The 61,522-nt window shown below is 39.9% G+C and overlaps 4 protein-coding genes across 4 annotated transcripts; 3 read left to right on the top strand and 1 right to left on the bottom strand.

The window, feature by feature from the left end:
• Positions 1-1,958: 1,958 nt before the first annotated feature.
• Positions 1,959-7,353, bottom strand: txnl1 (thioredoxin-like 1). Its single transcript, XM_054612613.1, has 8 exons — positions 7,054-7,353; positions 6,111-6,207; positions 4,523-4,696; positions 4,096-4,218; positions 3,737-3,806; positions 3,441-3,613; positions 2,322-2,426; positions 1,959-2,238 (listed from the first exon to the last, which is right to left on the bottom strand). Exons 1-8 carry the CDS (start codon positions 7,149-7,151, stop codon positions 2,209-2,211), a joined length of 870 nt encoding a protein of 289 aa, XP_054468588.1. The 5' UTR covers positions 7,152-7,353; the 3' UTR covers positions 1,959-2,208.
• A 2,959-nt stretch (positions 7,354-10,312) lies between these two features.
• On the top strand, positions 10,313-44,159 carry atp8b1 (ATPase phospholipid transporting 8B1). The gene is made up of 30 exons (XM_054612797.1): positions 10,313-10,708; positions 20,544-20,725; positions 21,008-21,105; positions 24,378-24,491; positions 24,595-24,693; positions 25,206-25,267; positions 25,603-25,675; positions 26,933-27,003; positions 27,564-27,646; positions 28,040-28,198; positions 28,816-28,904; positions 30,019-30,209; positions 31,655-31,739; positions 32,566-32,689; positions 33,862-33,905; positions 34,496-34,652; positions 35,610-35,798; positions 36,036-36,148; positions 36,305-36,469; positions 37,001-37,112; positions 37,496-37,571; positions 38,583-38,715; positions 38,855-38,983; positions 39,086-39,242; positions 39,355-39,578; positions 40,693-40,776; positions 41,069-41,314; positions 41,571-41,709; positions 42,175-42,305; positions 42,423-44,159. The coding sequence occupies exons 2-30, from the start codon at positions 20,563-20,565 to the stop codon at positions 42,654-42,656; spliced, it is 3,744 nt and encodes a 1,247-aa protein (XP_054468772.1). The 5' UTR covers positions 10,313-10,708; positions 20,544-20,562; the 3' UTR covers positions 42,657-44,159.
• A 6,068-nt stretch (positions 44,160-50,227) lies between these two features.
• On the top strand, positions 50,228-51,913 carry LOC129102770 (E3 ubiquitin/ISG15 ligase TRIM25-like). The gene is made up of 2 exons (XM_054613039.1): positions 50,228-51,206; positions 51,339-51,913. The coding sequence occupies exons 1-2, from the start codon at positions 50,228-50,230 to the stop codon at positions 51,911-51,913; spliced, it is 1,554 nt and encodes a 517-aa protein (XP_054469014.1).
• A 6,495-nt stretch (positions 51,914-58,408) lies between these two features.
• On the top strand, positions 58,409-60,797 carry LOC129101985 (tripartite motif-containing protein 16-like). Its single transcript, XM_054611879.1, has one exon. It carries the CDS (start codon positions 58,424-58,426, stop codon positions 60,107-60,109), a length of 1,686 nt encoding a protein of 561 aa, XP_054467854.1. The 5' UTR covers positions 58,409-58,423; the 3' UTR covers positions 60,110-60,797.
• The last annotated feature ends 725 nt before the right edge of the window (positions 60,798-61,522 follow it).

Raw genomic sequence — 61,522 nt, 5'->3', positions numbered from 1 at the left:
CCTCTGGACTAATATCAACTAGTTTCCTTGTGTTTTCATGAAAACATGATACTTTCATATCTTTTAGATGCATTTCCGGCTTTTTTGCTCACAAAAGTCGTTTCAGCCTGAAAATACCCCAAAAGTGTATTTTCTAACATGAAATCATACTTTACATGAGTTTCTTCAAGTAAGGGCCTCTGGACTCATAATAACAAGTTTCCTTGTGATTTCATGAAAACATGATACTTTCATCACTTTTAGATGCATTTACAGCTTTTCTGCTGTCAAAAGACGCTTCAGCCTTAAAATACCCCAAAAGTGTCTTTTCTGACATGAAATCATACTTTACATGAGTTTCTTCAAGTAAGGGCCTCTGGACTAATATCAACAAGTTTCCTTATGTTTTCATGAAAACATGATACTTTCATCACTTTTAGATGCATTTACAGCTTTTCTGCTGCCAAAAGACGTTTCAGCCATAAAATACCCCAAAAGTGTCTTTTCTGACAGGAAACCACACTTTACATGAGTTTCTTCAAGTAAGGGCCTCTGGACTCATAATAACAAGTTTCCTTGTGTTTTCATGAAAACATGATACTTTCATCACTTTTAGATGCATTTCCGGCTTTTTTGCTCACAAAAGTCGTTTCAGCCTGAAAATACCCCAAAAGTGTATTTTCTGACAGGAAACCATACTTTACATGAGTTTCTTCAAGTAAGGGCCTCTGGACTAATATCAACAAGTTTCCTTATGTTTTCATGAAAACATGATACTTTCATCACTTTTAGATGCATTTACAGCTTTTTTGCTCACAAAAGTTGTTTCAGCCTGAAAATACCCCAAAAGTGTATTTTCTGCGACGAAACCATACTTTACATCTGCTTTTCTGCTGTTGCACCAAGGCAGGCCTCGGTCCAAATGTCTGTCTGCACTGAGGACAGCTGTGGATTTTCTTCCAATCCTCATCTTCCCAGTAATTTTCAATACAGCTCACACAGTAGCTGTGTCCACAGGGAATAGTCACTGGATCCTTCAGTAGATCCAGACAGATCGAACAGCAGAACTTCTCTTGCTCCAGCTGAATTCCTCGCTGCGCCCATTTCACCTCTCAGAGACTTTTGTTTGAGAGCAGGAAGAAGAGGGAGGAGGAGCTATGAGGGTTCGATTCATTCCTGGAAGAGGAGGGACTTCAACGAGGCAGCGTGTGTTTACAGCCCGTTGCACTGAAACATGCAGTGAGCAGTAGAACACTAACCTGGACAGGATCAGTGGGCTTTTCAAATCTTTTTGGAATCATTAACCTACAGAAGCCTTGAGAGTCAAAACATGTCAATGTTTTCTCTCCCAACAAGTTGAAAACTGGTTTTGTTCCTTCCATATGTATATTTTTTATATACTGTACATAATTTGCTAACACAAGATATATTTAGCTTGTATTTATTGTGTATGGAGAAATTAAAACTCACCTGGAAGAAAACACAAATGCTTTGTCTTTATTAGAACATAGGGAAGTTGTGCACTACAGCCTTTTGTGACCGAAAATGATCCTGACAAAAAAGAAAATAAACTTCCAATACTTTTTCTTTTGTTTCACCTGTTTTCATAGATTAAAAAAAGTAACGTTTAAAAATGATCATTTTCTACTGTCTACAGATGAAATATTAAGTAGCTTAGAGATTACCCTGTCAAAACCCTTTTTTAAAAACTTGTTCTAAAGTCATAAACACAGGAGAGAAAACAATTACGATCAGACTAAGAATTTATTTTATGCATGTACAAACATGTATGTATACGTACTTACATGCATGTACATGCACACACGTACACACAAACACATGCACAGAGCTTCTGTCTGTTTTGCATTTGTGTGTGTTTACGTGTGTGTGTATGTTGCCTTTCCCACATTCACTGCTACTGTTACCCCTCCTCCTCCTCCAGTAGTTCCCACAGAAAGCAGACACAACTCACATGCCTTTGAAAAAGGATTGTGTTTTATTTACAGTCATTTTCATCAGAATTACAATACAAACAATTTTTAGACTGAGTCTCCACAGACGGAGAATTCACTCAGAGCTTGAGGAGTTCAGCTGGAGGCTGTGTGTGTGTGTGTGTGTATTTGTGTGTGTGTGTGTGTGTGTGTGTGTGGCAGCTTTGGCAGAGGGAAAGTCCTTGGATGTATCTGCAGCCTCCTCTTCCTCTTCTCGTTGTCACTTTGGTTCTCCTGCTCAGTGACTCTCTCCTTTCTTTCCCACGACCTGCATGGCGACAGAATAAAATGGTGAGTGGGTGAGACGAAGCTGTACATGAATGAGCCCACGCGGCTGGAATGGGTCCATACCCTCTTGAAGTCGCTCATGTTGGTGGCCTGTACTGGAGTGCCTATGAACGTCAGGTAGTTGATTTTTGTCGTCTCCTCGTCTCCCTGGTTTGACTTGATAAACAGCTGGCAAGAAAAAAAGAAAAGGAAAAAAAAAGAATGTCGTCAATAAACACAGTAACCAGTCAGGCTGCTCTCGTCCAGCATTTGTAACTAAACCAACTAGAAATAAAGCGCTGTAATTGGTAGATATCAAACGAAATTAAAACGGATATAATCCACGTAATCATGTATCACGTAAAGCCCACAGGGCTGGCTGGTCAAACGAATTTCTCACCCAGGAAGCCGCTGTTTTCCCCCCCTAGTGAAACGAGAAGTCCTTGTTGATCTTTTTGTTGCGTAACTTTCGTACTTAAGTAACGACATTTCCATAGTTATTTTAACCTAAACGACGTCTTTTCCTAAACATAACTAAATAGTTTAGTTGCCTAAACCTAAGTATGTTTCCTGTGAGGACGCACATTTATTTTGAAAAGACCTTATGCATTTAACAATCGGAAATTGACACGTTGCTGAACTTTTGCGGGGAAATGCAAGAACAACAGAGGAATAACTTTTTGTAAGATATCATCTGAAACACTGTACGAAGATAGGTTGCAGGATTTAACCACTAAAATGGTTCTGCTGGAACCACGTTCGTACAGGTCAGCTGTTACATGGCCCTGTTTAATCCTACCAGAATTCTGGAGCTGCATCCGCTTTCTTACCCGAGCGAGCTGCATCCAAAATGTACGGTCTCACTGACGTGCGTTGTCACCGTCGCATCCGACAACAATCGCCAATTTATTTGCACAAAAATCACAGAAATAGAATAGGAGTAGAATGGACATTGAACTGTTTTGCGTGGTCATTTGAGTGGGAACGGGAACTCTGTTCAACATTTAGTTTTTAAACCAGAAATGTCTCTCAATGAGAATTTTCATCTAATTATGTCCAGATTTCCCCACTTAATATATACGGGGCCCTGGTGTCCTGCCCACTGGTTGATCATTCACAACTGTCTAACATTCAATTTGACATTTGGTCTCAAGCCTGACCACGGTTTTGTCTCAGCAGTGCGTGTTGGCGACCTGCCCTCACCGTGACGCTCTGTACGTTCTGAAACTTGACGTAGCGCAGTGGGATCAGACCGTCGTCTTTGTAGTCTTCCTCCGACAGCTCCAGGCTCTGAGTGGCTTCGCTCCGCTCGGCGTCGTCGAAGCCCATCGACCGGGGGAGGTTAATGAACACCTTCACCACCTTAGGGGCTTGGGCTGATGAAGGAGACGGGCGAGAGGAGGGGAGGGAAAGGAAGTAGGGAGGAAGGAGAAAAAGGACAGGATGTTAGCTGTCGCCAGATTAAGATTATTACGTGAAAAGCGGCATTAAAAACTCACCAAAGTCTGAGGACAGGAGCTTCATAGAGAAGAGCTTCACAGGCTGGTTGAAGGCGATAGTTATCAGCAACTAGACAAGATTAAAGGATGGCAACATATTAGAGAAATAACCACCGAATTTAACTTTAAATTAAGTATAATTAACTACACACAAGCTGAAAGAGAGTGTTAAGATATCAGCACGCTGATTGACCAACGCGGTGTGCTGTGTGGCGGCAAAGGCTGAGACGAGCTCTCTTTTCTTTTGCACAAATATTTGGAATGGGAAAAATGACAGACTTGTGGAAATAACAGCGAACAGATTGAGTTGTGATACCACACATTAGGGCGCCGAAGCATCGGCGGGAAAAAGCTTGTACCTGCTCATCGCAGTCGGACTCCATGTAGGAGGAGTCTTTGATTAAGCAGTTATCGAAGCCGCAGTCGTCGCTCTCGTTGAGGCACTCGCAGCCGGCTTTGCTGACAAAAGGCATGAGGTCCATCTGCAAGTAACGAGACAAAGACTTATGTATATAACATTTTTTTCATTTAAACATGTCCTTTTGAGGCATCTGACGCTCATCCATTCCGGTTCACACAAATTCTGCACATGCTTATCTGTTTGTTTGTTTTTCCCTTCAGATGCATTTTTTAGCCTCTATATCTGTATTGCTACAGAATAATGCACAAAGAAAAAAAAATCCAAGAGAGTATTTTTTATCTATTTCAAAAATGGCAGACAATTCAATTTAATATTAAATCCTGCACACACGCAACCAAAGTCCTTCAGTAACGCTCTCAACTCACGTATCCCTTTGGAATGTCGGAGTCCTCGCTGTTTCCCGGGTCGTTTTCTGTGTGCTGTTTGATCTTCTCCTCCAGACCCGCAGAGTCTGCCCCCTGATACTGGTCCACCCGAACCCGGTTCCTGAAGAACAAGAATGTCGGCGTGGCTGAGATGTTGTTGGCGGCCGCTGTTGCCTGAGAAAGAGAGAAACGATGTTGTAAGGTTTGCTTAAACTTTGGTCTAAAACCAACTGTTGGTTTAACACAAAGCAGCATCTCTCTGGTGTCTCTTTTACAACTTCAGATGTCACATCACGGTTTTAGCCAGAGTAAAATTTTAATCCCTAATGGCTGGTAATATCTTGGTAGAGTCACTACTTCCTGTGCAATTTCAAATTGAAAGATAAGTCTGGTTTAAGTTCTAGATTTTTTGTTACTTTGACAAATCTCCAGAAAAAAACAAAACCAACAATGAACGGATCCTGCTACCAAGTTTCTGTCTGTGTGGTTAAAGAGTAACATATTCTTAATCTGTGCCAAAGAGCGCCATCGTGATAAAAAACTATAAAACACATAAATGAGCCACACTGGTTCACTGGGTGAAGTGTTACCATGAAAAAAAAACACACACACACACACACACACACACACACACACACACACACACACACACACACACACACACACACACACACACACACACACTAGTATTTTTAGCTCAATCCCACACCTTGCTGCCCCAAATACTCCCTAGGGCAACAGACCTGGTTTAATCCACAGATGAAAATTGTCAACAAATGCGCTAGTTCCTCCTGTTAGTGTGACACTGGTTGAAAACTACAGTGACCAGCTGTTTTAAGAAATTACTGAGAAGCCTTTAAGAAAATGACACATTTTAAAGATTAACGTTTTCAGAAGCAACAATGTGCTTGGCGTTGAGTGCCACAGTCAGGACAGGGAAGTGAAAGGCATTGAGAGAGGGACTATGAATTCAATGGTTTTGGACTTTTCATGGGATTTGTTGAATATAAGAAAAATATTGAATGACAACAACCTTATCCTTTAGACACTCTACTTCACTCAGACTACACTGACTTTTAGGGTAGTAGTCAACTAGTTACCTCGGCAAAAATGTTATAAGATCATTTTTCCGTAACAAACATATTCCACAGGGACCACGTATAATAAACTAACTTCAATACATGACATCTGATGCACTATACAGAGATATAGCTTAAAACTTATTTTCATCCCCAGCCCCAGCTGTTGGTACATTAATCATAAATGCATCTTTGGAAAAAATAAAAATAGAACAAGGCTTCTTTTTTTTTGGCTGATAGTTCATAAAGGAATTCAGTAATGAATTTTTTTTAACTTCTTTATTTAATATTGCTTCAACACCAGAAACAAATCAAAACAATAAGAAAGTGATTGGTATAAATGGATCAACACAAGTTCCCAGACCTGACACAGGTCTGTACTGACACCGCCCCAAATAATCACAATCTAATAAATGATAAAAATCAATGCTACACCTGGGTTTTCAGAGAAAAGTGATTCAACGGCCATTGCTCTCCTTAAATCATCAACACCATGTTGGTGGACTCACCTGACAGACATGAACATCTACTTCGAGGAAGACGACCTGTGGGTACTTGTTGCTCAACGTGTTGAAGGCTGGAGCTATTCTGACACAGGGCCGACACCTGAAGGGGGCAGAGGACAGTGTGTTAGCCGTCTGCTCCGGTCTACCGGGTAGAGCTGAAACCAGTTAGTCGGTTAATCAACAAGTCAGTTAACATTAAAGAAGCCGAAAACAGTTTACTTATCAATGGTTTATATGATTTGTCTCAAAATCAAAGATATCTATGGCTTCACTGTAAGGTGTTGCTGGTGCGTTATGCTTGATCCAACCTGCAATATAAGACATATTTGATGAACGCCCATCAGTTTCCCAGAGGTCAAAATTGGATCTTGTAATTTTTTCGCATAAATCCCACAAGGCATTTCATTTATTAACCATATTACAAGCTACCAGAGAGACCTTTAACATTTCATATTTTACAACCTGCAAATATATTAAAAAGGCAATTATTGCAACTCATGTACAGCTGAGCTACTCAAACTAAGTTAACGATGAACAGCCCTTCGTACTAAGCACGATTAAAGTGCTAAGATATACAAAGACTTCCTACAGTGGCGAGATACATATTACATTTGTTACATGTATATTGGTGGTACTGTTGCCGTTTTTTATAATGAAACCTGTCGTACCCTGAGCAGCCAAGTCACTGTAATACTGCTATGTCATTGTAAGCAACAGAGCTAGCGTTATTCAGCTAACAGCTGCTAAAGATAGCATGCTAACCTTGCTTTCCTGACTTAAAACAAGCTACACGTATCAGATAACGTGGCTGTCCCGCTCGTGTCAGATCCCCAAAAACAGCCGAACCCCGACATGTGAACGCTCTCCCAGTCTTACGTTGATGGGACGGACTAAAGTGCTAAACGCTGCAAGCCGCTGGGCCTCGGAGCCGGGTTGGTGAGCTTACCCAGCCATTGTAAACTTCACTACGGCGAGCCGGGAGCCGGCCGCCGCTAGCTCCGGTTGGAAGTCCGGGTCGCTGGCGATCACTTTAACACCAACCATGGTACCGTTTTGCGGCTGCCGTGTGTTCTGGTTAGTCGGGTGGTGTTCAGGACGGGAAGCCGGGTAACTTAATAAAAATGAAGTGTTGTGTTTTTAGCTTTCTGTCAGTATATTAGCTAACTAGCTCCTTTCAGAACCACACTACAGGTACATCGAGCTGCTTCCGGATGTGGACTCCTGATTGGCCGATAGACAACCGGAAAGGGCGTTTTTTTCTTTCTTCTTCTGTGATTTGTTTTGGCAGTCTAGACGCTTCTATGCGTTTTGCTGCCCTCCACAGGATGAGGGGGGAAATACTTAGGCCCTATTTCCAAAAACAACATCTGGAACTCTGATCATTTACAATCTTTTCAGAAATGTACTGATTTCATTGTTATATTTACTACAGTTAAAAAAAAAAAGACATGTTGGAATAGATGCACTTTACAGCCAATCAACTCTTAACAAAACAGTGAAAATCCCATTAATATAGTCTGATTGAACTTTGAATCTCCCTGCATGCCGTTTCCTGTTTTACTTCTTCGTTTCTGGCCATTTGAATGTTACGATCACCTTCCATGGAAATAGGATGACCAATAACTACTTCTGTTCGGCAGGCTGGTTCTAGTCAATTCTTTATTTATTTTAAAGTTACTGTACAAATTGGTAATGCTGTCAAGCCTGAATTTAATTTGAAGGGGGTACTCCAGTTTTTTAGTATTAGCCTTCCATGATGTCGGGGTACTCACAAAAGACAGATCGTAAAAAGTGAGGTCAAAATTAAAGCAATGGGGGCCCATATCCTGTCTTTTAGTCCATAGTATGGTTCAATAGATCATACATTTTCCATGATGCAACTTGGTAAGCTAGGCTTTAACATCTTTCTTTAAGCCTGTCTGGTAGATGCCCACAGACACCCAGTTTGTTATATAGGGTCTCTGTTTAAAAAGTGTAAGGCTCAAGATCAAACAGAGATAACACTGATGACATCACTTTGACATCATCGGGGTTACTTCCTCAGATTGGACAACACTCTCTCTCTCCAAAGCCACAGAAGACAGTTTTGCACATGATGAAAAGTACTCGTTATGACAAATAAACTGAACTTGATGTGTACAATCAGTGGGGTGTCCCTTTATATTCAGGGTTCAGCTGTTTTGTTAGATGTTACAGTAAGTAAACAAAAAATAATATATTTGTAAAAATACAATTATATTGTAGCCTTATAGAAATCTTTTTATTTTAATCAACAGAAGTTTATAGTCGTGAGATTTTGAAGACAGTGAAAGCAGTTTCTTTTGTAAAGCTACAATTGTAAATTGTTAAATATCTGTCTTTCATCCAAAAAATCTCAGATTACTTTTAGTTTTGTACCTGCAGGATTAACCAAAAAAATAAAGAGCCCAGAACCCATTAACAACATTATAGATCAGTTTTAATACAAGGTTCACTCCCAGAGCCGGCCTGTGGCATAAAGGCCAGGGTTTTCAGCCCACTTCTGATTAATATTTTAAAAATCTGAGGACTACATTCCCAAATTATTAATAAGAAGAAAAACATAATATGACAAAAAATATATAATAAACTGGTTTTTAATTACGTGCTATGCCATTAATGACCGAAATAATTTTGAATCCAAATCTAATGTATACAAGGTTATAGTTCCTCCCCACACGCTTTGGATCTTTTAGTGTTGCAGAGTTGTCTCCCACATCACTTTGTTGTTTCAAAAACATATCCATTTTGTGTCACTGCATCCGAAGGAAAAAAACATGTGTGTCTGTGATTGGCGTGGTGATATTTAAATGTAACTGGTCATGCATTTTTATTTGAAGTTTTTATATATATGAATTTGTGAGCTGATTAGATCAAATTAAAAAATAATTAGCTTTGTAAATTCTCCACCCATTTGGCAGTACCCCTGTGGCTCACTAGATGGCGATCTGATGCCCACCACTGGGCCCTGGCATGTATAGATGAATACCAGGGGCGCCATCCATCCACAGGGGCGCCCTAAATTATGCAAGAAAAAAACATAAAAAATCTCAAAGTTTTAAAATACTATTTTCATACTAGTATTTAGAGATATTGCAAAAAATATAACTATGTAACCTATTAAATACGCCCTTTTTTCTGGGTCTTCACCCTAATAGCTGACAAATAGCTGGAGTTGACAGCAGTTACTCCCTCCTTATATTCATTAGGTGAAATTCGAAAGACTATTCAGGTGTTTGGGGAATAACCTACAACATATTTTTGATAAATACATTTGTTTAGTGTGATCTTTGTAGTTTAATCTCAAAGACATAAAGCGTAATGTTGTCCGTGTATGTGTGTATGACCACAGGGATTGGTGGTGGAATTGTCTACGATGCAATGGGCACCGGCGGGAATCACTTTCTAACAACACGTTCTACTAAGAATTATGATCGCACAAATTGGCAGTGAAAAAACACAACCCTAAAATATAATGTGTAATCCACAAACAAAAACAAGAAAAAAACGGATTTAACTCCCAATTTAAAGTCTTTTATTACAACAACTACAATCAATTTTTTTAAATATCAATGTCTTTCATTAAACACATCATACCTCTCATTGCACATGCTTTTTATTATTTGGCTTATTATGTTGTTATTTTTCAATTAGATTTCTTCCTCTATCTTATTTTATTTCATTTTAAACTTTTATATTTCTTGTGTCTTCCATTCTCGTGAACAGGTGTAACAGTACAAATAATAAGCCATGCCGTACATCTGTTTCCTTGGCAAAACGTATTCATTCGTAACTCTATGTGTCATACATCCTTTAAAATGTATCAGAATACCTTAATCCGTACCGCTCGTAACCATCTTTAATGCCTCAATTATCTGTTATGTTAGTTTTTAATCATGAAAACAAATATTCACAAATAGATATGAATTACTTAACGCAAGTACTATTATAAAGGTTCTCTATTTAACTGTTAAGAGAACACCAACAAAAGAAGGCTCTACTGTTATACATCTTTAACTTTTCCATATTTAAAATGATTCTTATTTAAAAAATAAAGGCAGCAATGTTACTTATGTAAAAACCCAAATGCCTTTTATTAAAATGATTAAAAAAAACATATATAATCAAGTAAAAAACATTAAAAGACATTGACAGGAACAGCGGGCAGGCACCTTCCTCCCCGTAAACGACCACCTGGTTTAATTAAGAATGCAATTACACACCTTTTACCTGTGCGTCACATGACCAGAAACTCCTCCGCACCCTCTTTCCGCAGACCTCGCGTCCGCGCCGAACAACACGCGTTGTGTTTTTTAAGGAGCTATTTATTGACGTTTGAAGCGTTTGACTTGTCGGACCGGTCTGGCAGGTTCGTCCGGGGGCAGAGCAGAGCAGGTGAGGTGAGGCAGCGGAGGGGAGGAGGAGAAGGGCGGGGACCCGCAGCCGCCACCGCCGGTCACCTTTACACAAGCAGGAAGAAGAGGAAAACATGGTGCGGTGACAAAACGCCCGGGACACCGACTGAGAGCAAAATTAGGCTTTTTATTTTATTTTATAAATACAAGTTCGCCAAAGAACACGCGGTAAGTCCAGTTGAATGTGTGATTGTTTCTTCGTGTTTTACTCGTAGTATTTTTGTAAATGCTTAATGGCGTTTCAAATGCACAGAGGGAAGATGAGGGTTTCACCTGGGCGGCTGCTGCTCAACTCACCTTCCCCTCTTAGGAAGCTTTGTTTGGGGGTTAAAATGTTAGCCCAAAAACGTTCACATTAGCCTATAACTTAGGTTTAAGTTGGTAGTTTTTTGTTTCCCAAGCTTAAAAAACATTTAAAGTAGCCTACTGTTTTACAATAGTGTATTTGTCCATCCCCATTGATAGAAGAATGTAGCCTGCTGTGGTTGAACTGTCAAAACAGTTAAACCACAGCAGGCTACATACCTCCAAAATGATCATTGAGTTGAACCTTTTTAACTCTTTAAAAGCTAAACATTATAGTATTGTCTGTATTCTCTTAAATTATTAGACTGCCTTAGTTTTAGCTAGGTGTACCTAATAAAATGGACACTGAATATACATAAAGGAATGGAATGATAGTTTCAGAGTAGTAGAACCAAACTTATTTCCCAATTAAAGAATAAATAAATATAGCCATACCTACAAGGTAACATTTACAAAATGTAACACTTTTAAAGTTTTTTTTTTTTGTTGTTGAATATGCATCAGGTCCTTTTTCAAGTACTTGTTAGTTACTTTTGGAAATTCACATTATTAACATCGGCATAAATAAAATGTATCGTATAAACAAAATATAAACTAATAAAATATATCATAATAGCATAAATAAATCCACCACTGGTTCCCCTTTCTATTCCCGTTATTTCCTTCTTCCACAACATTGATGAGAACACCAGGAGTTGAGGTTTTCATTAAAGCAAAATGATGGCTGTTGTGTCAACTGCATGCCAAAATAATCAGAGCACATATGGCCAAACTGCTTCCCAACTTGCCACCTGACCGGTTGCTGAAGAGCAACGTGGCGTTTAAAAGGCTGTTGTTTTGTTTTTTTTGTCGTTTTTTAACGGAGTCTGGCACGGTGCTCACTCCACCTAAAACGCACCAGGCTTACCCTACATCGCTTCCAGCTACAACTGATAGACTGTGCATTGTAGCATGATACTTATACACTTTGACAAGAGGGTGTGGGAGGCATTTTAATCGTTCACAATCTAATATAATAATAGTGCACAACCCTAGTTGGTATACCAAAAGTATAGAAACCAATATCTGTCCAGATACACTTGTCACTATACGATACGTGTCGCAATACACTTGTTACTATATATATATCGCGATATAATACGATACAAAAAATATTGCAATACTCAATTTATTTTTCATTTTAATGTGAAACTAGCGCTGAAAATGTTACTTGCTGTGGTGTGACGTAATCGTAACATTTGACCCGGTGGTCTAGTCGCCTTACATCGCACGTCAGGGCTACTCTCTCTGCAGGGGGAGCCATGTTTTGACACGTTTCGTCACCTCTTTGTGAATCTTGGGCACTAACTACACTGCTACGTCCGTCATGAGTCGGGATCACATAGCGCCTCTCAACAGTATAAGGCCACTTGTTTGTGAGACGCCATGTTGGAGTTTCGGCCGGATCATACGGAAGGCCGGGAGGTCACTGTCCTTTTAGCTTACACGGAAATAGGCAGCAACATCTGACGCTACATGAGCGGAGGTGGAGGTCGTTTGACACACACAGGGATTTGAGGCATTTTAAAGGGTATATTAGATCCATTTAAAATTGGATTTTAAAGTTTTCTATGTATCGATAGTGGTTGCAGACTACACTTGGGTTGAAAAAACTATGGCGGTAGTAAGGTACATCGATATTTTTGCAGAGCCTTAATTACTAATATCTTTACTTATTCTTTGGTCAGATACTTCCTGATTTTATAATTCTTTTTTTAAAGCTGCCCATTTTAACTATATTTTATTTAGACAAAGGTCTTGTATGACTGCTTGTGTATCGAAAAAAAAAATGTAGTTTTGGTATCCAAATTTAGATATCTTCAGCCTTGGTATTGAAAATGTTCGGACACCCAGCCCCATTGTTCCAGGACTGCCGCACCCGGCTCAGTTGTTTCGTTTGCATAGTCAATTCTTATCCTTAAAAACATAATTTGTCAATCTGTCTTTTGAGCTTTTGCATTGGTTTGAAAGAAATAACCGCATTGCTTTGAGTTTGATCGCTTAGTAACTGATTTCAGGAAAGCTGTTGGATGGGCAGACGGATGTACGGAGCCTATTTTAGATAAGGAGAACGAAAGCTGCCTCCCGGTCTAAGGGGGCTCTTTGCTGGTAAAGAGAGAGATTCTGGGTGGAGTGTGACTTTACCTTGTCACTACATACACATGTGACTGAAAACAAAAGGCTGGGCAGGTAGTGCAACACACCGACACAATCTTAAAGCTGGTGTTGTTGTGTCTAAACACAGTGACTGCTCGCGTGTCGGAGCAGCCAGGATGTTTGTTTTTTCCATAAACAAAGAGCAGAGCTTGGGCCAGTCTGAGTCCTTTTGCTTATGGAAATGTTTGCCTCCTTATGGAAATGATTTTAAAACTTGAGACCAGCGGCTCAGAATTTGAATTGCGACTTGATAGTCAAATGGGGTTCGAAGGTTTAGCTGAGGTGAAGACGTCGTGGCCTCTTCTGTAAGCTTTTGGATCCTTTTGGGGCTGAAGCTCTATGTCGGCCATGTGTTGTTTGTAACAACCCTATTCTTTCTGGGGGGTTTTGGTACTTTTTAAATGTTGTTAAAATATATCAGTTTCACCAATCTATTGTTAAATCAGATTTTAAATTTGAGTAGTTTTTATTTACAATATTTATTATTTGTTTGGTATTTTAAACACAGATGGGGAAAAGAGGCAACATGGCACAAATGCATACATCTGCGTAAGAACTTATATAAACACATGCGTACATACAAATGGGTGCCATGTACTGTATGCATTGCACATGCACGTTGTCGTATACATGCACATGACCACACGATAGGACTACCCACCTGTAGACAAATTGGGAGTCAAATACAATTTGACTACAAAAGTAATGTTAGTGTGAGGTTTTTTTGTTGTTGGCGGAGCACTGCATGAATTACCTTTTTGTGACTGTCATTTATCATGACGTCTGCCGACTACTGCGGCTTTAGACATCTCCCAGATAGGAGCTGAACCCTTAACTTTGGCAGTGTTAGTGCCTTGCTCAGGGGATGTTTATGGATTTGTTGTCTGGACTCTCAGCTGTGAGTGAAATCCAGGATAATCTCAATGAAGACTCGTCTCATTGGCCTCATTAATCTCCATTAACAGCTGAAACACACGCATATAAATATATAAATTGACATTTTTTACATTTTAGAGAACATTTAATTTATTTATTAAAAAATAGCTAACTCATTAATTGACAATGGCAATAATTCCCAGATACAGCCCTAATTTTTACTCTACAAAAGTTTATTCTTTAAAAATTAGCCAAAGGGAAGAATCTGGTGAGTTGTTTGTAGATCCAGGAAATTCTAGTTGTAAGTGACACAGGTCCCCTCTGTAACAGTGCATTGTGCAGCTTTATCCACAAAGGTTTAGCTGGGCTTTTTTTTTGTTTTCTTTAATTTAACTATATATTTAGATCACAAAACCATCTCGACAACGTCTGTGATGTAAACGGTAGAAATGCCCCATAAATACTGTGTGTGCGTGACACTGTACATTTCATAACTTCAAAAAGCTAATTTCCTCTCTGCTTGGATAGTCAACAGCATATCTCTGAGCACACCTCTCTCGCTCGCTCGCTCTCTCTCTCTCTCTCTCTCTCTCTCTCTCTCTCTCTCTCTCTCTCTCTCTCTCTCTCTCTCTCTCTCTCTCTCTCTCTCTCTCTCTCTCTCGCTGCTCTCATACCAACAACGCAACAAGCAAACGCGTGGGTTGCACTTAAACCCGTACTTCGACCATTTTCACACTGAAGTAGTACTGCCGCTGCAAAGTGGGCGTGGCATTTCACAAGTCTGTTTTCTTCTTCTGCTCTCGTTGGCTATGCGGGACAGGGGCGTAAAGTGTGTTTGTGTGGGGGGACCGCACTAAATGCCCTTGCTGCAACATATGTGTGTCATGTTGTTTTATCAGCACACGTCCTTCAGACATATTTTCAACATGTATGAATATAACCAGGATTATAACATTGAACACATGTTTAACACTACAAAGTGTCAAAAACCCACGTCATCTTTAACTTAAAAAAGATGATGGATAGAGCAAGAGAGTGGCACAATGTGTGCTACTCTGTGTGCAGAGTCACTGCATTAAGTGGTATCCAGCAGAGAACAGTCAGTCTTTATTCTTTTTGTTTGCCACCTGATTTGTTAACAGCACGTTGACTCATAACAGACCCCCCCCCCCCCCCCCCCAGGTGCTGCAGAAACCCGACTCTGCATTAACCCGACTGACACACACACACACACACACACACACACACACACACACACACACACACACACACACACACACACACACACACAGTTACTTTCCCCCTCCGCTGTAGCCCAGACCTCCATCACACCAGGAGCTCATCCCGATAAATAAGTGAAATATCTTTCACTCTTCTTGAACTTACCAGCTCTGTCAACCTTACAAGATCACAATTACAGAGTCTGGCAAGGACTTTCTCATTGCTGTTTTTTTGCAGAAGATATAAAAAAAACATAGATTACATAGATTTAATTGAAATTGAAATTTTGTTCAAAATTCAGCCATATTCATTCAACACGAATATGTCCATGCAGGCTAAAAATAACTCTGAAGATTTGACTATTTTTAGCTTTTCTGCCAATATTATTTGATCTATTCAGGATTGAATTCAAGGATATTTCTTTTTTTTATCTTCTTCAAAATCTCCTCCCTTGTCCTGAAGTGTGCCTCTGGGACACAGATTTTTGGAATGTGTCCCCCTGTGTGTCTGGTCCCGTTTTGTGTTCCTTTACTGAAGGCGACACTATGTACTGAAAAAAAGACACAAATCTTATATCACGCAACTAACAGGTAAATATATACAACTACTATCTTAATAGTAGTTGTTCATTGTTACTGGTTCAGTCTGCCGTCAGTCTTCGCACTGCATACCTGAACCACCGACCTTTTTAAATAACACTGGTACCAAATACACATGCTTTAAATACATTTTGCTTTAAACAGAAATATGTAACTTGAGAAAAGGTGAATTATATATATACTGGTTAGGACAGAACGGTAACGTCCCTGATCGTTTCGTTGTTAGGCATTTCAGAGAAAGTATGGTCATGAAAATTTGTCCTCAAAGGCATGGGAAAGTCGTGAAAATGTAATGTTAACCCTGAATCAAAGCCAGTAGGTTTGCTCTATTTCAAAAAACTATTTCACAAATGTGAAATGATATTTGAAGAGTTGTTCCTTTTTTTTTTTTTTTTTTTTTTTTTTTTTTTTTATAAACAAGACTCCCAAAGCGTTAGAGCTGGACACTCAGTCATTAAGAGGGGACATTAGAACACTAAAAAGAAGTATCTACAGGTCCCCGCTGTGTTTTCAGGTTGTGGGTCACCATCGTAGAAACAGTCTCTTTATTACATTTTTTCAAAGCTTCCTCCTAACCTCTGACCGAGATCCGCACCTCCTCCCTCGTCTCAGATTTCCGTCGTCGCTCAGGTATGCTCTCCTCTGTCCCACTCTTTCTCTTTGCTGTTGCCATAGCATCCTTGGCACAAAGCCAATTAACCGAAAACCTGTTTTCCGAGACGAGTGATCCTCGCAGACCTGTTGCTGCTGAGCCCCCGGTTTTCTTCTTCTTTTTTTATTTTTTATTTTATTTAAGATGAGGCTGTTTTCAGGCTCGGTAGCTGTAATGTCTTAATTTGCTTCAAAACTTGCCCTTAACAGTTAATTCTCCTGAAAAGTCCTCTTCTATTGAGGATGCAGTGTTTTCACAGTTTAGTGGCTCTAAAACTTATTCTGTCATGCCCTAGAGCCAGTATAAGAGACTCCTCCCCCACCCATGTGTAAGTGGGGTGGGCTTTTTTTTGGCACCTCTGGTTCTGAACGAAACAAGCGTTTCTGTACGTGACTCACAGCTTGAGCACTAATCAAACTGTCAAAAGAAAACAATAAAAACAACCACGCTAGAAAGAATGCGGCCCTTTGAAAAGTTAAAAGTTAGGGGCTTGCGTACAGGAAAACGTTTGAGGTAGAAGGTAACTATGACTCCCAAGGTGCCTTAGGGTAAGAAACACCCAATCACCAAGCTTCAATTTCTACACCTTTTTGGATTCTGAGGTTTATTTTGGATGAATTTATTAGAGGTGCAACGACTACTTTTTTAGATGATTAATAGAAGAGAAATCAGCTATTTTGATTGTTGATAAATCGTTAAATTAAAACCTGCTATCAGCATCTCAAATATGTTGATTTCCTGCTGATCCCTGTCCTATCATTCTAAACTAAAAATATCTTCGGTTTAATGCACTGACAAAACAAGACCTTTTAAAGACATCATCTTGGACTATGAGAAACTGGGATGGACATTATCTATTTTCTGACATTTTATTGTCCAAACGATTAATCTAAAAAAATAATTAGCAAAGTAATCGAAAATAATGCAATGCGGTGGCTATTACTGAAATATGTAATCGTTAAATCATCCAAGAAAGTCCTGTGTTGAGGAAATCACTTAAAGAAAAACCCCTCTGATACCATTGGCTCCTCAAACTCAACAGCAACTCCTTATTTCTTTTTTTTATCTGTCCATCTTGTTCTTCACATGTCATCGCGCCTTCTGTTTAACTCTTGCAAACCTGACTCTTGAGAGCACCAGAGCAGCCTTTGTTTGTTTGTTGTTTCCACAAGGATCACCTTTCAACCCCCCCACCCCTTTCTCTGTTGATCGTCCATCCAGACTTTTGTGCTGTGTTAATTTGCATATATTTAGGGAGACGCCACACAAGCAGAACCAAAGGGGATCTCCAGAATCCCACACAACCCCCGTCCGTGCCTGGGTGAGATATTGAGCAGGTTAGGAGGGCGGGGCATGGGGGTGATGCAGGACCCAAACTCCACACAGCAACTCCAAAACTACTGAGGCTTTAAACATAGTCTTCTATCTAGAAAACCGTGCTGCCGGACATGTTGAGCCAATCAGAATAATGAGTTGACTGTGTTTCATTACATCTCGATGATTTAATATATAACTCATAATATCTGGAGAGGACACGGGCCTGATTTAGACCATGTATTGCGTAAAGCCTCTATTTTTTTACGCTCCAAACCAGGCCAGTGCAGGTACAAAGACTGGTTTCTTTTTCTTTCACAATCAAGGAAACCTTTTATTTTTAGCAGTGTGCATGCCTCCAATGATGCCGCGTTTCTGATAGTGACGCAGGGCTTTAGTGGTGGTTGTGTATTCATTTGTTGCGGCACGTCGTTTGGCTGGATGTCATCGGATTTACTCCCTCCTACTCTCATTCTTTCCTCTCCTCCCCCTCGTCACTCCGTTTTCATGTGCAGACTTGTGTGACCCACCAGAGTTTCATTCAGTCACAGAATACGCCATAAAAAAACCACCGGATACACTTCTATGATATAATGCAGCAGTATTATACCACCGATCTACCCAGTAGTATACAAAGTATTTAAAACATGCTCTTGCATGTATTTGTTAGTGATAAAAGCAGAATAATATAATATACTTTACAGGGCATTCTGCATAATTTGTTCTTAACCTTTTTATACCTTAAGTACTGATAATACTTCTGTACTTTGCTATCAGATCTGTGAGGCTGTACTTTGGCACAGTGGTGCTTTTAAGTTGAATGTTCATGTTGGTAGGCTGTAAACTTCTGCCCCGCATGCTCTTGTATAAACTTTCAAAATAAAATAAATTCCTATCAATCAAGAGAACTAAAAACTACGCAGTGATGGAACAGAAAATGCACATATCTAGAAGAGGGAAAAGGACATTTGGTCTGGACTATAAACTCTCTCTTTAAACCTTCCATTTCCCAAGTTTGAATCCTGCTGTTGTCCCTGCGTGACACTGTTTAGCTCTTTTTAGGTGTATTTGTTCTTGGAGACCGTACTAATGAACCTTATCAGCTGTGCTAATGGACTCCTTCGCATCATTAAACATTAAACTGATGGGAGCGCCAACTCAAACTCGGCACCTGCTAAACAGGAGTTGTCAGGCAGATATTGGTTGACGATGATTTCTAACGATGCAGAGGATTTGCTGTCTAAAGGCTCGGTAATATACTAAAACAGATGGGTACTGTAGTTTTTATCAAACGTTAATCAAACAGGAGGAAATAGTGCTTTTGTTGTGGACTATTTTCAGCGGCGGATTAGTACACAGTCGGTGATCTAGTGAGTATTTCTGGCAGCCAGGGTCAAGACCATTTGAATCCGCCCGACCCACTGAGTTTCGGGTTGATTGCCTCGTTTGGCATCATGACACAAAATACGGTTTCTCGGTTAAAAAGCGATGGAACCAATGAGGGCCGTGGTGCGCCGCAAAAGGTCTCTAAATAACAGCAGACATTGTAGTTTATTTTTACTCCGCTCCCCTCCACACTTAAAAACCAGTACATTGGCATGGCTACACATCAGTTTTGACTCAAAACGCCATTTGAGTCAAGCGGAGACATTGGTCTCTAGTGAGGGAGAATTGAGCGATAAAGAAGGTGCGGTCACATTCCTCAGAGTCACAGAATTGTGCATATTCATTATGACACTTTAACACACAAACGCGTGCCGCAAAGTCATCACACAACGCATCATATGACATCGGCAGGTAAACCTGAACTGCAGCTCTTTATTTCTCCGCTTGTGTATTTAGTATCAATGACCGTACACAATAGATTGCGTGGAACCGATCCATCAGCTGTATCATAAAGTTAAGACATGCAGATTACCTCTGAACTTGATTTCTAACCGCTGATTAATATATGATTCTTGTTTCCTGATTCACTTGATCTGCATCCTTGTTCTGTCTTTGCTCTTTCTTGGCAGTCTGATCTTTCCGGCTACATTTTGTTTTCAAGTACAAAGAGGTGATGTGTCATTTTTGAACATGTTTGGCTTGTCAATGTAAAGAATGTCACTGTCAATGTTACAGCAAACATCAGTTGACTGTCTGAGGGTTTCTTTGCTTCTCTCTCCTTTTTTTTTTTTTTTTAAATGTCAAGATGTTTGCTCTGTCCCTAAAAACATGGCTGCACTGTTGGTTTCCGAAGGGACGTTTCCAATCATGGACTTAGCTTTGCTGTAGGCTCAACGCCATCTAACTGAATCCAAAAAATCCCAAAGGCCTCGGCATGCTCCAAATGAATTAGGTTGTACGATGTGTCGTTAAACGCGTCTAATTTTAGTTGCGTTAATACCCATTTCAAGCGGCAGGTCAATCCTGCGGTCATGGTAGCAACCATCATACGTTAATCATTTGAATTGTGTTTCATAGTATCCGCTATAAATGACAATAACAAAGTAACAGGATAACATGTCGAATTTCATTTTAAATCAGTTTACACTGACTTCGGGGTATTGTGATGGAGAAAGTTAGTATGGAGCCTTGGTGTCAATTACAGTTCTTAGAATGAAAATCAGCAGGTGGGACTTTTTAATAAAAAATCTGAAAACTTTTCAAGAAAAGTTCAATCAGAGAAAAAGCATCTGTAGCTTAAATGGCTAAAATGGGTGTGATTGTCAGATTGTTGGTTTTTGATGGTTAAAGAAACCTTTTGGATGCAGCACTTATTTATTTTCAGATTGCTTTAAAAATCTGAATTATGTCATGTTACATTTATTTATGAACTGAAACTCTTCTTCTTTCTCAGAGATACCTAAGGTGCCAAGATGAATCGGCATCGCGTGGACTCCCAGGGTTCCCTGGGGCCTGACGATGAGGTCATGCCGTACAGTGACGACGAGACGGATGACGAACTGGAGCCGAGCTCTGAAGATGAACCAGAAGAGCTGCCAGGGGCCCCGCAACCGCCGGTGGAGGCTAAACCCAGCGGTGAGTCGCTTAAGACACATTTATGACTTTCTTTTAAATTGAGTTTGCATGAACTTTATTTTGTGAAATCTCTTTTGTCGGCCATTTTTCTCAGAGACTCGTAAGAAGATTGATATCAGTTTCATTGTTCTGCATCCAGAATGTGATTAGCCTAGCTTAGCATAAAGACTGGAATCAGATGGAAGCTGTCGACTTCAGTTACAAAACATTATTATTTATTCTGTAGTTTACATTTTACATTTATGTTAGGGAAACCATTTTTGAAATGTTTTTCTGTTTCAGAGATGGGATGGAAGGTGAAAGCCAACGACCGACCATATCACCACCTGCCAGAGTTTCAGAAAAAAGTGTTCCTATGCATCAAGAAGAGCAGATACTCTGTAAGTTCTGTCATGCATGACATAAAACTGCTATTTAATGGACTTCAATGGTCCGAAGGCGCCTTTATCCTCCCACTTGTTGGTCCTGAGAGAAATGATTCCTAAGCATATAGAGCTGAGCATGGCTGACACACCCTGGACAAAGAGCAGGACAAGCTTGTTTTTTGCTATTCATTATGTTGACTATTTTTATCATCATCCAGCGTTCATTAGATAGGAATTTGTTTCCATTCATTTTTATCACAATCGACCTGCAGAGAATTAAAACTTTCAGCAGAGAGATGATCGATCCGTCAACATTTCCCGGTAGTGTTTTGTCCAGGTTATTTTGTCATTGTGGGTTAAGAAATGGTGTTTAAGGCAAGTCTGATATTCAAAGACTGGAAGAGAGCAAGTTTTTTTATTCACAAGTCATAACTATTTATGTTCAACTATTGAATGTCAGAATGTATACCAAGCGCTGTGCCAACAAGAGACTTTAAAAATGGCCTTTACTTTAAATGAAAGAGTTTCAAGTTTCTAATAGAAATAAATTGAACACAATTCCTACCTGGAACGAGGGAAATTAACCTAAAACCTGACTGGTGAATTGGGAAAATGATCAGAAGTAGTTTTTGTTGTCAATAAGCAGAAAAAAAACATTGGTGTGGAGTTCTGCATAAAACTCAAAACTGAGACCCAAACTCGTCACTTTTACTACCAGATATGACTGGTGCTACAAAATGTTGAGCCCAAAATCCTCCTTCCTGCATTGGCCAAAAAAGACAATTATAGGACAGCGACATATGCCAACATGTTTTGTTAGAGTGTGGAACACTTCCTCCAAGCCAACAGAGTAAAGAGAACTGCTTTGCGTCCGTGGTTTCCACAGTGTCCTGTGTACTCGTCCGTTTGGGAGTATAAAAGACTGCACCTGCAAAACCCCTTTTTGTATTAAATCATTGTGAATTTTATTGCTTATCAATGAAACTTTTCATTTGTAAGAGGAAGACTGTGCTATTTCTTTATTCAAAAGTTACATAGTTAAACTTTAAATCACATGAATGTTCGTAATTTTAGTTTTTTTAGTAAGACAAAGTGATTTGTTTTTCACTATTAAAACCTCTTTCGATGGCAAAGAAATGTATGAACCATAAATGATGTATGAAATACTGAGTTTATCTTTAACTGAGCAAACAAAATCATGTGTAAGATGGGCATCAGTACACATTAACCGTCCTCATACTGTACATGTCTGAGGGATTTTAGCCAAATCTAGTACAATATTTGAATAATCCCAAAGAGTCCCAAAGAAAAGTGAGTATTAAACACCAAAGAGGAAGCCAGCTGTGCTAATTCAGTCCCCTCTCTGTTTCTGCTGAGTCATTTGAGGTGTTTTTGTGTCGTCGGTCTTTGCGGAGGCTGAAAGCTGATCACCCAGCTGAGCCGACCTGTATTTCACTAATAGACACATTAGACACAGCAAGACCCTGTGGGACTGAAACCAGAACATGTTTCCAACAACTTCAACAGTAACCCTTTGTCCATTTTAGAGTCCTAGATCTACCAGAAAGCTGGGGGAGAGAGATGGTAGAAAAGGTTATGAATGTTTTTATGAATCGTGACTATAACTTGTCAGAGTTCTGATGGTTGTCTGTAATGAAATGCAGCTCTGTTCTTATTACTGACGTCTCTACAAACTCGGACACTCCCTGCACAGTCAACACGGATACTAGTGCTTCGGTTGGAGAGGACACATTTCAGCAAAGCGATTATCTAACCCCGCCCCTTGACCACATACTTTGGTCTGGCGCTTTTTTTTTTCCTGGAATGGGCTAGTTCCTTTGTTAGTTCTACAGCATCCGATGATATTTTTAGACTGTAGTGTGCCTCCAACTTTGTCACAACAAATTGTGTTTGACCCTGTGCACAAAGTCAGATCAATGAAGAAATAAAACAGTTTCCCCAGTTTGGTGTAGAATAACTTGTTTGTCCTTCGCAAAGCTCTGACCTTCAAGCCCATCCATCACCTTTAGGGTCAGGTGGAACGCTGACTGCCCTCCAGGCAGTACAGTTGATGTTATTCTGTGAAATAAGACTCTCAGAACAGATCTGGAGCTGGTAGGACTTCAGTGTCTTGGTAGAAGACACCAACACTGTTGGAGGTGAAAGGACTTTACGCTGAGTGGAAACCAGGCTGTAATGTAAAGTTCAGATGGTTATCCTCTGCTGAAACACAACACAGCACAGCACTGCCTCACTACCACAGACACCGTTATACCTGCTGATTCTGGGCAAACGCCTCAAGATGCAATTGTTTGTATCAATTGAATACATGCTGATTGCAATAGTAAGTACTTTCTAAGGGCAGCTGCAGTATTTACTGCTGTGAAACCAGGTTGCCACCTCTGGTTCTGAAAAGTGAAGCCGATTAAACCTGCATTCTCTCTAAAAGCGACTCTTCTGATTGTATAGAAGTCTATGAGAAAATGACTCTACTTCTCACTTGATTTATTCCCTCAGTAAACATTGTAAACATGAGTTTATGGTCTCAATCTCTAGTTTCAAGTCTTCTTCATTACAGCATGATGCTCATTTCGCATTAGTATTATGGTCCATTTAGAGTCAAATGAGCATTAAGTGGAGTATGCTTTAGGGCGTGGTTACTCTGTGATTGAGCTGAGTTGCTACAGCTTCCAGAGATTTATACGGCGTCTCTACATCACTCCTCTGCAGACCAAATATGGTCACTTCCCTTCACTGGTTGCAAAAAAGCAAGATGGAGATGTCCTAAATCCAAGGTGGCGACGGACAAAATGCCAAACTGGAGGTTTCAAAACAGAAGTCCGCAAATCAATGATTTATGCACATCGATGGCATACACTTCTCTTATTCAGTCTATGATTGAAACTTTGCTCGAAATCTTAGCAGCAGAGTTTATTAGCATGGTTCAAGAGTCAAAATGTTGCATCCTACATTCCCCTTAATGCAACTTGATAGTCTTTTCATTAGACCCTCCCTGCCTAGTAAGCAGTTTGTAACACAGACTTTCTGTTTATAAATTTGATGAGATCAATAAACTGGATGACATCAGCTGGGTTATTTTCTCAGAGTATCGCACAGGCGGCAATATGCAACTGTTTTCACAGGTTGAGTAGTATTCCTAATCAGCAACAAACCGCTCCTCATGTGTAACATTGGCGTAGTGTCCCTTTTTAAGAAGCATATTTTCTGCAGTTTGATAAAATGATAACTGACTCTGCAACCATCATTTCATTGTTTCTTCTCTACAGGGAAATGCCATCAAGACGTACAAGTACAACGTCCTCACCTTCCTCCCTCTGAACCTGTACGAGCAGTTCAAGAGAGTCGCCAACCTCTACTTCCTGGCTCTGCTCATCCTACAGGTACATCCCAAAAAGATACTGACCCCTGTCATCTGATTTACAGTGTTAAAGTCCAAAAGGACCAATAAGTGCCATCAACTGTATTTTTATATTATTTTGTTAGATTATTCCGGACATTACTACTCTGCCCTGGTACACCACACTGATTCCTCTGGTGGTGGTGCTGGGAGTCACTGCCATCAAAGACCTGGTCGACGATCTGGTAAGGCTTCTCTTTTTGAAAGACGTGCGCGCACACACACACACACACACACACACACAAAACACAGATATAACTTCAGGTTATATCTGGGTTTTTTTCTTCTAAATCTAAGTGGACCTTGAAATAGGATATTTTTTTTGTCCAACTACTTCAAGCTCGGGGTTTAGCTACATTTGTTTCCAGCAATCACTAATCCATAGAACGTTAGAGACAGCTGTTTTGCTGGCAACATACTACATTTCATATCACAAGTCAGTTTTAATTTAGCTGTTGCACAAGTATGTACCTTTTTGAAGATTATACTGGATTTAAAAAAAAAAGATTTCTTTAAAAAGTAAATAAACAAGTTTGAAAGCTTATTAATGATTGATGCAGCCAACAACTGCTTAAAATCCATATGAAAATATTCAGAAATCGATTGATTGCTGTTCAAGCTACAGTTTGTCATGGGATTACATAGGTGGTAAATGATCCAGATTTTCCTGACCTCTTTTTAACGAAAATTCTTCCAGGCGCGGCACAGGATGGACAAGGAGATTAACAACAGGAAGTGTGATGTGCTGCTGGACGGAGGGTCAGAACAAAGATCATTTTCTATTTGCTTTGGGTCATAAAACAAGATATCCACCATCTTAAAAAACTGACGCAAGGTTTGAGAAATGAAAGTAGCTCAAGTTCCTGGTTTATACTGAACGTTAAACCAAGAAGTATTTTGAGCATTTATATAGCATTTTGAAATAATTCTACTTTAACATCTGACGCATATTAGGGCATATTTTTTGCTGTATTTGAGGTTTGTTCCTGTACAATGTGGGCTAGCCAGTGGACACTCCCTAAATTTTCTTGTCTTGTCTGTGTAAAAAGTGATGAGAACATACAAACAAAAACTATGATTGGTCTCTGCTTCAGGTTTCAAGAGTTGAAGTGGAGCAACATCCAGGTTGGAGACGTGGTTCGACTGAAGAAGAACGACTTCATTCCGGTATGATGAGTCAAGATCATTTTTGCTGAGCTGTGTAACGTTTTTTTTTTGGCTGACTGACTGAAGCAGGTGAACAGATTGTTTAAATGTGCTCGTGTGGCTTCCTGCCATTTCCAGCTGACCCAGAGGGGTCTACAGCTGTTGTACTTTATCAGAGTTAGCTAGCGCTAACCAGGCAAACTGCTGTAGATCTGTTTACGGTCAGTAAGTAAGCACATATTAGAGCTAGGGAAGGTAACATATTTATCGGTCATATTTGTTGAAATTCTCTTAACTTACAGCGATCACTAAATAATATGATCTGACAATAGAAGAAGAAAACTAAATCTGGTATATGTGGTTGGAGCTAATTTTGGGGGAGTTGCTCTGGAGGACTGAAGGGATGGGTGTTCAGTTTTGACAACTTGGCAACTTTCTCACAAGATTTAGCGACTTTTGGAACTACTTTCATTGGAAAATAATTGGCAGCACTGGGCTGAGTTTTTAAGTTGGATGATTTTAAAATGGACAGTATTTTTGCTGGTTTTCCAAAATGTTACCTACGCAAGCTTCAAAACAACATGCATTACTTTTTATATTTGATATTTACAAGTAAAGTGTCAAATGTTTAAAATATAAATTACATTTTGTATATTTCTCAGAAGAAGAAAGCATGACTGAACCATAATACAAGGTCCAAAAAGAGGTTGTTTTTATTAAACTGTAGAAATGTCTGCCACGTTTAATTTCATTAAGCAAAGTTCAGACCTAAGTTAAGCCAAAATGAAAACGCATTGAGCCACTGTTCTAGGATATCTAATAATATCTGATGGTTGATGAAGTCAAGGCTATGCCAAGAACCAGTTAGGTTAAGATTAACTAAGTACCAGTGTCTGTTAGGTTGGAACAGGAAGAGATTTATTGTGACTTTTGTGAGCAGTACTGTACTATGAAGTTTTATAGACCGAAATAAAAAATAATAAAATGTAGTTAATAAATGAACTGATTAACAACAATGACAGCGGTGCTCTGTGTAGAGGACCTGCTCCCTATATAGATATAAACGGCTTATTCTTAACGAACCAAAACATAGTTATGAATATTAAATTCCAATTCTGCTTAAAAGATTTCCCTAAATCTTACACATTTTTGAAAATGGGCAGAAATACACCAGAAGCAGATGTGTAGTTGGATTTGAGTGTTAAACCCTTCAGAGTGCTTGATGAATTCTCTTTTCTTTTCTTTTTTTAACGTGTATATATTTATTATCCTCTTCAGGCTGACGTCCTGCTGTTATCCAGCTCCAACCCAAACAGCCTCACCTATGTAGAAACGGCTGAGCTCGACGGGTAAGACTCTCCAACCTTTTTTTAATTTTACCAAAATCGTATCATAAGTTAGTGTTATTCACACTTTGTTTTGAACTGCAATATTGACCATGATATCGAAATTGAGTAATAGAATATAGTCTGCTTTAGAGTGACTGCTGCTCAGCGTTCTTGGCTCCCACAAGTTTTTGTTTGAGCCGTAGTTTCAGAGTTCAGTCAACACATTACTCACAGATAAGAGGAGAGCAAATGTGTAAAGAGCTTCTGCCAAGAGCTAAACAAACTCTGCCAAGCTCGGCCATGTGACCAGTGTGACCGTTTGTGCTGCAATTAAGTGAGAAACGCCTTTTAAATCAAACAGAGAGGCCTGCAGGTGACTCTAATGGAACTAACTAGCTTTGTGGCATGCAGCTTGCATCAGATAATTCTTTTTTTCCCCCCATAAATTGGCTTTATTTATCCATACTGATTACGTTATTTCCTAACAACATGGGAGTGAATTATACATTTAAAAAATCCTTTCCGTCTTAATCCAACTGTTATGATCTTTCATCTGTTTAACTGTATGTCTGCTTCCTCAGGGAGACCAACCTGAAGTTTAAGCTGGGACTCCGAGTGACCGATGAGAAGCTGCAGGAGATGCGTGAGCTCGCTGACTTTAATGGTAAGCATGGTTCACTACTAGGAGCCAAGTTTATTTGCATAAATCTGAATTACTTTTAGTCACTCAGAGACTTTCCTGAGAACAAAAACAAAGTTTTCATTTTAAAGTAAAAATATATTTCATTTTAAAAATATAAATTGTTTATTTAAGTTAACTATACGCTGTATATTGAGAGGAATAATAATCATAATGATAACTGAAAAACTTGAAACATTTTCAAACTGCATTTTCTTAAAGAATATTAATAAGCACGCTTTGTGTTTGCATTATGCAACGAGTGCGGTACTTAATGAAGGATATTCTGAAGAATATCAGTGCGCTCGTTACGTTCTTGATATTTCACCTTCTAATTTAATTGAAAGCCGTCTTCGTGTCCTTTCGTTTCTCCCATAGCTCTGATCGAGTGCGAGGAGCCGAACAACCGCCTGGACAAGTTTGTGGGGACGATGCTGTGGGACGGGGAGCGCTACCCTCTGGACCAGGACAACATGCTGCTCCGAGGCTGCAAGATCCGAAACACTGAAGTGTGTCATGGCCTGATCATCTTCGCAGGTGTGAACCCAATCAAAAATTTGTGAAAAGAGCATTTCAGCGTACACTGACAAGTGTACACTGAAGATGTGGATAAGCGACATCTTAGTTGGGCTGATACGCAGCTCACCTTTAGTTGATTGCACAGTTTAGCAACATTAACACATTGACTATGCATAACCAATCCCTTTCCATAAAATATGAAAAAAAGTTTTGAATTTTTTTGCTTTCTTGCGTTAGGCGACACCTGATTGATATGCAGGAACAATCTAAATTGGAGCTCAAACAATTAATTGCTGATAAAAAAGAAATTGATCTGCAACAATTTCGATAATTGGTTAATTATTTTCTTTGTCTGACGTGATAGTAAATTGAATATCTTTGGTTGTTGGGTTGATGGTGCAAGAGAAGACATTTGAAGACGCCGTCTTTTGCATTTCTCATTAATTTTGCATTTTACAGTCAAAACTATTTATGGATTGATAAAATTCAAATAATTGCAGCCAAATCACCATTAATTCCTAATTAAGAAATTAAGTTTGACCGTAATAGTAAATCATTTATAAAATTATGAATGATTGATAACCATGACTGATTGCAATGGCTAGCATTCAACATTTTGATGTATGACGTCGTAGGAGCCGACACCAAAATCATGAGGAACAGCGGGAAGACGAGGTTCAAGAGGACCAGAATTGATGAGCTGATGAACTACATGGTTTACACGGTAAGACTAGTAGGAGGCCAAGTTCATGGAACAATGTCAGTCCACTTTACAAGTTTCAATCAACCTAGTCATACCCCAGATGCCACCTGTAAAGACTGCAGGAATGTGAGCTGCTGAGTGCAAAAAATGCTACTATATATATATATATATATATATATATATAAATAAAATAAAATAAAATGTATGTATCTTTCAGGACCTTCGCTTTGGAAATCAGAAACTGCAATCTTCTCGATTAATCCGATAACCCATTGGCAAAATAATACAGGCCTAACATGAAATAAAATACAATGCATACCAATGTCAGAATTCATGTAATTGCGCAAAAAGAACTGAAAAGAAAATGCCCATATATATATTTCAGGAACTTTGCCTAGCTTAGAGGCCATCCTTGACATTTAAGTACAACTTTGGGCGCAACAAAATTCAGACAATGGTAAATGGACTGTACTTGTATAGCGCTTTTCTAGTCTTCCGACCACTCAAAGCGCTTTTACATTACTAATCATTCACCCAATCACACCCATTCATACACTGATGACAGGAGCTACCATGCAAGGTGCCACCTGCCCATCAGGACCCTAACTAACATTCATACATACACCGCAGAACAGCCTGCGGGAGCAATTTGGGGTTAAGTGTCTTGCCCAAGGACACATCGACATGGACTGCCGGAGCCAGGGATCGAACCGCCGATCCTCTGATTGGGGGACGACCCTCAATGGCGGCTGTGGCGTAACCACTGTTTTGCACTCTGTGGTTCAAGTTTCAGAGGTGTTTAAAGGTGGCTTCTGTCGTGTGATGAGGTTGATGCAACCTCGCAAAGTAAAGCGATCTGTTTTTTTGACGGAAAACAGTATTTTTCCACATTTATGACTTCCAATTGGACAATAAAAAAAATATTCTCATTAATTTACTACTTTGATCTAATAAATTCATAATATTCTGAGATCTTTCTTGGGATATTACCCCACTGTTGTAATTAATTTATTTCTAACCTACAATGGCCCATGTAAGCTGTGGTAGTCAGCTACATGTTCTTTATTGATCCATATTATTGGGCCTTTTTGGTAGTCACCCATTGTGTAACTGTGTTTCTGTTCCCTCCCTGTAGATCTTCGTGCTGCTGGTCCTTGTGTGCGCAGGTCTGGCCATCGGGCACACCTTCTGGTACGACGACATCGGCTCCAAGGCCTGGTATCTGTTCGATGGCAAAAACCAGGACGCCTCCCACAGAGGCTTCCTCAGCTTCTGGGGATACATCATCGTCCTCAACACCATGGTGCCCATTTCGCTATACGTCAGGTTTGTAAAACCTTACCCACATATTTAGGTGTTAGGATAAGTAGTGTCAAGGATACTGGATTTGAGTATGGATGTAACGCTCCCCTTCCTGTCTCAGGAAACCTTCGCCAAGTTCTGCCTCTCAATGCAGACTGGCCAAACATAGCGTAGCTTCATCCGGCACCGACCAGGGTCGGACAAACTATCCTGCTCTGCTCCATCGACTCTCATGCAATCCAGAGTTTCTTCATTTTCAGGCTGGTTAAGTGGGTTTTTGAGCTAGTTGTAGCTTAACGTTGTGTTAAAGTAATGCTCGCTAGAGGTTGGAAGGAGATGTATGTTTATAAAACGTGATGTTTCTCCGGGAAAATCCTGTGAAGCTAACATTAGCAGAGTATGATTGAGCCCATCATTAACTATCATAAGCACTCCAAAGCTATGCCAGTTAGTGAAGGTATACTAACAGTGATTAAGACCTACCCAGCTATTCAAGAACAGTATTCCTTAATTACGTTGTCTTCTGTCTCGATTGCCAGGTGATGAGGTGGCTCACTTTAATGTCTTTTTTAACTTGTTTTTGCTGCTCACTCAGTTTGACATCCTGGAATTATCCTTTAAACACACTTCTCTCTGCTTCTCTCTGAAGTTGCTTTTCCGGTTTCCAAAAATTGGATAATATAACTCCAGGGAGTGGTTAGTGACAGTGTGGGCTCTTAGGTAATGTAGCTCAGATATCTTTATGGAGTAGCAGTAGGGGGCAGGGCTTAGCGCCATCACAAGTTTAAGACTTACTTCTCTGGTTTATGGCTCTGAGAGAGAGTAGCTTGTGTTCACAAATATTGATTGAACTTCCCTAGGCCATGGAAGTAACGTATAGAAAATGTTAATATAGTTGGTTTTTCCCTTTTTTCCCTTTTTTTTTTTTTTAAATGTAAAAAAGAATGGATTTAGCCCATATTTAAAATACATTAGACTAAAAGATCTAGTGTTCTTTGAGAGCTGTGAAATGTTAAGGGACAGATGTCATCAACATGGCTCTGAGAATTTAACTTTGCTTTCCTCTGGAAAACATCTGCAAGGATTTTTCATAGTGCAGCTCAATTAAAACACTGTATTTAAACACATGCTCTTTTTTAACTTTAACTAACAAACACAGAGCAGCCTTAGCTGGTTCCTGGTTAGGTTTGATGCCACCGTCACATTTGATGTCTTCAGTAAACCAACACGACCAACTGCACTGCATGGTCCCTACAATCGTCAGCAGACTTGCTAACTAGTTATCCAAGCTAACAAAGTTGGCAAGTTGGCTTCTTTGTATCCTCCTCCTCTACTTCATCACTTAACCACTTGGCTTCAGCAAGAGAACCTGTGGAGTTCTGACACACCGTTGTCAGAGAGCAGCTCCACCTCCAAGAAATAATTTTCCAAATTTAACTCCATCTCCTGTTTGTGTGCTTTGTTTTCAGTGTGGAGGTGATTCGTCTGGGCCAGAGCAAGTTCATCAACTGGGACCTGCAGATGTATTTCTCAGAGAAAGACACACCGGCTAAGGTACATTACTTTAGCTTTTACAAGTATTTTTACCTTCCTGACTTTATTCTAAATATAACATCCTGTGCACAGAGGATTTTTTTATTAATTTCTTTTCAAGAAAGAGAAACAACCAATGAATTCCTATGGACAGTGTTTCAGTCCTTAGACCTTTGATCCAGGGCACCTGTCAATAACTGTTATTCAATTCACATATTTGTATGCGCATTTTGAAGTATTGCATTAAAAAAGCTGAATTGACGCTGCGAAATTTGATGAAACTTCCTTGATTGCTCTAAAGTTTTTTTTACACTTGCTTCAGGTGGTTTTTGCCTTTGTCCAATAAATGGATTATGGAAACGCTCTTGCATTTAGTTCAAACGACTGAGCATCTGCTTCCGCTGTAGGGCAAATCTCTAGTAGTAGGTAGACTTGTTTGTTTCATGTTTGCAACCTCTACTTCTTCTACTCTGTTCACTGGCAGGTTACAGCCATGCGCTAAGCCTAACCTATAGGGCAAACCTCTGACCACTTACAATTTGCATGGCCAAATTTATTTGGGCTAAACCGGTTGAAAACGCCCATTGACAGCTGGGATTGGCTCCAGCACCCCCGCGACCCTTAACTGGATAAGCGGTTACGGAAGATGGATGGATGGACGGTTGAAAACGTGCCCAATTTGCATTTCTTTTTACAAAAAAAGAACCTCTTTTTTTTTTTTTTTTTTTTTTAAACTAATCTCACTATCTTTTTCCAGAGCTTTTAACTGCTTCTCACTGTCTCCAACAGCGAATTAAGTTTGTTTATGTTCCAACCCCTGATCAAATCCCCCCCCCCAACCTTGCAGGCTCGAACTACCACCCTGAACGAGCAGCTTGGTCAGATCGAGTACATCTTCTCCGACAAGACGGGAACTCTCACACAGAACGTCATGCAGTTCAAGAAGTGCACCATCGCTGGACGCAGCTACGGTACCGATCCGCTTTATTTCACTCAAACACAAGATGCATCTTAATGTTTGACATTGTAGTGAGAACTGAGACTTTCACCCTGTCAGAACATGTGCCTCACTCACTCAGGGAATTCAACCTCTCAGGTTAGAAATGGAAAGAAATCCATTAAGAGGTGGAGGTAAGGAGAATACCAAAAGGAGAGTGCGACACCTGTTGCCTTTTTATTAGAATAACTACTGTTTGATTCATAATAAAGCAATCTACAGTGCACCTTAATATGCAGGACTATTTCTTTTTTTCTCTGCCTGAATTTAGTGACAACATTGTGTTATCAGAAAGATGAAGATCAAGCCTTTTAATGATCCCCTTAGTAGGAAACCAGTCCACTGTTGCAGGAAGAAGTTGGATTTAGATAAGAATAGAGCAAACAGATTTTTGAGTAATAAATCGACAAAAGATAGCAGATTCAAAGATGGCAAAGTGTTACAGTCTGAGACACAGTTAAAATGCTTTACAAAGGAAAGAAAACCCAACAGGGAGCTCATGTGGGGCCTTTTCACAAGCCATAGTGTGTTAAGTCCCAATCGGAGTAAAATTTTTACTTTTGGTTTGTTTTCTATTTAGTCCGGTTCTGTGTCACAGTGCACAAATTAAAGCAGACAAAATACAAATGCTGAGAGGCGTGTACGGATGAGCAAGGACAACATCTTTTTTGCACGTTGACTCAGTACTAATCTACCATTTTCACAAATCCCTTCCCCTTATCTAAAATGACTTTATAATAGTCACTATTTCTGTAGACTTGATTTAGCGTCTTCTGTACTTTCTCTCCGACCCAGACGTCAAGCAAACATTGGACTTCTACAAAAGTGCCAGTCAGTCCTGTCCCACTCGGCACCAGAGTACTGTTTCACAGCTGCCCAAACGAACCTCACCAGAGTTAGATTAAAATGGCATCCATATTAGCTTCTGAAAGCTCCCTAGGTTGGCGACAGAGTGGGGGGAAAAAAGCATGTACAAACTGCATGGAAATCAGCAGGAGACAAAAATGAACAGAGAAAAAAAACAAAAAAACAGGACAATATTCTTCATGTGGTACTTGTTTATTGTCCATGTGTATGTGTTCTTTCATGTGTTTTTACTGCAATCACTTGCTGTGTGATTCTAAGTTTTTTCTATCCTCTCCACAGGTGACCCAACTACAGCTGAGGGAGTGGTGCTGGACCGAGGAAGGGTAATTTTTAAATATCAATATTGTTGCTTTAGAAGAGGAGTTTAGTTCCAAAATAACATGATGCACTTGCAAAAAGTGACGAAATGCTTTTAAGGTTTATTAAATGCTTAATTTGTAGGAGAAAATATTACATAGACAAATTATATTTGATTGTAAACATATGGAAAGTGACCCATACTTTAGATTGTAAATAGATTTTTCAGATATTGATTGAAAATGATAATATGTAACAGTACAATACTGAAACAGATGAATTACAATTTGTATTTCACATCAGTCTCGTTTATACAACCCCTGAATTGCCTTTTTGTCATCCATGTGGGACATATACAATATCTCTAGTACTTATTTTCTATTTATTATTAGTAAATAACAAAATGTATATTATTATAAAATATATTTTATAATGTATATTAAAATGATGCTCAAAAATATAAAAGTACTTCTTCTCATGTAAATGATTTTTGACTGCTAAGCCACAAGAGAAAAAAGTGATATTATTCACAGCAAAAGTGATATTGATTTTGATCAGTTAACTGCTTAATTCACCAGGATAATTACTGACTATTTCTACTTTTTTCCCCCTTTAGCCAGTGGACTGGAGCTGGAACCGTCAGGCTGACAGAAAGTTTGAGTTCATGGATCATGCCCTGGTCGCCCGCGTCCGATCCGGGAAGGATAAAGATGCTAATGAGTTCTTCAAGCTGCTCTCTCTCTGCCACACCGTCATGGTGGAGCACAAAGATGGTAATCCTAAAATCCTTAGTTTGGGGCAAAGGGAGTGGAGCTAATGGGTTAACCGCAACCAGCATGGCTGACTGCTAGGCGGCAGCATTTGTCAATCAACCCTAATGCACCCTGAAGGATGTTGTGAAGTGTGGTTGTATGAGGTGCTACTCCATAGTTAGTATTTAACCTAAAGTAGATGGAGTTTGGAGAAAGGAGCAAAGCAATTTTCTGCTGTGGACATATTTCAGACATGTGTACGCCTTATTTATATTTCCACCACTTTACCTTGCCTTCACTCAGCCTTTCCGATGCGTAACTGAAGCAATTATCTATGCTCTTTTCAAAGCCACAAGACTCCATTATCAAAACAGTCACCTCACAGAACACAAGAGTTGCTGGACTACAACTGCCTTGATTGGGAAGTTAGTTTGTGTTAAATGTAACTTCATGTACTTTGGTGTTTTTAAAGGGTAAGTTCTGATTCACCAGACTCTCACAATAACAAACAAACCGATCGAGGCAACGGTAGACCTGTGAGGTAAAATTATCGTTTCTGTTTCTGGTTGCTTTAAAAACGGCATAGATGGATATAACGGCTTCAGTTCCCATTGGAAAAAGGCGGCCTGACGGTAAGATAAAGCTGTGAAAATATTCTAAATATAGAATACACTTCTTTTTCTACGTAGCAATAATAGGTTTTACGCCTGTGCTGGTACTCCTGTCTGTTTCTCCAAACTGGGACCATGCCAACTGCCATCTCCTGTCGGTATTAAACTGACTATGGATAAGTACCTCTTACAACCCCACTTCAAACATCCAAACTATCCTTTTACAGCTGCATTAAGCAGTATTTTAAATACTGTCATTGAATCACATGAAAATGGAAACAGACAGGTGCACGACTAAACAAGAGGAACCTCCAGGCGTTGCATTAGACAGGACCTCCTCATGTATGGGTTCACATCTTCCCCTCAGGCGAGCTGGTGTACCAGGCGGCGTCTCCCGACGAGGGCGCCCTGGTGACGGCCGCCAGGAACTTCGGCTACGTGTTCCTGTCTCGCACGCAGGACACTATCACCATCAGGGAGATGGAGCAGGAGAGGACCTACGAGATGCTGGCGCTTCTCGACTTCAACTCCGACCGCAAGCGCATGTCCATCATCTGTACGAGTGTATACACACACACACACACACACACACACACACACACACACACACACACACACACACACACACTGTTGCACACACAAATACACATACATTTCAGATTGTGTTTTCGTATAGTAGTTCTAATAACATAAATAATAAGTAGTGATATGCCAGCTGTTGAAAGTTTAGCCAAGGCTAAAAACTCTGTTTCTTCTCTCTCTCTCTCTCTCTCTCTCTCTCTCTCTCTCTCAGTGAAGTTTCCCGATGGTCGCATCCGTCTCTACTGTAAAGGAGCCGACACGGTCATCTACGAGCGACTTTCCCCAAACTCAGGACACAAAGAGACCACTCAGACTGATCTGGACGTGAGTTTGCAGAGCTTTCCTCTCATTGGCACTGTTGTATGTTATTGCTGTATATAGCCGGTCTTTGCACAGTAGACACATGTAGAGAAACCATGACATACGTGTATGACGCCATTTCTATTTGAAGGAAACACTGTATGCATCTCTGTGCTTCAGGTCTTTGCCAACGCGACCTTGCGGACGCTGTGCTTGTGCTACAAAGACATCAGCACTGAAGAGTATGAGGCCTGGTCCCGGAAACACAAGGAGGCCAGGGTGTCCACGTCCGACAGAGACGCCGCCCTCGACCACGTGTACGAGCAGATCGAGAACAACCTGATGGTGAGTGGAAAACAACAACAAAACCTTTTTTTTTTTTTTTCTGTTGATACTAAAGGGACCTTGAATGATCTTGAGCAGAATCGGCAGCTCTTTGTTGTTTTTCTCTCCATGTTTAAAGGTCGAATGTGTAGCATTCTGCAGAAATGGAATATAATATAATCATGTTTAGAAGTGTAGAATCACCTGAAACTAAGAATGGTTGCATTTTCGTTAGCTTAGAATGACCCCTTAACTACAAAAGGGAATTAGTCTTCTTCACAGAGTCCACCATGTTGCACTGCCATGTTTCTACAGCAGCTCAGAAGGAACAAACCAAACACTGGCTCTAGAGAGAGCCTTTCGAGTTTTTTACATGATGTAATACACACTTGGAAAAGTGAGGGTTAACAGAGGTGGTATTCAGTTTGTTGCAATTTGCAACCTCACCGACAGACTCCACTTAATCCTACACAGTGCTCCTTTAGCTCTTTATTTTTCTATTTTCCGATGAAAATCTGTAAAGACTAACCGGCCGTGTCCCTCTTTGTCCAGATGATTGGGGCGACAGCCATCGAAGACAAATTGCAGGACGGCGTACCGGAGACCATCGCCGCCCTCGCCAAGGCTGACATCAAGATCTGGGTCCTGACTGGAGATAAGAAAGGTACCATAATAGTCGCACTGTTAGATGACCTGAACTCATGCTTATGAGGCAATAAGGACCACTGTCTCAATGGGGAAAAAAAAAACAAAAAACAAAAAAAAACTGGATTACATTTTTGTATTTATAAAGAACCTGCTTCTCTTTAAGATAAAACTGGATAGACACCAACCCTCTAAAATTCAATAACGTAGCTATTAAACTGTTTCCTCCTTGATTTGGTGCGTAGGAAGTGAGCACTGGAAATGCTGTTTAAAAGTCACAGATCAATACTTTTGATCATCTGATCAGAACATTCTGCGGTATCTGCTTTAATTGAAAATACAAAAATCTTGTATAATGTTTTCTTCCCTTACTTTTAATGTGTGTCTTATCTTTCTCCACAGAAACGGCAGAGAACATCGGATATTCTTGTTCCCTTTTGACAGAGGACATGCAGATCCACTACGGAGAAGACATCAAGTGAGTTCATTTAAAATGCCTCTGCTTAAATAGTTACATAAAGACAAAATAAAGCCTTAAGATTAACTGAGAGGAATTATTTAAATTCCTTTTTTTATTCATCAATGTAGGCAATAATTGGATTGAAAAAAAAGAAAGAACATTCTTAGAAAAGTTTAGATCAGTCCGGAAGGTGGGCACTACGCTTCTGTTCCAGAAACATAACGGCCAACAATGGATTGGAGCAGTGAGATGCCACACATGGGGGAGTCCCATGAACGTGCAGCCGGACCGGCTATGTAAACATTTGAATGGTTTTATCACCATGGAAAACTAGAACCATAAACATAACACTAGACATAGAACACTAGAAGACAGGTTTGCTGGTTCCTGTTCTTGGTCGAACAACTCTGTATGTTTTTATTCATAAAACATGTTCATATTTATCATTGGTCAAATTGCCTCTGTCTTCCTGACTCATATACTTACTGTTATAATATCATTAGTCACATTTATATTACTGCTTTCATTATTATTATTATTTGAATATATCAGCTGCTGTTCTAATGAGTAGTAAGATAAGATAGGATAACATAATCCTATATTAGTCCCGCAGCGGGGAAATTTACAAGTTAAAGCAATTAAATAAGTAAAAGTAGTCTTCATCTTTCTATTATTATTATTATTATTATTATTATTATTATTAATCCGCAATTTATTTAATGCACTACTGCTATTACTACTTTCATTATATGTATCATTTATGTCGTATGGATTGGCTTAATTTTATTATGTTGTTCATTCTGTACACATATCTATTGTAGTTCTGTCCATTCTTTTTTTTTTTCCTGCTAAGTTTTGTTTTGGAAGTTTTTCCTTTTCTGATGCTGCACACATTGTAAAGCCTTCTGAGTCAAATTTGTGATAACCGGCTATACAAATTTAACTTAATTTAGATCACCTCAACCTCATGGATCAAAGTCTTTCCCATTGAGTCGTTTAAGGGTTTGTCTGCTGTTCCTGTTTCTCCAGTGAGAAGCTGGGGATCCGTCAGGCCAACCGGAGAAACGAGCCTAGAACTCTCCGTCGAGGCAAAAAGAAACCCACGGAGCCTTTCTTCCCTGCGCCAGGCAAAAACGCTCTCATCATCACCGGAGGATGGCTGGTGAGTTCCATGTCAAGATTAAAATCATCAAATGATGAGAACTTCAGAATTAAGATATGCAGCTATCGGGGGGGGGATAATTTCCACACCAGCTCACATGGTTTAATTTGGTGATCTATTGTGTTTTCATTTTTTTCAGAACGAGATTCTATACGAAAAGAAGAAGAAACGCCGCCGTCTGCGCCTGCGTCGTCTGGGAAAGCGAACGCCTCCCAGCAACCCTCAGGACGGACAGCCAATGGACGACTGGGAGAAGGAGATGAGACAGGTGCAGCTACATAAATGTTTAATAGTAATATATGATTGCATTTGTTCATGCCCTCACATGACTGGTTGTCTTGATAACAAACATGGTGGACTGTCTACGCAGATTGACTTTGTGGACATGGCCTGTGAGTGCGAGGCAGTCATCTGCTGCCGCGTCACACCGAAGCAGAAGGGAAACGTGGTGAGTTTGGTGAAGAAGTACAAGAAGGCTGTGACACTGTCCATCGGAGATGGAGCCAACGACGTCAACATGATCAAGAGTAAGGACATGAACCAACTTGAGTTGAAAGTCAAACCGTCTTCTCTGCGTGCAAAACATTCCAGTGACCTTAATCTAATCTCTAACCCTCTCTCTCAATCCCCTCCCCCCAGCTGCAGACATCGGGGTGGGCATAAGCGGTCAGGAGGGGATGCAGGCCGTCATGTCCAGCGACTACGCCTTCGCTCAGTTCCGCTACCTGCAGCGCCTCCTGCTTGTGCACGGGCGCTGGTCCTACATCCGAATGTGCAAGTTCCTGCGTTACTTCTTCTTCAAGAACTTTGCCTTCACACTGGTCCACTTCTGGTACTCCTTCTTCAACGGATACTCCGCACAGGTCAGCAGCATTTGGTCTCGATCAGGTGTTTTTGACCCATGATTCATGAGGCATGTGATCTAATTTAGTCTAATATTTAAATATTTATATTAACTACATAATCCAGGTGTGGTAAAACATTCAAATTATAATTCAAATGAATAACCATTATATTATATTTCTTCCGTGTAACTTGAAATTTCAGCCTCTAGGTGGAGCGAGAGGAGATGTCATTGAATTCATGCTTGTGCACCATACATATACACAGCACCTTCCTAAATTTGGCCAAATATATCATACTATAAATAATTATTTTAAGATTATTCTGTTATACTGCTACACATAAAGTCAGAAAATAATGCTAATATCCTAAAAATAAAGACATGACCTTCCTCTAGGCTTTTAAAAATAAATAAACACAAAGTAAAACAAATGATCAATACATATATCAAAAATGTACAAAGGTAAAAACAATGGGAACAAATGAGTGATCCCCCTCATGAAACATTTACTGACAATAATCTTTTAGAAAATACTTTTTTTCACCATGGTTTAAACAAAATGCACAATATTCCTATCTTGTGAGAAGGTTTCTGTGTCAAGTGAGGTGATAATAGAGTAAAGTCTTGTGTGACTTGGCTGTGAGACAGACCTCAAAAAAGTAAAGCCAATGTGGAAGTGGTTTGAACCTGCATTCTTTCCAATGACCATCAGGGGGCTACTCCTCTGGTTTAAAAAAAAAACTTCTGATTGTATAGAAGTCTATGAGAAATTGACATGTCCTCTCACTAGATTTATTTTTAGCATGATGTCCATTTAGTAAATTATGGTCCATTTAGAGTCAAATAGACCATAAAGCAGCGCTTAAGGGCTTTCTTGTGTGCCTCCTGGTTTAAAAAAAAAAACAACAAGATGGCGAAGGCCAAAATGCAGAATTGAGGCTCCAAATTTGCAGGCCACAAACCAATCGGTGACGTCATGGTGACTTAGCTACTTCTTGTATACAGTTTATGGCTGGTCCCAATCCAATCACAGCTTGCTTTCTATCAGAAGTGTACGTAACGTGCAGAGGTGATCAATAAGGTGTCCAACAAAGGACCAACAAATACACTGACTATTGTTCCCCTGTCTGCAGGTCACCTATGAAGACTGGTTCATCACTCTCTACAATCTTGCTTACAGCAACTTACCTGTTCTGCTAGTTGGACTTCTTGACCAGGTAATGAACTGCTTTTGTTGTGGACACAAAGTACGGTACAGAAAAGGTCATTGGCAGCAGGTACATTATTGTTTTTGCACATAATTTGTTTTAGCAAATATCTTCAAAATATCAACATTGCAGTTTTGTTTTTTTTAACTCCGTAAATTCAAGGAAAACTAATTAGTAGAGCTGAACTTTTACAGGTCGGTGTGAAAGTGAATGTAAGATAAGATGCAGGTCAATGTGTTGGGATTAGTTATGGAAAAAGCAAACTTTGTTAACCTTCCTCCTTCTTCTCCCCCTGCTGCAGGACGTTAACGACAAACTGAGCATGAAATTCCCCAAACTCTATCTGCCGGGCCAGCAGGGGACGTTTTTCAACTACAAGAACTTCTTCATCAGCTTGTTCCACGGCATCTTCGTCTCGCTCATCATCTTCTTCATCCCCTACGGAGCCTTCCTGCAGACCATGGGGCAGGACGGGGAGGCCCCCTCCGACTACCAGTCCCTGGCCGTCGTCACCGCCTCGTCGCTCGTCTTCACCGTCAACCTGCAGGTTAGCTGCGTTTAGTTTGAGCTCTGGTGGCCCAGATGAGAACATGCTTATATGCTAATATTTACATTTGGATCAGCTACAATTTATGCTCAGATTCAGTAAGATTACAGATACTAAAGAAATATTAATGTGTTGTTAAAGATTTTTTGAAGTACTGAATCAGAAATGAATACAAAAATGCTGTCATTGTGGAATAATTTATTATATGTGAATTACCTGCAGACCTGCGTCATCTCCTTCCCCTCTTGTTTGTCAGATCTCTCTGGAGACCTCCTACTGGACCTTCGTTAACTGCTTCGCGGTCCTGGGCAGCATAGCCATCTACTTTGGCATCATGTTTGACATCCACAGTGCTGGGATCCACGTCATCTTCCCGTCAGCATTCACCTTCACCGGTCAGTCACCAACTAGCCACCACAGTGTGACGCAGTTAGCTATGTGAGAGGAGAAACTGACATTTTTACACATTCAACAATGAAACACATTTTCATTCAAATATGTACACAATTGGAATTGCACCCTTAGTGGAGCACACAACACTGGTTACGTTGCTCCACACATTCTCATCCTTTTTTTATTGTAAACTTGTTTTTAAAACAATAAAGCAAGCATCCGATCTATTTCTTGCATGTCCAAATATGTAAACTACACAATAACATAATAGTCTGGTCTGGCATTTTCCTTATATCAACATACTGGGTCTTGACTTATTTTAAGCTTTTCTTTTTGTCTACTCAGTCTTTGTGCTGATGACTCAAACTGGAGAGTTTTATTAGTGAAACGCTCCAGCAGACTGTAAAGTGCCACATCTCGCCCGCTGCCTTCACGCTTCTCATGGCGCGTATATTTTGTGTTTGCAGGTGCGGCGTCAAACGCTCTGCGTCAGCCCTACCTGTGGTTAACCATCATCCTGACTGTGGGCATCAGCCTGCTGCCTGTCATCTGCATCCAGTTCCTCAGTAAAAGCATCTGGCCCTCTGTAGGAGATAAGGTACGACCAACATGCTGCTGGGCCTGTCTTTAAAATACAATAGTCACAAAATGTCTTCTCCCAACACAGCAGTGTTTCTCTAATGTTCCCTGCTCATTTCCCATCACCCCCCCCCAGATCCAGAGGAACAGGAAGAGGTACGAGATGGAGATGGAAGAGGAGGAGAGGAAAAAACCGCCAGCCTTCCAGCGGGGTCAGCGTTCCCGCCGCTCCGCCTACGCTTTCTCTCACTCCCGCGGCTACGCAGACCTCATCTCGTCAGGGCGGAGCATCCGCCGGCGCCCGGCGAGCCGCAGCGGACCCCAGGACAGCATCAGGGAGGTTCCCCAGAGAGAGGCCGAGAACATCTAACGCAGATGAGCGGAAATGGAGCAGAACTGTATCCAGAAAGGGTTGTTAATATTTGGGAAAGTTCGAGGAGCGCTTGGTTCATCTTAATTTTTTGCTGCTTAAGTGGCCAACATTAGAAATGGCACATAAACAACAGCCTGGTTGGAGTTTAGATCAACCTCTTCCTGCTGATTATTTACGTCCCTTAGATGGAGACAAAAGAGAAGCGCCCATGCTCACCTTTAGGACGGATATGAGCGGCCTTTGAAGGAAGTTAAATGAAGCGCTACTGAATGTGTCATTGTTACAGCAGATGACTCCACTGCCTCCAGTTCCTCCTCTATGCACAGACTCTTTGTTAGAATTGAAATGGGGAAAAAAGAAAAAAGCTCACCGAAGAGACGACTGCCGTTACCGGGGTTTTAGGTCATGCACCGACTGACAATGTTAATTAACTCAGGATTTTTTTTAAATAAAAGCCTTATTTTTAGTCAGTTTTTCCCTGCTCACTGCTACTGCGGCTGGATGTGGAGCCGTAACATTATTTAATACGATACTTATTTTTGCCATTCATAGTTTTAGCCCGATGTCTGCGGAGCACTTGATATGTTAGTGTTTTATTCAAATTTAAAAAAAAATATCTATTTATGCCAGTCGATTTGTTCGTTATCTGCATGAAATCAGCCATCTGTTTAGTTTTACTTCCGTCCGTTGAGATGCAAATCCAAAGATTTTCTTTCACATTAAAATAATGGGCTAAAGCTAAACATATCAAGGAATGTTCTTTTAATGTTTTATTCTAAATAATGGTGGGATGTTGCTATGCAAGGGGGTTGGATGTTCTAAAGTGTCTTAATTTAAAAACAACTTGTAAATAGTTATCTTCTCTCCTATGCTGCATCACATGTCCCAAGTGTCCTTAGAGATGTACGGTGTAGTCTTTAATTTAAAGGACCCTGACCTTTTGTTTCTGCCTTGAAATGCCTCTTTCAAACCTTAATCCTATTTTTTGTTCTTTTCCTCACCTTTTTGTTCTTTTAATTTACCCTGAGGTGCCTTAAACACACTCTTTATGGAAGCTGCAAGGAGCTCCAGTGTCTTCCATCAACAAGTGTTTACATAATGTAAATTCAAGTGCTCCTTACTTCTAAAGGGGAATACAAACGCAACAAAGAGGTCTAGGATTATCTTCATTTGGTTATATCTGAGGAGTTTGTTCTGTTGTTTCTGTTTTTTTACTTCTTGGAAGTTATATCACACGTAAAACAATGAGGAATTCTGTGTGCGTCACTGGTTGTTTACAACAAACCCAAACGTGATGTTTGTCTTTTTCCAGTCCTGATAATCAGTTAGGATGTTCTTGAAACAGCAGTAAGCCAAAACCCCCTTCATGCTAGTGTTACTGTATGCAGACGATGTCTTTTTATTACTGAATGAATGGAAGCAGTAGATGAGGACTGTACCAGCAACAGTTTGGTCTCTGTCATATGATGGTATTTTATCATGTGGTTGTTAATAAAAGCCAAGGGCATATTTGGCAATCTGAAGTGTTTATTTTATTGTGTGATGAGTCATGCCTTTTTAATTATATGTATGATTGTGGTGTTTTCACTTTAATATGATTAAGATAATATTGAGATGTACCTTAGTTTCAGTACAGTAACCCAGTGGTAGGCTACATCTTTCAGTAATTTAAGTGCGTTTAGAATTTTTCAATGACCAAAAGAAGTGTTTTACGAAAATGTCCAATCCAAATCTTTATGTAAATCATGTTTAGATAGTTATCTATCTAAACATGATTTGACAAGAATCGATACAATGGAGGTAATTAAATAATTTGAATAAGATAATTATTATATGATAATAAATCCATTAACAGAGACTATTTTTCTTTTGGACAAAGTAGTTCCTTGTTAGTATGAAAACTGTTATGTGTTCTGTGGATTTTACTCTGACCAAAAGGGACATTTTCTGGAGAGGATGTTGCTGCTAAAATCATCACTGTGAAGTCCCAAAACACAATAATACAATACCCTAAATGTTGGTAGAGGACACCCAAATAAGATGTCATTATTTAAGTTAAATTTCTGTCTATTTACTGAGGCAGCGACCACGGTGACGTTAAGTACAATATGCATTTTCATTATCACGATCTAATTACATATTTAGATATTAAGAGAGGTTGCGTTCAGTTTGGATACACTTAAGCAGGTAAAATGTCTACAAGAGCCAGTGCCGCTTGAGAAAAAGTCAATAGGATCCATCCATGAATGTCTGAACAAAAATGGATGGCAATCCATATGACAATCGTTGAGATATTTTTCTCTAGAACAAAGTGGTAGACTGACCGACCAAAAGACATTGCTAATCATTGCCATACGGCTAGCATGGCTAAAAGACTTACAAGGTAATAATTAATACATTTGTACGGATTGATGGGATGTAGCATTAACATTGACTGCAGTGCAGAATCAACAGAGTACTCTTTGTACAGGCAGAATTGAAGAATTAAAAAAAAATCTGCATTCAATACAAGATTCCCATTTCTTTAGTTAACGGCCTGACAGTCCTATGAACAGTCTGCTTATACACATAGTCAAGTTATTGTTAAAGGTGGAAAATGATCGACAGGTTGTTGTGGCTGAAACCTTGTTACGTCACACAGGACTGGGTGTGGACATTATGGCAATATCCATCTTTGCAATAAGTTTGAGCTGTATACTGTGAGCGTAATGATCTTTTCTCAATGTTGTAAAGGGGGCCTATGAATCATAATCATAATCAGTGGAATTTGACTTAGTTTTTTGCTGTCGCACTCGACGTACATACATAGAAATAGACATAAAAACTGGAACAAGGACAGCTGGTGGGATAAGGGAGGCATAAACATTTAACTTATATATAGAAGTATAAATTTATATATACAAAAGTACGTATATAAACATAAAAACACAACAATGAAATGGAAGTACTAAAGCAGAATGGAGGTTATTGTGCCATGGAGGTGCTATTGTAGATGTGATGGGTCTGCAGTGATGTCTCCTGCCCGTTTCCTGATTCTTGAGATGTACAAGTCCTGTTTGGAGGGCAGGATGGCACAAATGAGTCTCTCTGCAGACCTGTCAGTCCGTTGTAGTCTGTTCGGTGGCCGATCCAAACCAGACAGTGATGGAACAGCAGAGAACAGACTGGATGAGCAGCTCCTGAGGCCCAGCAGAGATTGTACTTCCTGCGCCAGCTCAGGAAGTACAACCTCTGCTGGGCTTTTAATGATGGGCTTTTTATGATGTCGACATTGGAGGCCCACTTTAGGTCCTGAGATATTGTGGATCCCAGGAACCTGAAGGACTCCACAGCCGACACAGTGCTGTTTAGTATGGTGAGGGGGGTGGCAGTGTAGGGGGGGCTTCTCCTAAAGTCCACTGTCATCTCCACAGTTTTGAGCTTGTTCAGCTCCAGGTTGTTCTGACCACACCAGAGGGCCAGCTGATCAATCTCCCGTCTGTACGCAGACTCATCACCGTCCCAGATGAGGCCAATGACAGTTGTGTCATCTGCGAACTTCAGGAGTTTAACAGATGGGTCACCTGAGGTGCAGTCGTCGGTGTAGAGTGAGAAGAGGCAGTGGGGAGAGCCGGTGCTGATAGTCCGGGTGCTGGTTGTGATTTTTCCCAGCCTCACCTGAATACAGTCCAAACCATTTATCTTTAAGGGAACAAATCAAAGGCTGATCTGATTAACCTTCTAAAAATTGTGACAGGAAATTTGAAGGGAAATAACAAGATTAAGAAAAAAAAAATCAACAGACATTGAATTTTTACACCAAAAACTAATGAAGAACAGCTCATTAAATCACAGATATAAACATAATCTTTGGTTCTGCTGCGAACAATTTTGATCCATTTAAAAAAAAAAAAAGAAACTGTGAAGAACTCTCTTAAACATAACTTTTAATAATCTCAGCTCAAAGGTCCACTTAGCAAACTCGTTAGAGCTCAAAACAGTGTTGAGATACATGTCTTATCATCATGGTAATGTCTTTTCACAATATACTACACATTGTAGCTTGGTGAACAACAAACAGCAGTCGCAGTTTATCGTTTTTTTTTATTCAGGGCAACAAGGTTCTTGGAAACTTTTGCAAAAGTCATTAATTAATTTATGTTTAGCGCTTCCTGTTTTACTTTCTCACCTCTCCTCTTGTTTCAGATGACTTCCTGGGTGTATGGAACTGATTTATTTCATAATGTCATGCATCTGCTCGAAACGAATATAAGTGTACTAAAGTTACAGAGGACTAGGTCAACACATCAACCTAAAAATGACTTATTATCTGAGCAGGGTAAACTTAGGTTGTGCTTTGTGAGCAAGATCTATTTTCAAGTAAAATTCATCCAGTCTGCGTCTCAAACTCTTCACAACATGTTTTAAAAAGGAGAACCAAGAACACGCTGACTTCCTTTAATGACTCCTCTTCCTGGAATGTATCAAACTAACATGACTAACAACACTAACGTGACCAACAACACAAACAGCTCTTGTGACTTACGACACTAACGACTAACATGACTAACAACTCTAACAGCACTCGTGATTTAGGACACTAAAGTGGCAAACGGCACTAACAATTCAGGTAACTAACGTCACTAACGGCTCACATGACTGACAACACTTAACGGCTCATGTGACTTACGACACCAACAGCTTAGATGAAGAATGAAACTAACGACTCACGTTATTGACAACTTAAGAGACCCAATGTCAACAATTGCTTTTAGTTTTGCATGGGACACGAACAGCAATCTGGTGGACAAAAGTCACATGTCTACCCTACCACCCACTCTGTGTGGCCTATCTCTCTCTTTATTCTATAAGTCAGTTGCTCTGAGAGTCTCATCATGACGTGGTTGGGTTTACAGGTCTTACCTGCTGTGTGGAGACTTTTCTCTGTTGACTTTTCATGGAGTTTGGATTGAATCCCAAAGAAATTATGTCAACTAAAAGAACATACTTTAATGTGCAGAGTTTTTCCTGTTTGGCTAGGATTTTGTATTTGATAGGGACAAAACAGCGACACAATTATTTTCTGCTGCCGATAAAACTAGAAGCTCCCTGTGGTTTTCACATGTAGTGCTGGGTGCAATCTGAGGCTGCATGTTTAAACCAACAGCCAACACTTTAATGAGCAGACAGGACTTAATAGACACAAAAGCAAAGAAAGTACAAAAAAAAAAGGACAAAACATGAGCAGCTCATCCTGCAGTGACACTACCTTTATTAGTTCATGCATCAAAATGAAGATCCAATGGACAGAAACTACACATCACACCAAGCTACACATTGTAGCTACACAACAAACATGGCAGTTTATCGTTTTTTTCGTTCAGGGCAACAAGGTTCTTGGAAACGTTTGCAAATGTCATTAATTAATTTATGTTTAGTGCTTCCTGTTTTACTTTGTTTCACACCTCTCCTCTCGTTTCCGATGACTTCAGTTCCTGTCTTTGTGTTTCCATGGCAGTTTATATAAGCTGCCCCCCTAATTAGTATCACCTGTCCCTTGTTAGTCCTGCACACCTGTCCCTACTTCCCTACATATACCAGACCAGTTTCTTTGTTCATTGTCAGTTTGTATTTTCTGTTAGTCAGTTTGCCTGTGATCTGGCTGCTGGGACATCTGACTGTCTGCACTCTTGCTACCAGTTAGCAGAATCTTCATGAATCACTTTGGTAATCCTGCTGCCTCCTCGACCCTCTGCATTTGGGTCTGATCCCTTTTTGAGTATTCTCTGCAGGCTATAGGCTAGTGTCCAAAATACAAGAGGTGAACACAAGACAGAAACGGAAACTGAAACTGGGTTGTAGAAAGTGAGCAATTAAGTGAACAAAAATGTAATAATAATTTATAATTAATGGAATGGGTGTATGGAACCGATTTATTTCATAATGTCATGCATCTGCTCGAAACGAATCAAAGTGTACTAAAGGGACAGAGGACTAGGTCAACACATCAACCTAAAAATGACTTATTATCTGAGCAGGGTAAACTTAGGTTGTGCTTTGTGAGCAAGATCTATTTACAAGTAAAATTCATCCAGTCTGCGTCTCAAACTCTTCACAACATGTTTTAAAAAGGAGAACCAAGAACACACTGACTTACTTTAACGACTCCTCTTCCTGGAATGTATCAAAGCCTGTGTGGTGGCAATTTTGCAATTCCATTCTGACAAAGAGGGATGAGACAAGAATCCCTTACAGTATGTCACATTGTGTTTATTAATGCTCGGAGCCTGGTACACAAGACAAAAGTTAGTTCACAATGCACACACCAAGGAGAAAATGTTTTCTAGCTTTCTACTATAGAGCAGCCCTGTGGCAATTTGCTCCCCTTGACCACCATGTTTGTACATTAGCTGAGCTGAAAAACCAATCACTGGCTCTAAATAGGGTCTTCCGTGTTTTTGTGTCGGCCATCAAGTTTCTAACTCACCCCTATGCCAAAAGACGCTACAAACTAGCTCTTTAATATTTTCACAACACAAGAGCACTGCTCTCACACGCACCTTTACCTGGTCCTTCTCCTAGTTTTACTACCTGACAAAATGTTCTACTTCTTGTGAGGGTGTACTCTATACAAACCTTTCTTGGTCTTGCACATTCCATGAACCTTTATGTAACATTAATGATACTGTTGTAAACAATCATGGAATCATATTCAGAATGATCAAACATAGTAGAAAATCACCACCTTTATGTGGACGTTTGTTCCTTACCTTTAATACGACCCACAGGAGAGTTTAACCGTAATGGCTGCAGTTTTAAACATGTGGTTAACTACTGGAAATGGGTGATTAATGCAACAGAACTACTTGGGTAAGTTTAGGAGAACATAATGGTTTGGGTTAAAAATAATAACATCTGTTAAGTTACTCAACTTAGGAACGTGACGGAAGTACTTAACATTACGTTAAAACAACTCAACGTTGACTTTTGGTTTCCGAACAGGACTTAACCTTGATATAACTCGGCATTGATTTTGGTTTCACAACGGGATAAGAGCATCAACCTTCTAATACAACACACATTTGTGAGTGTTTCCTGAATTGAAATGTAACAATCACAGTTTTAAACATATGGTTAACGTTGTGAAATGGGTAATTCTTGGTTTGGTTCAGGAATAGATCATGGTTTGGGTTAAAATAAAGACATCTGTTAAGTTGCTCAAAATGACTTAAGTACTTAATATTAAGTTCAAATAACTCAATGTTGACCTTTTGATTTTACAACAGCACATGAATAGTGGTCCCTCTATTCTCTGAAATTTCTCTCACGCCTGATTACCCCTCCTTCCTCTCCCTTCTTTCAAGCACAGCCACTCCCAGTCAGTCCATGTATTTCCTGCTTCCTCCGCCAGTCACAGATCTACAAGTTCACAAATGGGTGTAACCAATATGATGTTAAGTGCAAGTGCTCACGCCCCATTCAATGCATACCAGCGAACATGAAACCAGTTTTGGTTTGGAACCTATCCGGGCTGCTTTCTTGTGTGACAAAGTGAAACTATTTGTCATTCTCTGTCTCTCAGAGGTGAAATGGCGCAGCAAGGAATTCAGCTGGACCAAGAAAGGCTTTGCTGTTCGATCTGTCTGGATCTACTGAAGGATCCAGTGACTATTCCCTGTGGACACAACTACTGTATGAAATGTATTAAAAGCCACTGGGATCAAGAGGATCAGAAGGAAATCTACAGCTGTCCTCAGTGTAGACAAACCTTTAGGCCGAGGCCTGCCTTGGTGAAAAACACCATGTTAGCAGATTTAGTGGAGGAACTGAAGAAGACAGGACTCCAATCTGCTCCAGCTGATCACTGCTATGCTGGACCTGAAGATGTGGCTTGTGATTTCTGCACTGGGAGAAAACTGAAAGCTCTCAAGTCCTGTCTGCAGTGTGTGGTCTCCTACTGTGAGCAGCACCTCCAGCCTCACTATGGATCCCCAGCCTTTGAGAAGCACAAGCTCGTCGACCCCTTCAACAAGCTTCAGGAGAACATCTGTACTCATCACAATGAGGTGATGAAGATATTTTGCCGCACTGATCATCATTGTATCTGTTATTTGTGCTCCATGGATAAACATAGAGGCCACGACACAGTTTCAGTTGCAGCAGAAAGGACTGAGAGGCAGAAAGAGCTTGGGACGAGTCAACAAAAAATCCAGCAGAGAATCCAGAACAGAGAGAAAGATGAGAAGATGCTTCAGCAGGAAGTGGAGGCTATCAATCACTCTGCTAACAAAGCTGTAAACGAAAGTGAGAAGATCTTCACAGATCTGATCCGTGTCATTGAGAAAAGAAGCTCTGATGTGAAGCAGCAGATCATATCTCAGCAGAAAACTGAAGTGAGTAGGGTAAAGGAGCTTCAGAAGGAGCTAGAGGAGGAGATCTTTGAACTAAGAAGGAAAGACGCTGAGCTGGAGCAGCTCTCACACACAGAGGACCACACCCAATTTATCCTCAAGTACCCCCTTCTGTCACGGCTTAGTGAATCTACAGACATACCCAGAATAAATATCGGTTCTCTGAGGTACTTTGACGATGTGCCAGCAGCTGTTTCAGAGGCAAATAATACACTACAGAACATTCTTAGTGAGGAATGGATCAAGATCTCATATACATTGAATAACATAGATGTTTTACTGCCGCAAGCAGAGCTAAAGACCAGAGGTGAATTCTTAAAATATTCACAAAGACTTACACTGGATCCAAATACCGCTAACACACGGCTGTTAATATCTGAGGGGAACACGAAAGCAACAAACATGAGTAAAAAACAGTTGTATTCTAGTCACCCAGATCGATTTCTTAACAGGTCTCAGGTCCTGAGTCAAGAGAGTCTGACTGGACGTCATTACTGGGAGGTGGAGTGGAGTGGGTTAGGAGTTCATGTAGCTGTTGCATACAAGGATGTTAGCAGAAGAGGAGCAGAAAGTGAATTTGGATGTAATGACCAGTCTTGGACTCTAGATTGTTCAGATGAGGGTTATGAATTCAGTCATAACGGAGTGGCTACTTCCATCTCAGGTCCTGAGTCCTCCAGAGTTGGAGTGTACCTTGATCACAGGGCAGGTATTCTGTGTTTCTACAGCATCTCTGAAAACATGACTTTCCTCCACAGAGTCCAGACCACATTCACTCAGCCTCTCTATGCTGGACTCAGAGCTTATAGTCTTTTTAATTTTAGATCATCTGCTGAGTTTTGTGAGCCAAAAGACAAAAGCTAGAGCCACTGGGTGACATTTTGCTTTGAGTGTGTAAATAGATGTTTATTGCTCAACTATCTTTAGGGTTTGATCACAATCACTGCTCATATAACTAGAGTTTTTTTTCTTCATTTAAATTCAGATATTATTACATTTTTTGATTGGAAAAACAAACAAACAAATGTATCAAATGTATCATTTAGGGAGTTTTCTTCCTGTTTTATCTGTTTTGTGGTTTGTCAGGAAAGATACCTCTGATTTCTATGAGGAGGTACAGATGGCCAGAAGGCGATTTACAATGCTTTAATATGTGAGTTTTCAGGTAAACTAATAAATTGGGTTTAGGAATTCTCCAACATCTTAGGTGATGATCTTTATCACCTTTGTAGATGAATAACTTGGACAGATTGCAGCTGTCAATGTTTGGCTCAATGCCCTCTGACTATTTGTGTGAAGACTGGACAGTTTTGCATCTGTTTTTTGAGGATTTTGAGTTTTGGGGTCTTCTTTGTTTTTTACTTGTTTCATTCAGGTTTAGTGTTTCCTGCTTTCATTTTGTAAGTTTACTCTCCCCGTGTGTCTTGTCTGGGCTTACTTCCTCATCTTTTGTGTGATCTCTCGCCTTTGTTGATCTGCCCTGCCCTCTTTAATTCCACCTGCCTCTGTTTCCTGTTTGTCCTGTTGGACTCAAGCTTATAAGTATTTTGGAATATAATCATTGCATAGTTTCTGCTGCCTCCTCATCTTTGCCTGGTTTTTAGAAAGTAACAGAACCAAAGACTTTTACCATATTTACCAGGATTTAGTGATTGGATATGTGATTGAAATAAATCAATGAAGATATTTTTTGTCAAAATGAACACAGTTTCCTTGAGTGTTTATTCTAGAAAGTATTGAATCTACAGAAGAAAATATGAAAGTGTTTTGAGAGTATAACTGAGGGCATTTTCCCACTAAACATTGTGAGTCAGAAATGTTTTTAAAGGGTAGGTTCAGATTTTTTCTATCCAAAAACGTGCTCATTTTACAGCTAAACAGTCCACTAAAAGATGTTTCTTAAAATATGTGAGGTGAGCAACAGGCAATGCAGTAACAACATCTTAATCAGTGCTGCCTCGTACAGTTTGAACTGAGTTCACAAGCTTCACCAGCAGTGATTGAGAGCTGAATGAAACACTCCTTGGCTCTGATCGGTTGTTTTCCTCCAGGCCTGGTGGATTCTCGCAAATGCCATTAGGAGCACTTAAAGCAGGAGTAGCCTGTTTTATTTCACAGATTATCTGCCTCATATTTATAAACAATAAACAAATATTTTTTAAATAAACAAATCCACAAAGTAGGGGATATGGCAGGAAAGAAGAACAGAACGATTTGAAAAAGGCAACAAGAAACGATTAAGTTACTAAGACAAAGCAACACTAGAAGACTGTTTTTTTTAACGCAGTCAAGAGCTGCCGTGTGGAGGCCAAGCAGAAGTCTTGATGATGTAGAGCGCTGTAATCCAAAAGCAGTGCCTTATAAAATATTACAAGGTCATTTTTGACTTGGCATTTGACCTGAAGTACCACACATCACCCTTTAGCATCCTGCACACCACCTCAATTTTTTTTAAAGAAAATGTAACTACATGTAGTGTAAAGGTGTACACTATCCTTAAATTTTGGCACAAATCATGCATCCGTAGTGAGATGCATCTTGATTGTTGAGCTTGGTGGGTGTGGTTCATCCATGTCTTCTCCGAGTTTATGAAGAATATCCTGTCTATCTTCATCAAGTTGGTCACCCGAATGCAAACAAACATTGTGAACAATGCAACACATGCTGTGACGCTTACACTGATATTTGGCAGTTATTTTATGTGCCCACATTTGATCCTCCTGAAGATGCATTTCAGGATGCCAAAACCACGCTCAACGGCCACACGAGCCGCAGTAAGTTTTTTGCTAACGTGCCTTTGCCTGGTGGGTTGGTGCCCATTATCCCTGTAGGGTTTCTTCTGTTGTAGCAACAGAGGATAAGATGACTCACAGATAGTGTGCATTCCCTTGCATGGCAATCTTCTGTGTTGGCTATGGGATTGTTTCAATTAGGTTTTACAATGGTAATGTAACATCCATCAACATCAAAGGCTGTATTTGTGAAACCAGCTGATTGAAACCGTTACTGAGATGTGTGAATTGCTTCCCCTTGTAGGCCACAAAATGTAATGGGGCTGATGTGTATTGACCAGGGAACAAAAGTAATGGGAGATGAGCTGAAACTGTAGATTTTGAGATGTCAAAATCTAGACGTCTGCCACCCTCCTATATGGCGGTTGGACAGAGTCCACCGACAGGCGAGAACATTGTTAGACTGTGGTTATTTGGTTTGCTGTCTATTCATGCAGAATGGTCCCAGGTTGGTCACAAGTCCTAGTTAGCAAAGAGAAGATTCAAAGTGACATGCAAATTTCAGTTAGTATACTTTGGCCTTGAAATGTTGTTGATAAGCCTTCCTCCACTAGTCCTCTCAATAGTTTGAAATAACTTTTGAAGTCAGTGACTCTTTACTTAGGGACAACCTCCTCAACAAAATGAGATGTTTTTGGAGCCAGTCTAGGAGAAGAAGAATGAAGCTGATGGTATACACAATTCTAGAACTCATTGGCCATGTAGGTGGCAGTTAATAAATTATTTCATTGCTGACCAATGAAAACCATGTGTCTCTAAAAGTAACCTTTTTATGAAATAAGTAAAAAAAGAAATCGTGTTTTAAACTTTGTGACAATAACATTCCTATTTTTTAAACTGTTTTTAAAGTGATTCAATCTGCCTAAGATGTTGGAGAATTCCTAAACCCAATTTATTAGTTTACCTGATAACTTGAGAATCAAAAACCATGGAGATTCAATATATCCTTCACTAGACGGAAGCGGCCAGAGAAAGTAGGCAAAGTATGAGGCTAAAGAACTGTAACCAGGGCCATATTTTCTGGTTCATTTTAAATATTTACATACAACAAAACACCTTCTTCAGGGGATCTCCTCTCCTTCAACTTCAGCGACATTCAAGAATGCATTAGCAATTTCTTCAGCCATAGATATCCAAACGTGGTCTGCAAATACAGGATGCCTACAGAGGGATCTCACCGGACTTAAACAATTCACTGACTTCCTGTTTATTTTTTTAAAGCTGCCCCTGCTGCTGCTTCCTGCTTATGTCGACTCTCCAGGGGAGGCGCTGTTTGTCTCAAATGAGCCTATATTCAATGCCAAAACCAAAAATAATCTACTGTCCAATCACAGCATGGGGTGAAACCACGGGTGGAGCTTATCATCCCCCACACAAACTATTGGCAGATATCTTTTTGGCACAATTTTTGGTAAGTTTTGACAGCTTATTTAATAAGTGTTAGCTAGCTAGCGTTAGCTTACAGGGACTGGTTGGAGGAGGATAGGATCCTGAAGGACTTAATGTAAGAATATTGGATGGATGAATTTGATGTATCGTGTTTTTACTCAATTTCTTTGATTCGTTTTTAGTTAGGCATCTTAAATCGTCCATATTAGACACATGGAGGAAAGAGCAACGTAAAGGTGGAGAAGGCTGCTAAGGAGAAGTTTATATTGCAATTGGCTGCTATGTTGCCACCACAAGATAAGCGACAAAGATACTCGACTGATGGGTGGATTGAAAATGGAAGTGGAAAAAGTAGTCATAGGCTCAAAGGTACAGTGGGTACGGAAAGTATTCAGACATTTCTGGTTTTTTCTGTCAAGATGGGTTGCTGAGTGTACATTAATGCGAAAAAATTTTTAGCAAATGGCTGCAATGAAACAAAGGGTGAAAAATTTAAAGGGGTCTGAATACTTTCCGTACCCACTGTATGCCTGGCAAGGGAGCACTGGTATGTCACCAGTACAAAGGGAAAAAAGGAGTCCAAATCAAAATCTGAAAAAAAACAATCAGTTGGCTTTGAGGTGTGGTATTAAAGCATTATACCTGCATACTTTTCCCTCTACTATTGGTAATAATGACATTGTACTCTGTATGCTCATTGCTGAGATCTGGGAAAGTCATTGAAACACAGTCTGAAGGGGCAAAAGAGAAAATGAAAGAAAAAAAGACCAGTTGTAAACAGGGACAATTAAAACACAAGGTCAAAGTTGAAGCTGCTTCTTTTCCATGGATGAATGGAGGACTTATAAGCCTGGTGTGATCTTAAACACACTGTCTCATTCAATCCAGGTATTTCAGTTGAGACTTGCAGTTCTATTAGAGGAAAAATATCACAGCGAAGGATCAGCCTGACCAGGAAAATCTTGGCTATTGGATCTGTCTGGACCTACTGAGACACCATCAGAATATGTTGCAGCTCATCCTCTTCCTAAACACAACCACTCCCAGTCAGTCCTTGTGTATCCTGCTTCCTCCGGCCCTCGCAGATCTGAAAGTTTACATATGGGTGTAAGCAAAGTGCTGTCAAGTGCAAATGCTCTCACACCCTATCCAATGCATATTTACTTAACTCTCTCTGAGAAGTGAAATGGTGCAGCAAGGAATTCAGCTGGACCAGGAAAAGCTCTGCTGTTCAATCTGTCTTGATCTACTGAAGGATCCAGTGACTACTCCCTGTGGAATCCTTTTTTTGATTTAAACATTGAACCTTTTAGTAAAAACTCATGTGCAGCAATGGGAGTCTCTAAATTTCTCAAAAAAATAGAGAAATTAATAACAAGCAATGGACAAAGCTTATTAACCAGAAATGTATTTGTTATATCTCTGTAGTGAGTTAGTAATATCGTTATTGAATAATACATTGTTATTCAATAATGATAAACAATGTTGGCGGCACTGGGACATTGAGTTTATCTTGGTATATTTGGCCATATACAAAATATCAAAAAGTTATTGAGTTAAATATCAAATTAAACAGATTGTAATAATTGTAATTTTCTTAAAATCTTTTATGAAATGATATTAAAGAACTTCAATCATTTTTCAGATAATGGTTAGAATAGTGTCTTTCAGTAGAGAAAAGACACAAATGTGATTTACTCGGAGTAAATATGATTATGTTAAGACTACAGCTATACCTTTTAGATTGAAAGTATAATAATAGAAAATCAAAGTCAACCATTTACCTCACATCATTTCGACCATACTTGGCTGGAAAAGGAGTTCTAAATGGAACAGTACTTGAACTTTGACTGATGATGTTTTACAAGTCCGGACAGGAACACTGATTGAGTAAGGCCTGCAGTCCGTACACATTTTGGTATTGACTGCGATAAAGATTACAACTATAAATTAAATGATATAGTTAACAGTAAGACCAAGAAAACATAAATCCAATATGATCAAGCTTTTCAACACGGATAAAAGAGCTAAAGACATTTTGGATTGATGCCCAACAAACACAGCAGTGTATCGGTTTATTTATTCAGGGCATCGAGGTTCTAATATGCTCATAGAAAGAGCTGTTGATACTCAGCAGTGTCAGAGCAGCATATAAGGAGAAACAAAAAATAATAATAATTTGAAAAGAAGAAGTGATGCAGAGGAACTAAAAATAAAAACTGGGATTTTAAATTGTCCTGGAATCCTGACCAGATAATAATGGTCTGACTGCTGCCTGACGTGATTTTTTACCTTTCTTATACTGTAGATCTGCCCCAATTTTAACAACATAAAAAAACAAAACTACAAATAGTCCAAAAGTACAACAGGTGAACACAGGAAGGAAACTGACACAGGGTGTGAAAGACTAAGCAATGAACTAAAAAAAAACTGGAACTAAAAAAAGGAAAACAAAAAATCCCCACAATACCGAAGTATTTATGACAAATACAGCCACACATAACAACACAAGTCAAATGTCTGCTGTGACAAAGGCCCATTAGTCACCAAGGGAAAACTAAACCAAGGGAGACACCTTGTGGTGAAAAATGACATGAAAAACAAATCCAACCAAACTAAAGAATTAAAAAAACACATTTGCTCCTACCCTGCCTTTACTGACAGGCTGCCATGCTTCAGCTTAAAACACAGGAATAGAAACCATAAAGTGGGACATTGTGCTTTCTAATCGCTCACAACTCTTTGGACTCTAAACCACCACAGAAACTAACAGCACCAACGTTGTCTGTGTTCTACTACATGAGCAGGTTCATAGTTAATTAAAGGTCTGTATGAAACAGATGTGTTTATTAATGCCATGCAGCTGCTCCAAAAAAGTGTACTATAGATAGAGAGGACTGGGTCAACACATCAACCTAAACCTGACTTATTTTCTGAGCAGGGTTATTTTAGGTTGTGTTTATAAGCAGGATGTATTTTTAGTTGGATTCATCCAGTCTGATGTCTTAAACTCTTCACTTTACGTTCCAAAGAGGGACTACAAAAACACACTTTGACTTTACATGACTGGTCTTACTGGAATGTATCAGAGCCTGATAACCCCTCCTTCCTCTCCCTGTTCCCAAGCACAACCAGCTTTTTTCTTGGAAAAGAAAGTGAAACTATTTGTCATTCTCTGTCTCTGAGAGGTGAAATGGCGCAGCAAGGAATTCAGCTGGACCAAGAAAGGCTTTGCTGTTCGATCTGTCTGGATCTACTGAAGGATCCAGTGACTATTCCCTGTGGACACAACTACTGTATGAAATGTATTAAAAGCCACCGGGATGAAGAGGATCAGAAGAAAATCTACAGCTGTCCTCAGTGCAGACAGACATTTGGACCGAGGCCTGCCTTGGTGAAAAACACCATGTTAGCAGATTTAGTGGAGGAACTGAAGAAGGCAGGACTCCACTCTGCTCCAGCTGATCATTGCTATGCCGGACCTGAAGATGTGGCTTGTGATTTCTGCACTGGGAGAAAACTGAAAGCTCTCAAGTCCTGTCTGCAGTGCGTGGTCTCCTACTGTGAGCAGCACCTCCAGCCTCACTATGAAGTTGTTCAATTCAAGAATCACAAGCTGGTGGACCCCTCAAAGACGCTTCAGGAGAGCATCTGTACTCGTCACAATGAGGTGATGAAGATATTCTGCCGCACTGATCAGCAGTGTATCTGTTATTTGTGCTCTATTGATGAACATAAATTCCACGACACAGTCTCAGCTGTAGCAGAAATGACTGAGAGGCAGAAAGAGCTTGGGACGAGTCGACAAAAGATCCAGCAGAGAATCCAGAACAGAGAGAAAGATGTGAAGGTGCTTCAGCAGGAGGTGGAGGCTATCAACTGCTCCGCTGATAAAGCTGTGAGGGACAGTGATGAGATCTTCACAGATCTGATCCATCTCATAGAGAAAAGAAGCTCTGATGTGAAGCAGCAGATCAGATCTCAGCAAAAAAGTGAAGCGAGTCGAGTCAAAGAGCTTCAGAAGAAGCTAGAGGAGGAGATCTCTGAACTAAGGAGGAAAGACGTTGAGCTGGAGCAGCTGTCACACACAGAGGACCACACCCAGTTTCTACAGAACTACCCCTCACTGTCATGTCTTAGTGACTCTACTGACTCATCCAGAATCAATATCTGCCCTCTGCAATACTCTAAGGATGTGATGGCAGCTGTGTCAGAGGTAAGAGATAAACTACAGGACATTTTGAGTGAGGTATCCACCAGGATCTCATTGGCAGGGACTGAGGATGTTTTACTGCCACAGGCAGAACTCGAGACCAGAACTGATTTCCTCAAATATTCATGTCAAATCACACTGGATCCAAAAACAACAAGCACAAAGCTGTTGTTCTCTGAAGGGAACAGGAAAGCAACAGTGGCGAGAGCATCACCATTCACACGACTGAGTATGTCAGTACAGTTACACTCTAGTCCCCCAGGTTCACACAGTAGCATTAATAGTCTTCAGGTCCTGAGCAGAGAGACGTTGACTGGACGATGCTACTGGGAGGTGGAGTGGATTGGGTTTACAGTTTCAGTTGCAGTCACATACACACATATGAGAAGACCAGTCTATGAAAGTGGATTTGGGAACAATGACGAGTCCTGGGCAGTATATTGTTCGAGTGACGGTTATGAATTCAGACATAACAACATCAAAACCTCCATCTCAGGCCCTCTGTCCTCCACAGTAGGAGTGTACCTGGACCACAGTGCAGGTATTCTCTCCTTCTACAGCGTCTCTGGAAACATGACTCTCCTCCACAGAGTCCAGACCACATTCACTCAGCCTCTCTATGCTGGACTTTGGGTTAATTATGGATCCACAGCGGGGCTCAAGTAGACAGAAAGTATTGAGATGTTTTTCTTTGTTACTCGCTTCTCTTTGATGTGCTGTTTCTGCACTTCCCACTTCCCATGACCTGATTATCACCACTTTGCTGTCTCCTGCCTTTGATTATGTGTCGATATATTTTAAGTTTCTGAAAGTTTTGGTTGAATCATAAGCATTTTTATCTTAAACAGAGTTTTTGCCATTAATATTGAGGATGCTGGCAATAGTTATTGAAAGCATATTCTGTAGTGTTGAAAGTATGAAATGATATATACATTTTTTAATTAAAAAAAACAATGAAACTAAAACTGCAATGTCCACATTAGCTGAAACAATTCATGAATTAATCTGCAAATATTTGGACCATCAATAAATAATTTAAGTTTTATTTGGGCATATTTGGGTCTTGTGGGGTTGTAAACTGAATGTGCTTTGGGATATAGGCTGTCACTAGTACAAAACAAAAAAATTAGAGTATCACCTTGGACGTTAGAAAATACTGGACAATGCAAGTCAAAATTTCCTATGAATTAACTTAACGAAAATTGCTACCCTAATATACGTATTAACAAAAGTGTAGTACGTGTCACTGTCATTACTTTGATATTTTTTCAACACAGTGATAACATACTGGTTTAACAGACGAAGTGAATATGTAGATAGAACTCCCACTGATTGCATTTGAACAAAATCAAAAATAAAGGATAAAAAAAGTATTTCTTGTGTGTTTTTTTAAGAAATTATCCTAGAGCTGTTGGAGAGGAAAGAATAAAGGTTTGTGCACTTTTTTTAATAAACTGTTTTTCTCTGGTCTGAGACGCAGCAGATATATATATACTAAGGGGTTCTCTATATATCCCAGTATATATCTGTGGTGTTATACTTGGAAAAGTAAGGACCTGTAAAGTCTAATAAATATAATTAACGATGCAAAAAAGTAGCAGCTCCTCCTGCAGTGACACTAACTTCATAAGTTCAAGGCGTCAGCTAAAATGAAGATTGAATGAGTACAAACTGCACAACCAGAGTTTACCTGAATTACACAACACTAACAACTGTCCACTGGAGATTAAGGCCCAATCCCAATGTCCCCCCTCAGGCCTTAGTCCTGAACCCTCAGGGACTTAACTGATCTCACCTGGTTAATGGTTGAGCTAGAGACTGCAAGGACTAGAAAAGGTATAAATAGGCCAACACTTTACAGCACATAGCATGTTATGATATTGTTAAGGTAACATGCTAGGTACAATTGTTGGTATTCATGTAATATTGTTTACTCCCTGATTTGAACTTCTTCCAGGCTCTTGCCTTTCGAGGTGAGAGGTAGTTGTCAAATAATCTATTTACAATTTTTTATCATAGTAGCTTCTATTACAAAATAAAAATAAATCGCTGGTGAAATGTCACAATGTTAGGAATTGT

The sequence above is a fragment of the Anoplopoma fimbria genome, chromosome 14 (assembly GCF_027596085.1).
Source record: "Anoplopoma fimbria isolate UVic2021 breed Golden Eagle Sablefish chromosome 14, Afim_UVic_2022, whole genome shotgun sequence".
NCBI classification, from domain to species: Eukaryota; Metazoa; Chordata; class Actinopteri; order Perciformes; family Anoplopomatidae; genus Anoplopoma; species Anoplopoma fimbria.
This window is presented reverse-complemented; position numbering and strand designations above follow the sequence as displayed.

Excerpts from the sequence above, each read along its gene's own strand:
- txnl1 (XM_054612613.1), bottom strand. The coding sequence starts at position 7,151 with ATGGTTGGTGTTAAAGTGATCGCCAGCGACCCGGACTTCCAACCGGAG. Across the intron at positions 4,697-6,110 it reads TAGATGTTCATGTCTGTCAG|GCAACAGCGGCCGCCAACAA; the intron begins GTGAGTCCACCA and ends TCTCTTTCTCAG. Across the intron at positions 3,807-4,095 it reads AGTCCGACTGCGATGAGCAG|TTGCTGATAACTATCGCCTT; the intron begins GTACAAGCTTTT and ends AATCTTGTCTAG.
- atp8b1 (XM_054612797.1), top strand. The coding sequence starts at position 20,563 with ATGAATCGGCATCGCGTGGACTCCCAGGGTTCCCTGGGGCCTGACGAT. Across the intron at positions 36,470-37,000 it reads AGATCGAGAACAACCTGATG|ATGATTGGGGCGACAGCCAT; the intron begins GTGAGTGGAAAA and ends CTCTTTGTCCAG. Across the intron at positions 38,984-39,085 it reads GGGAGAAGGAGATGAGACAG|ATTGACTTTGTGGACATGGC; the intron begins GTGCAGCTACAT and ends CTGTCTACGCAG.
- LOC129102770 (XM_054613039.1), top strand. The coding sequence starts at position 50,228 with ATGGCGCAGCAAGGAATTCAGCTGGACCAAGAAAGGCTTTGCTGTTCG. Across the intron at positions 51,207-51,338 it reads CATACCCAGAATAAATATCG|CAGAGCTAAAGACCAGAGGT; the intron begins GTTCTCTGAGGT and ends TACTGCCGCAAG.
- LOC129101985 (XM_054611879.1), top strand. The coding sequence starts at position 58,424 with ATGGCGCAGCAAGGAATTCAGCTGGACCAAGAAAGGCTTTGCTGTTCG.